This window comes from Andrographis paniculata, unplaced genomic scaffold (assembly GCF_009805555.1).
Source record: "Andrographis paniculata isolate CXL003 unplaced genomic scaffold, ASM980555v1 Contig66END, whole genome shotgun sequence".
In the NCBI taxonomy this organism is placed as follows: Eukaryota; Viridiplantae; Streptophyta; class Magnoliopsida; order Lamiales; family Acanthaceae; genus Andrographis; species Andrographis paniculata.
The window spans coordinates 1861312-1913748 of NW_026137602.1; the positions used below are offsets into that span (position 1 = coordinate 1861312).

Consider the following 52437-nt stretch of genomic DNA (forward strand, 5'->3'; position numbering starts at 1 on the left):
TGAATGATTCACTTTTTATGACTGAAAAATATATATATATTATATTAATGTATGTATATTTGTTATTTTTAATAATATTTATGGATTACTCCATTGAAAAATGTTGTATGAACGTACTTATTATTTTTTTTAATAATCATAATACTCTCTCCGTCTCATATCTATATATTCATTTGTTTTTTACACGGAGTTTTAGAAATATTAATATTACATTGAGATAAAGTAAAAATAAAGGTAAAAAGACTAAATTATCCCTATTAGTATTGTATGATATAAAGACAATGACATTTTTGTAATATATTGTAAATTGAAAGAATATTTGTAACGTTAGATAGACGGTACAATTACTAATAAAAAAGAAAATTGATATTTTGTTATGGGACGAACCAAAATGAAAAAATAGATAAATTGTTAAGAGACGAATGAAGTATATATTTTCCAAATTTTATAATAAAAAATTTAAAATAAATTTAATCTATGATTTGACAATTATAAAATATAGTAAAATAATTATATTTTATAATTTAAAATAAAAAGTTGAACTAAAAAATAAATATAATTAATTTATATTTTAATTATTTTTTATTTTAAATTATTTTACTATAATTATTTTAAATTACTAAAAATTGATTATTTTTTATTTTAAATTATTTAACTATATTTATTTTAAATTATTAAAAATTGATAATCTTTTATATTATAGAATATAGTTGTGTTCAGAATACGATCATGAATACCATTAACATGACCGTGTTACTGAGTCATCCAATACGGTCGTGTTTAAGCCAACACGGCCTTGTTCAATTCCAATCAACCATCGTGAGACTATAATTGATAAATTTTTATTTTAGTGAGACAAAATTGATAAAAAAAAAAATTCAATTGGACAAAAATTGATAATTATGTTATTAAATAAGACTAAAAATAATTTTTACTCTAAAAAAATTACATTAAAATTACAATTTCTTAAAATTGAAATTAAAAAGGAATAAATATAAATTAAAATAGTGGTTTTTTTTAACTGAAACCAACTAAACGAAATAAGAAAATACAAATTAAAATCGTGGAAAGTTTAGTTTTGATTTAACCTTTCAAAAAATCGAAACTGATAATTGTGATTAGAACCATTTGAGCAAGTCTATTTTTTTTTTTTAAATCTATATCATTCTTAATATTATTTCTAATATATAAAAATTCTAAAATACTTGTATTTTTATATTTATATCTAAACTTTTCTTATTTTACTGATATTATTATAATAAAATATTAAATACTTATAAATAATAAATAGTTACTAATGATATGAAAAAAATAATAATAATAATACTATATCTGCTTCTAAATGTCTTATTTAGTTTTTGCTTCTTGATATTTGATATTCAAGTAGTACAAATTAAAACAATTACAAAAATATTTTCATTAATCTTATAATATTAATAGGATATTTGTAAAAAAAAAAAATTATATAAATATACAAATATTTTTAATATTAAATATAATGTTACAAAAGATAAATCTAACACTCAAATTTTAAAAGATTTTCTTTTAGAAATTTAGGGTGTGATTCGATTAGCTGGTTTGACTAGCTGATTCGATTAGCTGTTTGTATTAAAATGTTTGGTAAAACAACTGTTTGATATTAGTTGTTTATACGTACAATTGAGGACATTTCTATTTTATTTTTGTTTCTAATATATTCAATTATGTTTTTTTGAGTTTAGAATGTTAAAAAAAATTTTGTTATTAATTATTGAAAATTGTAAAAGTGTTATAAAAGTATTTATTTTTATTACAGTTAAATTAAAAAAAGTAATATATTTTTATTAAAATATATAAATAATTTTTTCTATTAAAAATGATGTAAAATATAAAATAATAAATTTTTCGTGTATATATTTATTATGTTAGTTATCGATTAGCTCATTATATTTATAATTTTCAATAAATTTAATTTATTTAATTTATTTTTAGTATAAAATTTATATAATGTAATTTTAATATAAAAATAAATTATTAATATTTATATTTTCTATTTTATGTTGATTTTAATAAATTTATATATTTTACGATTAAAATAATTTTTATATAAAAATTAATTATTTTAAATTTATAAAAGTAAAACTATAATATAATAAAATATTTTAATATAATTAATAAATAATCAAAATATATTTATTTGTGTAAAATGCATAATAAAAATAAAAATAAAAAATTACACAAAAAGCTATTTCAAAATGCTATTCAAAAATTAACTTTTTAGGTCCAAAAAACTAATTTACTGAACACCTAAATTAATTTTTAACACCTAAATTAGTTTTTAACTAGTCAAACAGCTAAAAACTGTTCAATTAGCTAAAAGTTCTTCAAAATTTAGCTGTTCAATAAAGTAAAAATTCTTCAAAAAGCTATTTGTCCAACACCCCTTGCATTGAAATCCAATAAACTCTGGACTAAGTACACTCCTAAAAACAAAACAAATAGTGAACACACTAGTGTAAAAATTTGTTTCCATCTTTTGTATGAATTCCTGGGCTAGTCCGTTTTATACAAATCGAAAACAATAATACATCATCAAAATCACGTCTAAAATTCTTAGTTGTAAAAGGCGGCTAATCTGGTCAGTAAACAGATTTTTACTCTCTCTCTCTCTCTCTCTCTCTCGTCAAAACCAAAACAAACTAAACTATACATACAATACTACAAGTTATATTCCCAAACAAAGAATCGAAATCGGAATTCTTTCTTTATTTCAATGCAATGCACAGACATTGAGTGACTAGATAAGAGGCACAGCCTGCGCCTGCTCAACCCCAGGTGCTGCTTGTGGTGGGGGGGCCATTTCTCCTGCGGCAACCTGCCTCCTTTGCCGCTCGCGCAGGTAGAGAACTGTGAGGAGGCAGACGAAGAGCGTCAGAATGGTGGCGTTTCCTTCCTCCATTATCACGTTCTCCACCCAGGCTTCTACTTTCGGATAAACTTCGGGGAGTGAATCGATCATACTAATCTGAAACACAGAGCACTGAATCAATCAATCAATCCTAGATATATATATATATATGTATGTATGTATGTCTTCAATTATGTTTCACACTATTCATCAAAATTTCTACACACTAAAAGACATCACATTCAACAATTGTTTTTTTTAACTCAAAGTATCGCATCAAAAATCGATTTTCTGTTAAAAATATAGCATGCAACACCTACATACATCAGGTCAAATACTTATTTTTTATCCCAACTTTTTATTACTCTCAAAACACTCCAAAACAGTACTTTCAAAACATATCTAAACATACTCGAGGATGCCCATGAGGCGACGGAAAACCATTTTTTAGCGGAAGCAGTAGGACAAGCTATAAATTTTAGACACATCTAAATGTGCATAATTTTGAGGATCTAATCATTGTTTTGCAGAAGCAAAGCAAACTGAAAGAAATAGAGAACCAGTGATCGGGACAAGATGTACTTACAAGAACACTGTCGGCGTAATTCTTTCGTATCCACAGGCTAGCAAGGGCTAATGATACTGGCAACCTAGCAGCAGGGTCGACTTCTAAGGCTTGGTCGTAATACCGCTTGGCAAGGTGAAGATCCAATGGTAGTCCCTGGCCATGTTCGTGCATGTATCCAAGGTTGAACATTGCTTGAGCATTTGATTGAGATTTTGCGTGCATGTACGCCTCAGCTGCGCGATCATAATCTCGCTCTGTTCCCTACAAAGTGGAAGGGATATAATTACAGGAATATTTAAGAAAATTATTTGCCATCAGACGTAAGACTGAGTTTGGTGTTTTGGATTAATAGTTGAGGGTGGTTAGGATTACTTCAGGATATCGAATGCAGTTAAACATACCCGACCATAGTAATACGCATCCCCTATCAGCAAAGCAGCATGTTCGTTGCCCTGCTCAGATGCTTTCCACCACAAGGAATGTGCACGTTGATGCCTTTCGGCATCTGTACAAAGCCCAGATTCACCCATACACATACTACGTTCACCATATTTATCGAGAATCCAAGCAGCATTGCTTTGTGCAACCTCATAACCAAGTTCCGCCATTCTTGAATACAGAAGAAATGCCTTTCCAATATCACCTTTTAGATATGCCTCTAATGCCCATCTAGACAAGGAACTCCAAGGTCCACGCTCAGAAACTAGTTTATATAATGCTGTTGCCTAAAATGAAATGCACGAAACAACCATCAGACTCCAGCAAAGAGTTTTAGAAGTCAAAGGTTTTCCAAAGTAAGAAATGCACTGCCACAGTTGAGAATACGGAAAGGAGAAACAATTTAGGAAACGCTTGGGGGGAGGAGGGGGTAAGGGGGGGTAACACAAAAGCATTATTGAGTAATTAAGTGAGAGGCTAGGGGTTACCATCGGCAGATTCTTCTTCAGCCCCACACCAGTATGAAACATCTTTGCTAATTGGTAGAATGCTTTAGGTTGACCTGCATTAGCTGCCAGTGCAAAGTACTTGGTTGCTATTTTTAAGTCTCTCTTCACTCCAAGTCCCTTCAGATAAATCACCCCAAGGTTGTAAAAGCCACCAGGTTCTTCATTGTCGGCAGCTTTCTCAAAGTATTCTTTTGCCTGTGGCAAAAAAGTTATTTAGAGAGGAATACTCAGCAAGCCCGACTACTCTTGAAAACTAGTAAATAAATTATCATAAGAAAAACTTGAAAATCAAAGGAAAAAAAAGTATGATTAGCATATGATAAAAGAAAATAGTGAAGAACCACATGAAGATCCCGAAGGAAGGGAGCAATAGGAAATGAGAGAAATGAGGAAGCAGCAATGTGAGTCGATAAGAAAAGTCTACCTTGGTGTAGTTCTTTTTCTCTACTCCATAACCCTTAACATACAAATATCCCATGCCATTGTAAGCTGAATAAAGTTGTTGTCTTGATGCAAGCGTAAGCCATTCTAGAGCCTTAGTATAGTTCCGTTCAACCCCAGCACCTCTTGCATATATCTCTCCAAGAAGTTCCATTGACCGAGGCTCGCCTTTCTCTACTGCCTTGGAGAACCACCGCAATGCTTTCGAATAGTCACGCCTCACACCCCTCAAACCAAAGTAATAAAATATTCCAATTTTATACATGGCTCCAGCATTTCCCTTTTGGGCCTGGTATTCCAAAATCTGGAAATCTTCATCCTCCTCACCTCTGGACTTCCTCAGTGCCTCTTTATTTTCCTCCGCACCACTGTGAATTCTAATTGGTTCAATCACAGGAGAGTCCTTTGAGATGAGGAAACTATTCACTGCTACTTCTGCCAATTCAGCATACAGCTTAACAGCTTTCTCATGCATCTGCACCAAAACAAGTATGGATCAATGAGTGATTAGTTTGTTCCTTTGAGCAACAAGATCACCTTGATTAGATTACAAATTTAGCCATAAAAAATGAAGAAAATGGGGAACATTACATAAGCAGACAACAGCTATTCCCAAGTAATTTCATTTACATAATGGCGAAAATGATGCAGGCAAAGATATCCTGTGTTAACATGCACAGATAATATATGCATTTTCTTCTAAATGAGCCTTAATAATGGATAAAAACATCTGCTACAAGATAATGAGAAAAAATTATCAAATAAAAACAATAGATGGAAAATATATCTTTTACATTTGCAATGCCAACAGTTAGTTAATCAGAATTGGGAGGAAATGGCTCTGGAGCATAACATATTTATGATTGATCATTAAGAACTGTACACATATATTATCTTATTTCCTGAAAGAAAACTATTGCAAATACAACTGAATTTTCAGTCTACAAAAAGTACTTCAGAAGTATAGAGATCAAATAAAGGAACATACTTAATTACCAGAGATGGAAGGGGGGAGCGGACAAATACTCGCAAAGAAATTGCTTATTCAGACTTGAATCTAATGGAAAATAGTAAATAAAGAGTAATTTAATGGGAAAAAGGCGCACATACATATATATGTTCTACAACGGATAAGAAAAAATATATAAAAAATATTGGGCAGCAAAGAGAGTTGAACATTTGCTTCCCTTAAAAAAAATAAAATCAAAGTAAATGTAGCCAAAAAAAAAAACCATTACCTATGCAGAAGGCACCCACAACCAGGGTGTATGCATAAGTGTGGCAAGTGCCTTAGATGCTATATGCACTACGCAAGCCATAAAAAGGTTACTTCCTCAAACGAATGCATTTGTTCCTCAACTTAATACTCAACCTTCCAGCTGGTTATCCAAATGCACATCAACTAATTTAAGACAATGACCGACACATTCAATGCTAAAAGATGAGTTAAAAAAAACCTTTTACTTTTATTATTTATATGCATACTGATTTTTCAATTCAATATTTTTGTAGTTTTTGTTCTATTCAGTCTATGTTAAGAAGCATGGGCATATATATGCAGATATTCAGATACATATTCAACTTACAAAACCGTAGTCTGCAATTCTCAATTTCTCACTGAATTCAAGGCTCTCCATAATAATGATGAGCACAATTAGATCTATAAGGGGACCGATCACATCTAAAAAAAGGTATTGCTTTCTTTCAACAACCAAATTACTTTCCCTACACAATCGCTATCATTGCATCATAATCTATATAGCTCATTCCAATTTCTGTCAGAACAAAGCCTATTTGTTAAATAGCTGATCCTTCGAACCCACGAAGTAAATCCAACTAAATTTATTATTTTCCCCAATTTCTACTTCTAAATGGCCTTCTCATGAATACAAAAGTAACTTCATTTCATCAAGCAGCATCATCAAGTTCCCACATATATTATGAACATACTTGATCAAATCTGGGAAAAAAAAGGATTGTACTTTCACACCAGATGAAATCCAAATTCGTTTCTTATGAAAACGACAACAGTCCAAAACCATAGCATTTTCAGCAACTTTCCAACCTCAAATGAACGCAGCAGATTTACAAACAATATCATGAGAAATGTATTCAATATTCATATCACTTCCTAGAACAACAATGACCTTAACGATACATGGCAGAAAAGAAGTGGCAGAACAATAAACCATATTCCAGATCAAATTACGCAAACAATGTAATCTAAGAACTTGACCTAAACGAAAATGTTAGAGAATAGTAGTAAAAGAACTTACTTCTTGGCGATAGTTAGTATAAGCAAGGGCCATCTTCGACTGCATATTTCCACCCTGCGCCGCGAAATAGTGATTCAAAAACGCCCTCCCCTCGCTCTTCTCCCTCCCAATTCCCATACCATACAAAAAACCTACTACTGATTGGCCATGCGGCTGACCCATTGCTGCCGCAGCCTCAAAATCGGCCACGGCCTCCTCCATAACCCTAAATTCCCCTCTACTCGACGCTTCAACCATCTTCCTTACCCCATTGTAATAAATCAACTCCCCATCATCATTTGAATTAGGGCTTTTGAAATTCGGATCCGGTTCGAACAACGGGGACCAGGATCCGGGGTCCAGAACATAGTCAGGCTTCGATTCAGAGTCCGGAAAGTCATCGAAATCGGCGACGTCGTCGGTCGGAGACGGGTGATTTGGTGCCGCGGCGGAGTCGGAGAGGTCGTCCTGGGAGAGGACGAGTACGAAGGGTCGAGAAAGAACGGTTCGTGGTATGAGGGAGAGAATGAGTAGAGCGCAGCTCAGATGGTGAACTTTCCGGTGGAGCATTTCCCTCGGGTCTACGGCGACTCTTTCGGAATCCGTTTTTAGTTCCGTGGAATAGCCACGGCAGAGCTTTATGAATAGTTTATATATATATATATATCTATCTATATTGTATGCGATTCATTCGCCACGTCAAGGCTAAGCATGCCCACCATTCACAACTTGCCACATCACCGAACTTGGACTTAGCATATATTTGCTTTCGAATATTTAAAAAATTTATGTGTAAAAAGCAAATTATGTTGCGAGACGGAGGGAATAATATTTTGTAACGAATGTTATATATATTATATTAATCCGAATGAACAAACTGTTTGTGCTCCAAACAATTTAGCTGTATTTTTGGGATAAGTAAGTTTTGTTTAAATTTTGGAAGTTTTACGTGTAAGGATTATATTACTAATGTAAATGTGTAATGTAATAAATAGAATTTATTTTTAAATTAAAATAAAAGTTTATGAAATAAAAAATACTTACTTCTTATTTTATTCTCTTTTTACTTGGCACGAAATTTTTAAAAAGTAAATAAATTTTTTATAATAAAAAAATATATTCATTTTTTAATTAAAAAACAAGAATAAAAAATGATTTTTTTTTTTTCATCTACATCAACATGGAGTCAGGTAATTCAATATTGATGAATGTATGAAACTCTTTGATAAAAAATCAACCACAACAAATATATCATACTATTGTACACTATGTAGTATAATATAGCATGTGTATTCGGTGGATGCGAGGTGACTTCTTATATGTCATTACTTTTATTTTCTTATGCCTATAAATATGTACGAGACACGTGAACTAAATATATAATTTCATTCATTATCAAATCACTCCATGATCTATTTCTTCAATCTTCTCTCTCAATCTATCATTTCTATTCATACATTACGGGTGTGTTTGTTTGAGGGATTTGTTTGGATTTTCACTATTCATCCTATTTTTTCCCCCCAAAAATATCAAATCAAACACCTATTTTTCATTTTTTATATTATACTAAAAATCAATTTTACATTCAAAACATCACATCAACATCTATTTATATCACATCATACAACTATTCAAATTCAAAATTTTTACTATTCAAATCCCAACTCAAAATCCAAACCCTCAAACAAACACACCCGTAACATATATAATTGTGCAATTGCAAAAGTGTCATCATTGTCCTATGGCTTGTATTATGTCAAAATAAGAGCCGTTGAAACATATGTTGTAAACTTGAAGTCTATGCAATTAAATGAATTTTTTATTTGGCACAATTGTCTCGGGCATCCTGGTAATACTATAATGACGCAAATAATTGAAAACTTCATTGACCATTCATTGAAAGATCGAAAGATCTTGAATTCGAATGAGTTCGCATGTGCTGCATACTCACAAGACAAATTAATAATCAGGCTATCACCAACCAAAGTTGGGGCTGAATCTCAATAATTTCTAAAAAGAATCGAGTGTGATATATGTGGACTTGTAGATCCATCATGAGGTCATTTAAATATTTCATAGTGCTTATTGATGCATCAACGAGATAGTCACACGTATGTTTACAATCTACGCGTAATTTAGCGTTTGCAAAGTTACTTGCACAAATAATTAAATTGTGAGCATACTTTCCTGGTTATCCAATAAAGAAATTTCGTCTCAATAATGCTAGTAAATATTTATCACAAATATTTGACAATTATTGCATAACTTTGGGAATAATTGTTAAACATTTGTTCCTTATAAAAAATGGTCTAGCAGAATTCTTTTATTAAAAGGTTGTAATTAATTTTCAAACCATTATTGATGAAATCCAAACTTCTCTCGTTTCTACTTGGTGCATGCAATATTACATGCAACAACACCTGTGCGAATCAGAATGACAAACTATCATAAATACTCCCCAACACAATTAGTGTTTGGAAAATAGCCCAATATTTCTCATTTGAGGATTTTTTATGTGCTATTTACGTGCCGATTGGACCACCTCAACGAACAAAAATAAGCCCCTAACGTTGTTTGAGAATTTATGTTGGGTATAAACCTCTGTCGATAATTAAATACCTCGAACCACTGACGGGTGATCTGTTTACCACGTGATTCACAGACTATCATTTTGACGAAACAAATTTCCCGACATTAGGGAGAGAACAAAATCAACTGAAAAAAGAAATCTCTTGGAAAATACCTATGACTTTCCTGGATCTTTGTTCACAACAATGTGAATTATAAGTACAAAGAATTATAAACTTGCAACAAATTTCAAATAAGTTACTGGACGCATTTAATGACTCCAGTAGAGTCACCAGGTTATATATTCCTACAGCAAAAGCACCGGCGAAGATAAATATCCCAGAAGGAGAAATGAAAAGTGCCAATGAATTTCTGCACTCTTGAAGCATGGCAGGTCTGTGGATTCCAAGGATAAAAATCTCGGAAAAAAATGGTATCGATTAATGATTCAATTCCTCAAATAATTTGTAATGATAATGAACAAATCCTCGAAGAGGATGCTTTTGAAGAGCCTACCTTAGAAGAAAATAAAGTTATTGAGAATTTAATTAACTTTATCGCTACAAAAAAAAAGTTGAAACCGAAAGGAAAATAATCATTGATAATGCTTTTGCATATAATGTGGCACTTGATTAATGGTAATGACGAGGATTCCAAACCAATATCAGTGGATGAATGTCGAAAAAGAAACGATTGACCAAAATAAAAATATGTGATCCAGTCTGAATTAAACTCACTGACCAAAGGAAATATCTTTGGACCCATAATTCAAACACCAAAATGTGTTAAGCCAGTTAGGTGCAAATGGGTATTTGTGGAAAAAAATAAATGAAGATAATGAAATTATTCGATACAAAGCGAGACTTGTAGCCCAAGGATTCTTACAAAGACCTGTGGTTGATTATGATAAAACATACTCTCCAGTTATGGATAGTATTACATTTAGATACATTATAAGCCTAACAGTGCATGAAAATCTTGATATGCGCCTTATGAATATAGTCATTGCCTACTTGTATAGCTCACTAGAGAATGATATTTATATGAAAAATTCTGAATGATATGACATGCCTAAAGCATGCAAATCAAATCAAATCCCAGATAATATTTTTTTATAAAAGTACAAAAGTCTCTAAATTGACTTAAATAGTCTGGACGCATGTGGTATAATCGTCTCACTAAGTGTTTAACAAAATAAGGTTATACGAACGATCCAATATGTCCACGTGTTTTTATATATAAAAAAAAGGTCAAAATTTGTGATTATTGCAGTATATGTTGATGATCTCAATATCATTGGAACTTCTGAAGAGCTTCAATTAGCCATGGAATATTGAAAAGGGAATTTAAGTTCAAAGACTTTAGAAAGATAAAGTTTTGCCTGCAAATTGAATATGTGGATAATGAAATATTTATTCACCAAACTGCTTATACCCATAAGGTATTGAAGAGATTTTATATGGATAAAACACATTCATTTAGTATCCCAATGATCGTTAGGTCACTTGATCCTAACAAGGAACTAGTTATACCAAAAGAAGACGATGGAAAAATAATTGGTCCTGAAGTACCATATCTCAGTACAATAGGTACACTCATGTACCTAGCAAATAGCACAATGCCAAATATTGCATTTTAAGTAAATTTATTAGTCAGATTTAGTTCATCTTCTACTAAACGACATTAGAATAGGGTTACGCATGTTTTGCGTTATCTTCAAAGGACAAATGATTTCAGTTTATTATACCAGAATAATTCTCAACACTAATTATTAGGCTATGCCGATGATTGATATTTGTCTAATCTGCACAAAACAAAATTGCAAACCGGCTACATATTTACATATGGTGATACTGGGATCTTCTATAGATCTACCAAACAGACAATAACTGTCACATTATCAAATCATGTCGAAGTATTGGATATCCATAGAACAGTTGAAAAGGTATTTGGTTGAGTTCAATGACCCTTCTTTTTTTTTTTTTTTTTTTTTTTAAATGTGGGTTATTGTTTGAAAATAAAAATTCCTCAACAATCATATATGAAGACAACGCAACTTGCATTGCCAATTAAAACGTGAATATATTAAATAAGATAGAATAAAACATATTTAATCAAATAAAACATATTTCATCAATTTTTTTCTTTACTCACGACCTTCAAAAGAATGATGAAATCGATGTGCAATAAATCCAATCATCTAAATATTTTATAGATTTATTAGCCAAAGCCCTACTGACAATATTCAACAAATTAGTAAAATGAATTGGAATGTGCCGGCTTAAAGATATCAAGTAAAGTCCAAATAAAAAATGGTGTACTCTTTTTTCTTCATTATGATTTTTTTCTTACATAGTTTTTTAATAGTATGATTTTAATGAGACACATTCTTTGTACAAAAAACTCCAAAGGAAACTATTGTAAACTACGTAATATATACATAAATATGGTGTATGTATTCGGTTGATGCATCATGACTCCTTATATTATTACATCATCACCTGTATTTTCCTATGCCTATAAATATGAATGAGATGTAAAATTTCATTCCTTATCAAATCACCCCACATCCCATTTATTCAATCTTCTCTCTCGGCCTAGCACTTCTATTCATACATTATATATATATATCATTAATATATATATACACTTGCATATATAATATAATATAATACCCTCGTATTCATATCTATACATATCATACATGTATACATATAAGAGAAAATTGTAAAAAATATCCTACACGTATACTTCATTATCACTTTTGTCCTGTATTTATCTCTCTGTCAAAATATATCCCACATGTTTTTAAAAGTCGCTATTTCTATCATTTGACTGCGCGTGGCCGCGCGTGATTGCGCGTAAGGGCGCGTGGTGCCCAATTTTTACGATTCAGCGATTCGATCTGTGAATTTCACGCGCGAGAAAATGACATAAATAACGACTTTTGTAAACATGTGAGATATATTTTGCCAGGGAGATAAATACAGGACAAAAGTGATAATAGAGTATAAGTGTGAGATATTTTTTACAATTTACTCATATACATATAATGTATATCTATTTGTACATGATATACTATATATATTATATTTTTATATATATACAAAATAGTGATTATCGGTTAGGAATAATTAATATTCCTACGTATTATATCTATAATAATATTTACAATACATACGACACTTTTAGAAGATAAAGTATAATGTCGATCTAAAAAGACACATTACCTTATGATATAAGTTAATATGTGACAATATATATATATATATATATATTCATATCATCATATGAATGGTATGACGGTGCTTGCAGAAGTCCTTTATAACTCCCCAGACATAAAATTCTAGAAAACAGCTCGTACCTCTCATAAACCTCCCGCCAAATTCTAAGATTCAACAACGAAGAGGATATTTTTCATGCCCACTTGGCACCTAATTAAAATTAAAATTTAAATTGTAGTAGTAAATCCATAGAAAGGATCGTCACTTCCATAGACATTTTTCACATCCATGTAAAAGTTTAGATTTATTCTACTAAATTTTGTTCCTAAAAAAATCGTCAGAGCACGTTTCGACCTTTTTTTGAATAGGAATATTTGGATCTGATTCAATTTGACGACCTATAACAAGTGATATTAAAAAACAATGCTATTATATATATATATATATATATATAGCAGCAACATTATTTATTGTGTCATTAAGCTTTACCAGCAGAGCCAAAGAGAAGCATCTTCTCAGCAGCTACAGTTTTCATGGCATCCTTGGAAGATGACATGACATGGACGAGATCTTTCTGAACCGTCGCCGTCAATGAATCCAAGTAAGCCTTGCGAACCTCTGTATTCACATTGAATTTCCGAACGCCCCTCTTAACGCATTCCTGTTTTCCCCAACAGACAACCAGTTATTAGTAGCTATGCCAAGTTCATCTCATGTTAGAAGCAACCTTATGAAATAAGCCTTTGTTAAGAGTGATAAGAAAATATGGCGATGGCATTTCTTAGTTAATCTTTGGGTGAATGAAAACTGTCTATAGAAATTTGACATAGTTGCATTTTGATGTATAACTGATCCTGTTGTGTGGAAATAAAAACTAGAAATTTTAATCCTCTTTGAACTAATGAAATGAAGTTACCTCAATAGTCTCTCTTGGTAAGCCAGAAGCGCCGTGAAGAACAAGGTGGACATCTTTTTGTGACGTCAAATCGTAAAGATCCTGAGAAATCAGAAAAACAATTAATTATCATTTGATCCTTGCTGTAAAAGTGCAATACATCACAAGCTTAATTAAAAAATAAAGGAATACAACGAGAACTATAAATGAATCGGAAGTGACTAAAGCATAGCACAAGTTGATACTGCAACTGGCAATATTCAACATATACGATTACAACTATTTTATCATCAAATAAATGATTGTAACCATCAGAAATATTTGACAAATCTATATACGCCACACCAACAACACATTTCTTGTACGCTGGAAATTTAGAGGCAAGAGGAACCCAATGTTGTCCAAAGCCACGAACTAGTATACTATTTAGGAAAATCGTAGACTTGCTACAAAAGAACCTAAAAGTTATGCCCAAGTGTTAAGCCAAAGTGAAATTATGAATTTGCATAATGTCATAAACACATAATTTATGCTCAACCATAGGCCAAATCAAATTTCGCATACTTATTTATTTATTTAATTTTTTTGCGCGCGTGCACACACACACACACACACAGATATATATATATATATATATAAATATGCATAATTTCTTAACAGGAATGGCAAGACTATGCAGCGAACAAGAATATGTGAAATTAAGTACTTAACCTTAAGCAAATCAAGTCTGATATTTGGGCCACTTGCAGGGTATTTTCCATGAACGTTTCCAACACAAACAGCCAAAGCATCTATCCCCGTAGAATCTATGAATTCAATCGCCTGAAACAGAGAGTAGGAAGGGGTTATGACAAGAACATTAACGCTCATTCAAAAAGCTATAGTAATATATATATATATATATATCTTGATTTCCTTTCTCTAGAAAATAGACCCAATGAACTAAAAAATTAAAAAAAATAATATAATAATAACAGATAAAAGGGTTCTCCTATGGAGAAAATATTGTAAACAACCTTACGTGTATATACATATATATATTTCGAATAATGCAATTTACCTCGTGATTTTCAAGGCTATGTGAATATTATTTACTTCACACATGAATTATTTATTTATTTATATATTTTGAATCTATCATATTTAATAGAGAAATGTCATATAATATACTTGTCATTTCTTACGTCCCTTAGGATGTGTGGGAGTCGAACCTGGTTAACATCAGTTAGTCGTGCTTCATAATCAGCTACAGTTAAGTCGTCTTCTGTTCCAGCCAATCTTCCCAACTCTGCCTCTACCATTATATTGTTTTTGTGTGCCAAGATGGAAATATACTTTGTGTAGGCAATATTTTCCTTGAAGGGCAAGTGGGAACCGTCAGCCATGACTGAATCAAAGCCCTGCCATTGATTAATTTACACAAACACAGATAACGTCACATGGAAATTGTTGATGTAATTTTTCAACAAAAATAAAGTAAAATTCAAAGATATAGAAAATATCCTTAAACTTGATTAATTAGTGCCTGAGATTAGGAATCTCTAAACACTGTATGGTACAGAAAATAAACTGGAAAATAAAAGACTGAAATTTAAAGTGGTGATCCCCAAATCTGACTTTGCTTTGTTGAAGTTGATTGAAGATGCCTTTTCTGACGGATTTGAATCCTTTAAATAGCCTTTCAGAGAAAACGGTTTGAACCGCCGTCTGGTCGGTTACAGCAACCGCTGTCAACCGACCACCAATTTCTCCTCTATTGACACGTATTACAACTTCCTTCAACCGTTCCCACCAGTCACAGAACTCAGACCTGCCTCTTACCCGACCTGCCTGTCCACTACCAAATTTCTTTTGCCCGACTTCGTCCTTCGCCCGACCTGCTTCTTCGCCCGACCTCACTTGGGCCGACCTCCGCATCAGCCGCCCTCCGTCTTTGACCGAAGACCTCCGCGTCTATCCGTACCTCTTCCTTGCCCGACCTTCCTCTTGACAGACCTCCGCGTCTGCCCGACCTTCCTCTTGACAGACCTCCGCGTCTGCCCGACTTTCCTCTTGACAGACCTCCGCGTCTGCCCGACTTCGCCTTCCATCCGATCTACGGTTTACCCGACTTGGGTACACCTTTTTTTTTAGACTCCGCCCGACCTTTCTTCCTTTCCCCGACCTTTATTCTGCCCGACCTCCAGACCTTTTGGCTTTCATTCAGACCCTACCCAAAATCCTACTGCCACTTACTATTATTATTATTTTTTGTGCTTAACAGAAATAATAATGGGGAACTATTTGCTGCTCTACATTACTTATCTCTACCCATGATGAAATGTGGCAAAAAGAAAGTACAGAAACAGATTGGAAGTAGAACAGAAACCATACCAGCTCCAGAATTTCCAGAAGTTCTTGCTTTGAGTTTCCATGGTCAAAGTGCACGGCAATAGGGACCTGTAATCCGTAATGATGGATTTAGGCCCGAAAGAAAGCCAATGCAATGATAAACTACAAGTTGAATTCTTCAAAGGCCTTATTTATATCTAATCTTTCAACATTTACAGATTAGGTAGTTGTAATACAGTTTCCCAGGGAAATTAAAGTTATTAATGAGACAAACCGAGCTGAACATGTGTTTGTTAGACGACGGAACTGAACTGAAGATATTGTTTGAATTTGATTCGTTAATTTTTATTTTTTTTGTATTTTCAATTCAGTTCAAGTTAACTCATGGAATAATTTTCTAATTTAAGATTAAACTAAAGTTTGATTTATATCATTAATTAATAATAAAATAAAACATTCTTATTTTTTTATCAATCATTTTTCTCTAGAAATGAAAATAAGTGTACCAAACATATATCCATAAATTATGAGGAGTGTTGAACATTTACAAACAACGCTCAAGTTTGTTCGTGACCATAATGAGATGAAAGTTTTGTTTATGTTTGTTTCATTTAGTTTATTTACAGAGTTGAAATGAACCGTATCATGTTGAGCTCATGGATAGTTCGATTGTTTCACGGATCTAATAGAAACTAATTCAACATTATAACAGATATGGTATCACATAGGATTAGTGAATAATATGTCAATGGCTATGGGAATACTACCGGAAAGGAATAAAATGTAGATATATAGAAAATGTACTAGGCAGTTAGTGACGCTAAAATTTATGGCTCTAGGTCCATAGGTTCCATAGCTAAAGATTACTTAATCTAAACTTCTAACGAAAAATGCCCTTAGAATCAGTTATCTACCACACAGTCCACATACAAGGATTCATATGTAATGTGTGTGTGTGTGTGTGTTAATATGCGTTTCCAAATTCCAAGTGCAACTTACCCTCGCTTGTTTTGCAGCAGAGACACAACAGGCTACCAATGGTATTCCTCCTTGCTTGAAAGCACCAGGATGGATCTGGAAACATAGAAAAGGAAATCATCATATTATCAAACTGTCCTATCAATTTAAATTATTGTCAACTCGAGGTCAAATAAGGAGCAGAGTTGAAACATTTGCAAATTATTTCAGAATCTTAATCTTAAATATAACAACATGAGATCATAATTAACACGAAGGTAGGAGAGGATAAGTGGGCAGAGGCGAGGCAGTGATGTCTGTGTTCAAATTCCATTTACAGTTAAATAGTTTGGTATAACTAGTAGCAGATAACCCCAAAGTCAGAAATACAGGCTTGATGGGCTTCTTAGCTCAAGAGTCAAGCTATTAAATTAACTAGATTTTATAAAAGGAAGAAAACCAGGAGCAGAAATGGTAGCGTAAGCTCCAATGCCAAGGTTCATTAGCTCCATTGTTGCAATAAGGTAGGGGTTGTTCTGGGGTACAGACATGGTAGATAATCTTCTTTCATGTCGTGTTCACAAAGAAGTTCCAGAGAGGAAGGAAAGCTTTGTTGATGAGAAAAGGAAGTTAACATCAACTCTAAAACTTCCTGCCCATTCCCATCGTCTCAATTCATTCAAGGCAGGGGCAAACTAACCCTAATTGAGAGATCTACAAAACATATTATGGCCTTGACTTTGAATATATATGCTATAGTGTTTGATTAATTAGTTAGTCTGGGTAATTGGTATGAGGAGCAGAATGCTGATTGCGTAATCCCTGCCGCGGAAATCTCTCTCAGTTAGTTAATGAAGTATACACACAGCTGCACAACAAATCGAAAACCTAAATTTCAATTATGTGATACTTCAGCTTAGAATTCTGAAAGCATATATCACAGCTGATTAGATGAAACCGTACTGAATCTGAAAGTACACTTTCAACTATTAAAATAAGTGAAATCATCAAATTTTAAGACCTGCAAAATAGCAGGGCTTCGTTGCTCCTCTGCTGCAGAAACCACTGCCTCAACTCCTTCTAAATTATAAACATTAAATGCTCCAACAGCATATCCACCCTTTTCTGCATTCTTTTTTTATGAAATGATTGTCAGTGTTTTATAGAGATAAATCTGAACTACTATAGATGGAAAGATCTTACAAGAAGAAGTTCCTTCGTTGAAAGCCTGCCTGGATGTGCCCAGCGCTTTACCACTTCGGCGACAGCTTTGCTGTCACCAACATTTCCTGAGAGTGTTCTTTTTATAATGTCAATGATGAAAGATTAATCCTAGAATAGGAGTTGATGGTGTGATGTATAAATGTCACCTGGAAAAACTATGTAGGGTACGTCTGGATGCCTGCTTTCAGGACCTAGTTGCCATAATGGCACCCCAGCAAGAGCCTGCCCCACAATTTTGGCTCGTTGTGCTTCTAGAGCTTTTGTTGCAATGTCCGAGGATGTAATTCCACCCTATTTAAAAAGTGTTTGTTACAGTCAATTCATAACAAATGCTGTATTGGCAGTAGAAGTTAACAACATCATAAACACATTCGGGTTAATGGAGACTTTTCATCATCTCAAATTCAATAACTTGGTAAAAGTGAATATGATACATTAAGAAGTATGAAAAAGATATAGCTTTGTCCAGTCTAAGTTGCTCCCGAGAATAAAATATTGCAAAATCTAAGTTAAGATCAATATTGTATCATCCCAATAATATATTAAATTCAAACAAAGCTGATACATATATATATATATATAACTAGAATAAATAAGAAATAAAAAACCTAAAATTTATCATCATTACAAGGTCAATCTCATGAAAAATGAGATAATAATAATAATAAATCAATGAAAATGCCTATCCCTTCAATTATGCTAATCCATTGTATAAAATGGTATATGCTTACACAAACAATCTTCAATTGTTAGTCAACAAACAATTTTGCAGGACCTCTTCCCTGGATCTGTCAATAGTGATTCTAAAAATGCCCTCAGTTGGATACACGATGCTGCTCCTCTTTGGAACCTTTATCTATAGATCATTAAGTTTCAGCTCCTCATTGTCAGACTCATATACTGTGATCATATATCTCTTTACTCCAATGGCTTAACTGACTTTGTTGCGAAACGCAGGCTTCCAGTCTCCTTTATCTTTCTATTTGGTTGCAATTATAGTAGTTTAGGTGTGAGTTCTTAGGATATCTATTGGTTCTCCTATGTTCTAGTAATTCCTTATATAATTCCCATTTCTTTCGAGGGAAAAAAGAAAAAGAACTTCAATAGTTTAGATGCCCTTAAGCATGAACTATAATGTCTATGAGAAAGAATAAACCATAAAAAATATAAGGTGACAGAGTATACCCATTAACCTAGAAAGGAATGAAAACAACAAAAAATGCACACAGAGGCAAGCATTTCTTGAGGTATAAGAGAATGACAAAGAATGAATAACGACAAAAGCAAAACCCTATTTCCCAAGTTCAAGAATAGTAGTGTAAGATGAAGGACATAAATGTATAAAGGCAAACAACAGTAAAACTGAGAATGCCTAATAATCCTCTACCCAGCATAACCAGAAAAAACAAGGACCAGAGCAAAGAAGCCAATGGTTGACTAAATGTATCTGGAACATTTCGAGAATGTATGCAAGAAATGTTTGGAGCAAACTCACAGCCTTCAACCAGCAAATAACTACCTTTGCAAGGATGTACCGTGGTCTCGTAGTTATCCTGCGTACTATCTCCACAAGTGCAGAGCTTACTTTACCATTGATCTCCAAGCTTTCAGAACCAGCTGTTCAACACAGTTGGTTATAAGGAGAATTTAGACATGTACCGTAATTAATTTTGCAACTGAGTGGATAGAAACTGGAGAAGAACTTGAAAGAAGCAGATGATCTTTCAGGTTACAAAATATATGAATGAAGAATAAGAATGAATGACATACTTTTTCCTACAACAAGTTGTCGACTGGTCATTACAAGAGTGTCTTTGCCACTTCTTAGGTACACATCAGCAATATCAGCTGTATAATTGATCTCGTCCTCTCTTTCGTCGACTGATTTCATTGCAACTTTATCAACAGAAACCTGTAAATATATGAGGGAGTTTAAAGGGGAGAATTTCTGATTGAATCTCACCACATATCACTGCACCTTTCTCCATTTCTAGTATTCAAATTTCAGCACTTAATTAATGTATAATCCACAAAATTATTACGTACCTCAATCCTTTTCAAGGCATGACCCCTTTGCAGCAGTAGTTCTTCAATCTACAAGACAGCAAAAGATTAATCGAATCATACTAAAACATGACATTTTCAATAGACAATGTTACTCCAGTAACTTAAACCTGCTTTGTTGTTTTCGGAACATAGGAGCCCACAACTATAAGCCCACCAGTCCTTTCCTTGGATATCCCAAGATCACCAGGCAACAGTGGAGGTTTTGGAATAATTCCAACACGAGCAGAAACAAAACTAGCCGCAGTACGGCATAAGAAACTCTTTCCCAGCAGTTCTGCCTGAAAAGTGATCGCAAAAGCAGGATGATAGAAAAAGCAGCCTTTTATAATTATTGCAAATATAGCTGCAATTAGCTTTTGAGAGAATAGCTAAAAATCAAAAGACCAACCTGAATCATTCCTGCTGCAAACACAGACATGTCCCTATCACTAGCAGCATTCACTATACATGTAGATCCCTGTTTCAATTAGCAATTCAGAAACATGATAACTGGACAAACATGGCAAATCAATTATCTGCATTTTTCATCTCGTACAGATAGAGATTGAGAACATATTAGACAACATTATTAGTACGTCAGATATTATCCTATCCTGAAAACGCTTATTTGTACCTTTTTCAAACTGCATAGGCGTTGACAAACAGCCTCAGGTCCACCCCTCCTGAGTAGTTCGATGGAAATGGATGCAACATCGCATGCTTTGACACGACCTCGAGTCTTCTCCTCCACCCACTGAAATTTGTGCCAAGTTTCTTTGTAAATATTACTTAAGGTAAGATTGGAGATTTTGGTTTGGACAAAACTTATGCCAAATGCTAGACCTCTTTTAGATTAGAAGATTTATAACCAAACGACGCATCTTTAGCAAATTCGGTTTCACCTGCAGGGATAAGCCTGCACACGTAAAGCTCTTTAGTCTTTAGCCAATGCTTTTCATTTGGCAATGTTAAGCACAGAATTGAAAGAATAATACCTTTCAGAGTCTGCCACATAGTGGATATCCCCAACAGTGTACCGTCCTCCTTGTAGAAAGAAAGGGCAAAGTATCCACAAATCAACCTCACCAATTACAGAAATAGCAGCATCTGCTTCCTAAACATATCAAGGGTATGGACATTAACCACTTTGAGAAAATAGTTAAAAAAGGTTACTGTTTTTTGTGTTCGAGATCTTGCCTCAGGGAAATGACCTCTCAATGTTGAATCCCCCCTCAGAACTACAGTGTACTGAGAGTTGTCAACTGTCTTTGCTGCATTAGACAGATTACTGCAGATCTCTGTTATTAGGTCAGTGGCCTGTATCAAGGAAACTCCACTAAGTAACCACACAAATGTGTGAACACAATGGCTCATCCAAGAAAAGCTGCAATTCCATCCCTTTACAAGAATTTAAAGTGAAAGTAGTTTGATCATTTTACCTTCTCAGAACTTACGGACCGTGAATTTGTCAAAATGAAAAAGCATTTAGGTCTTTTGCTGAACTGTTCAACAAGTGACGGAATGCTCCTGAAATTAAAGCAGAAACGAAAGAATGGATATAATTTTTGACACTATAGCTTACACATATTTGTCACAACTCCCAGAAATTTTGAAATTCTATAGTGCTGGAAATCACTTGGTATTAGGCATAGCACATAATTCTATATCAGATTTAATATTACTTATGTAACAACATGTGGTAACAATAACTTGTATACATATGATTATGGGATTCTCTGTCAATCAATTTTAAGCGTATTTACTCAGGCAATGAAATGCCAACTCCTCTGTATATTTAGAGGAATTCTCATATACTATGAATGCCAATCTAATAAAATATGCAGACTTTAAAAGCATAAAAAAGTACAGATAAGATAATTTAAATTTTAATTGTGCTTAGCCTCTAACGTAGCGGGAGAAGTCCCAATATCCCATAATTTCTTCTCTGTTTTTTATTTTTTATTTTTTACAGGTCAGCAGTTTCTGGATATCTTATGTAGAATCTCTAACACTAATCTCAGACAAACCATAATAATTACTTTTTGCAGCCAACAACATCAGAATATTGCCATAACATGGTGTAACTGATTCTGCCATCACAGACATTGTTGTTCACTAGATTTTTGTAAAAAATAAACATATAACACACAAGGCTAATCTTGACTCACCATTCTGTCAATACATCAATGTCATGAACTGTTTGAGTTCCAGTTGGATCATCATCCAAAACAACCAATGTTTTCAAGTTTTTCTGAGTGAGGTTAATGATATCCTCAATAGGATCTGTTGGCCACTCAGGTGGAAGCGATTGAAGGACAGATTCTTTACTCAAGGCATGGAGCTTTCCTTCAACTTTGACTCCTGTTAGTGTCTCATAAACCTGTAAATTAAAGGGCAGTATAGGGCAAGGGACAATAAGGTCAACAGACTTTCCTATTGGTCTGTAATAATCAGTTAAAATTTCAAATACTCCAGAAGGTAATTTCACTCCAAGCTTGATACAATTCCAGAAAACAATTGTTTGAACATATGTAGTTAAACCTTTACTACAGCAGAATCATCTATCCGGCCCCAACCAGCAGCAGAACCTGTCCATGAACCATTTGATGTTATATTGAGGCATTAACTTTGATATAACAAGGGGCACCATTTTTACTTTCTGAATTTATTTTTTCTACAACAGCTACACAGTCCAAGACACATGTACTCTGCACTCTGACATGTCAGAAGAAATAAATGAAAAATAAGAATGGTACATGTTTTTTAAAATAAACTATTTATTTTTTCATGCAAATGGGCACACTCAATAAGCAGTTACATAAATAATTCAACAAGTGATTACATTAGGACCAAAGGGACTTCATTTTCATCAGGATCTAATTACACTAACTCAGTTTAATAACACAGCAGGGAGGGTAGACCACAAAAAGTTAGTCGTTCAATGTGGAAGTAAGAGTAAACAACCTTCAGCCTGGGGGAAATCCAGAGAAAACAAGAAATATCATTCCCAATTAGGCTGCTTCGACGACGAAGTATTCAGTGACTTAATGCTTACTTTCTTTGACAAGTCAATTATCAAGTGATGTTAGATACATTGAAATGGTGTAGAAATGATTATCAGATATTTATTGAACTGCATAAAAGTGAACACCAAAAATAAAAGTATTTACAATAGAAATGTTAATAACCAAATGAAACCCTATCCTTAAAGATTGAATCCTTATTAAAGAGAATCTTAACAATAGTGGAAATTGCACTAGAAACTATACGAAAATATTATTGGGAAAGGATGTAGATAAAAAATTGCGAGTCTACCCACCTGACACGAACAATTGATGTGCAGCATTAGACACATGAAGTGGCACCTTGCGTGATGAGCATTCACGAGAAACAATGCCCTAACAAAGCGAAATAATAATGAGAACTTGCTTGCATATTGTATTTAATTCCTCCTAATTAAAAAGAGGGGAAAAAATGATATAGAATTTGGTACTATAGCCTTACCAAATCTTTGACAAAGATATCAAGTGCAGATAATGGCGTATAATCATTCTCCACCATATGTGGACCACGATTCTCAAACATCCTGAGGTAGAGAGTACTTGGATATAGTTTAAACTGTAATGAACTTCAATTGCTATAAAAATCTCAAATGAGTAATGACATGCCTCAAATAAAATGAAAGATGACAGAGATGAGCCTCTATCTAAAAAATGGATGTACAATGAGTTCATCAGGATTCAAAATAAAATCAAAGGGAGCTTGGAAACACAAGCAATGAGAAATGATAGTAGCTCGTTGGTTTATAGGTGTTATCATATGCAGTCCAAAGAGTTTAGGTAATACTTTTAAAATGACTCTCGACTATTCAGGAAGTATCGCGGCCTTGGCTTTCATAAGACCCGTGCATTCAAACTCTCCTCTACTACTTCAGCTAGGAATGGAGGAAGGGAGGCACGAGACCATAGGTATTGGCAGGTTCTCAGTGTGTTGTGGAGAAGGAAATGAATGGAAAGGTGGACACAAACCCGCTTAGAAGTGGATTCCCCTACCTATGACTGCACGTTAGGCCCAGTCCTGGTTTTGAAATGCCGATGAGCACGGGACTGGCTGAAATGAATGAACTACCCCGCTTGCCTGTACCCATTTTATGAAAAGCAATCTTGTACAAGAGCAGGGAAGAGGGAAAGAAAGTAAGCTGCAGAAAGGAGATTCCATCCTCATTCCGCTTATACATTTTGTGTGATTAAGCAATCCACCAAAATAGCATCATAGAAGACAGAGTAGTAGCCGAGACAGTTCAACTATTTCAGGATTCCATTGTGTAAATCAGTGAATAAACAATAAGGAGATTTAGTAGTAAAATAATTTAGCTACAATGGTTCATAAAATTTGAACACCATAACCGAACCTCAATCGAAAGAACCAAAACATTCATACTGATTTAGTTCTATAGAAAGGGAAACACTTGAGATAAAAGAGCCTTATAGCCAAGTAAAAAAGTCCTATGTTCATAGCTCACTTACCGAGATCATCGACAAAATTGTTTCTGCTTCTAGGAATGTGGTGAAAAGTGAAAGCTGGGAATCTAAAAATTATATGTTGCAACTTATTTATTTCAAAATTGAGCTTCAATGGGGTATCACTGCGAATCCATCTAAGGCACTTTTAGAATTCTATTCCACTGTAATTTTAGGATAAAGAGGATCTATTCTAGTATAAGATGGTTTTGGTAACTGGATGATGACAAGTATGTCTGCCTGATTTTAATCTGCAATGTCTATTTGTTTGGACATTAGTTATTTTCCACCGCCCCTTCCGTGGAATCAACAACTCTGTACTTGAGACATATTTTGGTGCTTAGATTGGGTGTGAGAAATTTCTTGAATGTTGTCAACCAAAAAGGAAGTATGTATGATCATGCCTGGATATTTTGTTCAATACCATTCCCTGACTAAGAGATAAGAAAAGATTCCATTCGAGGTCAGTCTCCAAATTACTGTATAAGGTTCATAGTAGGGAATAAAGCATCATTTCAGAATTTTATAGTAATATAATATTGTCAAATCTTTAAGACTTGGCCATGTTATTTGGTTTCCACATTAATTATGCTATTTTGGAAACTTCATAGATAGAGTTTAATTGAATAAAAAGAAAAACAGAGATATTTCTGCTAAAACTCTCCAGCCACAAGCTTCATTCTATTTATGACAACACCAAGAGAACCACAGTTCTTTGGGTGATTTCTTCTCTCATACGCCAACATGACATTCATGCCCTACTGTAATTGGTCAAAACTTATTCATCAATAATATATCATTCACACAGTTCTCTATCATTAAACATCAGTCAGAGCAAGCAATATCACTTTGCACTTTCACAATTAGGATTTCAGAAGATAAAATAGGAAATAGCATGTATAGTAGTTTAAACTTATTCTGACTTACTTCCCCCCAAAAAAAAAAAAAAAAAAATTCCAACATGAAAAACAGCAACAAAGGTGATAGCATGCAATGCATGCAATATGGCTACAACTAGAGTGTGTTGTTTGACTCACTTCATATGACAATCACATCAGGATCATGAAGATAAAAGTGCAGTATAAGTTGATAAGATAAAAGCAGATATAAGAGAATATTAGCCATTAAAAGATACTCCCTCCGTCCCACCACAGATGACCCCATTTCCTTTTTGGTACATCCCACAAAAGATGACCCCTTTCCATTTTTGGTAAGTTTATCAATTTTAAACTTACTTAACAATTATAAATCAATTTAATTAAACTTCTAACATCTTACACTTAGGACCCACTTAAAACCCCTTCATTTCTATCTCTCTCCTCAATTAACAAATATTTTTATCTACCTTTAAAAGTCCTCATTTTTTTATAAAACTAATTTATGGTAATGATAAATAAATAAATATATTTTTTTATTCATTTGTATTATATAAAATTTTATTATCTACAAAATGATATCTATATTGTATATATTTTATTGAGATATAATTCTAAAAATATTTAAAATACCAACAATACTACACATATAAAAAATAATAAAATATTATCTTAACTTATAATTAATAACTTAATAACCTACACTACCTAAAATACGGGTGTCCCTAACAAAAGGCTCCATCTTTCATGGGACGGAGGGAGTATTTTCAAAATTATTGCATTGCATTCCAAAATAATACTTACAGAAGTATGTAAGACATACCATGATGTTCCTGTGCTGTTTTTTATTACATCAAACAATACTTTGGTATTAAGACCCAGTCTAGCTCCAAATGCCATAGCTTCTGCTGCTGATGCTATATGCACCCCCGCAAGGAGTTGGTTGACCATTTTCACACCGCTAAAAAATGTCATATGGAACAAGTATATTGTCAATATAATACGATCACAAATAAAAATTATAAGAAACATTGGATATGACACTAGTATACATCCTACATACAACAGAATAAAATAAATAAATAAAATAATTAGATATTTATCCAGAATTAATCACATGAAAATCAGATGGAAAAAAAAAAGAAAAATGAAACTTCAATTTACCTTCCAGCTCCACAACCACCATTTATGATATAAAGCTTCTCACTCATTGCTGTATTAAAACCAATCAAATAATATCAATTATAAGAGATTATTAGACTTAAAAACTCAGAACCCATTGTTTTCTTTTCTTTTTTTTTTTTTTTTTTTTTTTTTTTTTAAACCTGTGAGTACTGAACCAGCATGCTCAAGAGCTTCATCTGAACCTGATGCCATTACCTGAAATAAATGTCAGTACTTTGTGTTGCTTTCAAGGATGAAAAAGGGAAATAATTAGGAGAATTCCATGATGACTATTCTCATTGATGCTCTAGGCACATGTAGAGTACAAGACATCAAACTAATTACAGAGATTGAATAGAAGCTAAATAAGGCACTGCTCTAGGAACTCAATAATTAGTCAATGCATAGTTGATCTGCCATAAAAGGTGGATACATTCCAACAGGAAATTTTCTATATTTTCTTCATATCAAGATACAAACAAAATTCAAGAATCTTACAGTCAGGGTTCCATTGGCAGCTCTTTGCACCCCACCTGAGACAGGAGCATCCACCAACTTCAAATGTTTTGACTCATCTGCACAAAATTAGCAGCATTCATAACGCAATAAATGTCTGAAGCAGAAAAGGCAAGCTGCTTTGAAAAATTAATGGGGTTTATGAAAAATATTTCGAGAGAGTTTTCTTGTAATAAATAAATTTTGAGGTAAATATATATGCAATCATAATAACCCTCTGAAGAAGTTACATCAATATACATAAGTACTCTAAATATTCACATTCCATAACAGAGTTTATGAAGTTATGTCACTACTATTCTTAGACATTGTTTAGCTTTCAAGTATTGCTTATTCTCTAATGATGTATGATAATGTAGACATAATGGATGTTTCTTCAAAGTGTTAAGTCATTAAGATTTGTCTGAAATTATGAGAAATAAAGTTAAAGAAACAGGGCTTTATTAATAAAACAATTACCTTCTGCCCATCTTTCTTGTCCCTTTTGGATGTTCAACAAAACAGCATTTCATTTATGTGGGGACATGATTTATGGTGCAAAAGTAAATTAAATTTCCTAATGGTGCACATATAGCTTTCAAAGTGATCTAAACAGCATTTCATTTCTGTGGAACTTGTATTTATGTGTGTTGCACGAGCCCGCATTGTACATAAAGATACAAGGGCGACAACCAGTATCGATGTGTAAATACCTCAAATAATCATTCAGATCTTTCTATATTTAATTGGTGACAAGTTGGCTAATCTAATTTTTTCCTCTATTTATTTAATAATTTAATTTTATACTTACCATGAAATCAGAACAATATAAATATAATAAAACAATGTAAGACCAAATAATAAACCAGGTAAACTTGCTTGCTGCTTTAAGTGAAAGAGGTAATTTTCACTTAGAAACCAAATCAATTTTCATTTCTTTCTATATATTGAATAGGATATCAAGAGAATATGCTGAACCTACTTTGCAATCTTTGTTCTAGCTGGCTGACAAATGCTGGAGAAACAGTGGAAGAAAGAACAATAGTAGCTCCAGATGGGAGGGCTGCAACATCAGAAACAGTCAGTCCTGTTCCTTGTTCATGTAAAAGTAAATAGAGACACTTACCAGACACTGCACCATTATCCCCATACAAAACGCTTTCAGCTTGGTATTCATTTGTAACCATTATAACCAGAACATCAACATCTGGAGATGATGAAATGTTAGCAGCATGCAACCCATGAGCACAAGAGGTTAGTAAGTGTCTAGTACAAGTTCATGAAATACCTAGATGAAATGATGTAGTAAACATTGCACTCAATAAAAAAGGTGTGTCCATGGAAATCCTTGAACTTCAAGGACACCGATATGGCATGCTAAAATTACATGTGATATTTGATCACCAGCACATTCAGTAGAAAAATCTAAGCAAAATACTGTACGAATTAAAATCGACAATGATGTAATATAAGACAGTTTCAATTTTGGTTTCTGTGTGTACAAAGAAGCTTAGTATGCCTAGGCATTTACGATCACTCTTTCTGCCTTAATACCATGTCTATTTAAGCTTAAACTCACTCATCAGAAGGTTGGACAAAGAGCAAGACATCATAAGAAATGTTGAAACCATGACAATAAACAAAATTGCCAATAGAGAAATGTTGCATGCATTTTAAAGTTTCTTCAACAAGAATAATACCTTTGGACGCCACTGCTGGGCTGCTTGCTGCAATACCACCTTGAATTTCAAATCGAGACAGCGTAGGTTTATACACCTACTCACAAAAGACAAATTACCATTACTAGAACAATTGATCTTTAGTCTTGGCTATAATCCAAGCTCACAGAAATTTCTATGGCAACGTGGCCAAGCCATTACAGAAAAAGGTCGGTCAAGCCATTATCAGTTCTTCAGATACAGTAGCACAGGGGAAATCGCAATGAGGCATATGATGTATATCCAGTCAGGTAGGTCATATTTATTCTCATCAAGGTCAATATTAAGAATGTTAAGGAGTTGAAGACTTACATCATAACCAAACACCGTGAAATTGGATTTTAACAAGTGTGTTGCCATGCCAAATCCCATTGCTCCTAACCCAATAAATCCAATTCGCTTTACAGTTTTGGATTTGGCAGATAATTGACTAGCCAGTTCCTCTGGATTGTATGCTTTTGCATTTGCTGCATCTGTGATGTTCACTCCATATAACTTTTCCAAGACCTGTTGCATATATTTCAATTGGAGATAAATACTCACAGTTTTGGAGAATAGAAGGGGTGAAAGACTATATAGAAATTTTCCACTTCTAGTTTACCTTTAGCAATGTTGTGTTGTCATTATTCATCAATAAATGTGAAGATCCTGACAAAACAAGCAGAAAACAGGCGTAAAATAATTACTCTCCATTCTCTAAATTGTATTGCAATTAAACTCATCACAAACATTATGTTACACAGTACCTGCAAGGATTTGTTGGTGCGCAACAGTTAAAAGTGGAAGTGGAAATATTTGTGATTTTGCTGTATCCAATACTGCTCCCTAGAATGTAATTGGAAAATCATGAGAACCAGATAATGCTTGAAATGTCAAAGATATCCCAGAAATACCAAACACCTGGATAATAATACAAGTCGACAATGCAGCATATAAAATAATACGACTCTGTAGCGATGACAGGAAATGCAATTGCAATTTTTTATATTTTACCAAGTTCTGATGAAGAGCACCAAGTAGATGAATGGACTGGTTATCCCTCAACAAATTGGGAACATAATTTTTGAAAACCCTGCAAAAGCAATGAAAATATGAGATGAATACTAAAGCACCCAGGTCAAGCCATATGATGATCATGAAGTTAAAATCGCATAGAATCAAAAGTGATAGGAGAAAAATAAATTGTTTATGACCAAGACAAAAAAAAAGGTGAATCATTTATACAACCGTTACTAAGGCTTGCAACACAAGCTCATTAGGTGGGAGTGTGGGACTTAACTCTGTAATTTTACTTTCTTGTTGAAGTAAAAAATTAATTAACAAAAATTGTGAGCCTCAATATCCAAGGATATATCCTTCTGGCTTCTCAGTGCAATCTTTTTCCTTCCCATTCAAGATTTCAAAATTTCAACCAATTCTACTATGAGAAGATAAATTTCAATTTTCTTTTACTTATTATTATTATTACATTATGAGAGAAACTTTTGAGATGCCCATTGATAATCAAATTAAGGTCTATTTATAGATTTTATACAAAAGAATAAACTCAAATTATAACAACATAATCTAGTGGATATATCTAAATAATAACAACATAATATAAAATATATTCCTAAATAATAACTATCAAATCTAAATAATATCAACTAAAATATCTACCTAACATATATTTCTAACACTCCGTCTCAAACTCAAGTTGGTGATAGAAGCCAACTCGAGTTTGGCAAAAGAAGCAAAAGTTGGATTTTGAAAATAGACGAACTTCATAACTGGACATCAACATTCAAATTGATTCTTTATCGAGGTGGGACGCTAGACCCTAAGAAATTAGAATATTGGCCAAACTAAGGTTTTCAGTGACGTCAATCCTCTGTCGCGGGAATGCGCCAATGTGGAAACTCTAATAAATTGAAGTTTTGACCAAATAAAGATTTTTAATGGCAGTGATCCTCTATCGTAGCCGCCGCAGGCAGCGATCCTCTGTCGTTACCCTAAGAAAATAAACCTTAATAGGCAGAAATTCCAGACATATAATTAAATATCAGACCAAAAATCTTATCAAAACCAAGGTTGTTACGACAAGGATTTAGGCACGATGCCATCGGACTGCTATATTGCCTAGGCAACACGGCGCCCGAAATGGCGACAATATAGCAATATGGCGACTTGCCTATTATAAGTTTCTAATATTTAATTATACAATATAAAATTACAACATCAAATTACTAAATTTCAAATAAAATATCAAAGTACTAAACATAACCATCAAAATACTAAAATACCAACATGTCAAAATATGAAAGTTGCAAAACACCAAAAAAAACCCTCAATTTCTCAAATTTCTCAAATTCACATTAGTCTTTAGTGTTCATCTCATCATCTTCATCATTTTCTTCATCATCATTTGCCAAACGTCTGATAGAAGAGCCATGCCGACGGTCATACATGATGGGCGGACCTGCGGATTCACCAACACCTCTACTATGAAGGTTGGAATTATTGAGATTTCTTGAAGCACCTACAGCTTCATCAACATAATGTCACTCAAGATCTCTATCTTCATAAACCAAATCTCAAGAATTATCAAGTCATTCATTGTCCCATTGAAATTCTTAAAGAACTAAGGGATTATAATTGCTTCCTTCTTTCCGCCAATTTTGAAAGCGATGTGCAATATTTCGATTGTATTGAACATACACCAAATCATTTAGCATTTGGTGCTTTAGTCTATTTCTTTTATTGGTATAAATATAAAAATAAAAATTTTTATCAAAATTTGAAGATTATTACTTAAATATTAATATAAGTAAATTTAAAAATTCAAATGTACTTCAATTGCGCTCACAACAGGCAGAAGAGTAATATAGACTAATAGTCCGTAAAGAAAGTAATCGAAGTTCTTCGTTGTCACCACTATATGCATCCCACCAATCAACTAATATATATATATATATAAAGAATATATTTAAAATTTGAAATTAAGTTTCATAGAAAATAAATATATATATCTATGTTAAAAAATCTTACGATGACTCTTTTGCATTTGGTGTTTGATTGTCAATTGACGGCCAAAGCTTCATCGAATTTTATCGTAATCATCTGCTTGACCACTAATCTTATCCATCAACTCTTCTTTTTAACCATCTTTTCTGGAACATCATTAAACAGTTGCGTTGCTTACGAGCAAATACGGGATCACTTATCTTCAATTCAAAATATTTTGAAGGATTTAGGAATAGTGCTGCCCCATATAACTTCGCCTCCATTTGATTGATCCATTGATCCTCAATTATTTCCATCAACTTGGCCAACAACCTTGTTTTGTTGTTGCTCGTAAAAGATTCAGTTATTTTCTTCTTCGCGTAATTCATAACCGAAGAAAGCTCAAGCATGGCTGGCTTTTCATCACCATCAACTATCCTCAAAACAATCAAAAGAGGGAGTGTTGCTCGTAAACAATCTTCTACCTGATCCCAAATTTTCTATGAATGAATGGTTTCCATCACTTTTTGCCTTTTGACATTTTCGACACCTTATTATCGCTCCAATTATCACTCACAAATAACCGCCTCAATTCATTCCTATGTTTGTTTAAACTCTGCAAAGTGAGAAATGCGGTAGCAAATTGGGTAGTCGCCGGCCTCACGAGATCTCTGCCCCTGTCTTTTCCCTCATTGCACTTAGAATTTTTCCATGTCGATAAATAAAAGTGGTGACATCCCTAACCTTTTGAATGTAGAGTTTAAATTCATTCATTTTCCCAATGTCTTCTAGCATAAAATCGATACAATGAGATGCAAAAGGTGCCTAAAAAGGACCAGGAATGCGTTGTTCTAATAATCTTCCCGCCGATTTATAATTTTCTCCATTATCCGTTACAATTTGCCCAATATGTTTCTAGCCAATTTCTTCAACATTTTTTTTTCAAGCAGGCAAGCCAACATTCTTGACTCAGCTTATGCATCAATAGACTCCAAGAAAAAAGTCACTCTCTGGACTGTTGACAAAAAGATTTATCAAGTGACACCCATATTGCTTAAAAGCTTCCATGTGCCTTTCTTTCAACTTATTTGTTACATTTACGGCATCATCAAGAAAATGGTTCCAGCAACTGATGATAACTAGGAGGTCTTAAACCATAATTTCGTAACTTCTTGATTTGAAAGCATTTAATGGAATGTCGTTTTCATAGAAAAAAATTGGCAATATGCCTTTGCACTTCTTTTGTTTCCTCTTTTCCTTTTGTAGAAGCTTCGATGGTTTTCAAAACATAACTGCCCATATGTCTTTCTTTAACAATCTCTTCGGGTGTCTTTTCGAATCATGCAACAATTGACTTACTTTGTTTTCCAACTCTCGGAGGTTCAGAAAACTTTAAAGTTGATCGAGTCAACTTTCTTTTGCTCATTGTTCCTTAACTTTGATGCACTGAAGGCTTGGAAGATAAATTTGTAGCACCGTAAATTAATTCTCTTCTAACTCCTCATTGTCCTCGGTATCCTCAATATAATCAAATTCGGTAGTACCCCGCGATGCTTTATTCATCATTTTTTATGTATTTCCTCACGAATTTCTTATGTGGTGTTAAGGCACTTAACAACATCGCCGTAGCTCCCAACTAAATGTTTCTACAACCTCTTGACCCCAGAATGCATTTGATAAATAGAGCATCCAATTAAATCTTTGCTATTCAAATCTTGGACATTTTTGTTATCGGCTATTAAATTAAAACTAGTACAAAAAAATATAAATTAAAATATATAAGTCAATTACTAAAATACGAATAGAATTAAATAATAAAAAAATCAAATATACTTAAAAATAAAATAAATAAAATAAAAGAAGTTAAAATAGAACTTATAAAATAAACAAAAAAACAAAGAACTACCTAGTACCTACATGTAAACCCTACAGTCTACACGTAAACACTAGTATATTATACATTTACTATATATATATATATATATTACTAAAACAAAAAAAAAATGCATTTTGCATTTAAGGGTGTGATTGTTTGGGTGTTTGGATTTTGAGGTTGAGATTTGAATAGTAAAAATTTTGACTTTGAATAATGGTATGATGTGATGTTTTGAATGTAAAATTGATTTTTAGTATAATATAAAAAATGAAAAAAAAATGTTTGATTTGATGTTTTTGGAGGGAAAAAATTGGATAAATAGTGTAAATCCAATCCAATTTCCCAAACAAACACACCCTAAATAGTGCAGTGCAAGTTGTGCAACTATGATGACACTGCAGTCCTCCACTCAGCATTTAATTATGGGTGTGTTTGTTTGAGAGTTTGGATTTTGAGTTGGGATTTGAATAGTAAAAATTTTGAATTTGAATAGTTGTATGATGTGATATAAATAAGTGATGATGCGATGTTTTGAATGTAAAATTAATTTTTAGTATAATATAAAAAATGAAAAATAGGTGTTTGATTTGATATTTTTTTGGAGGAAAAAATGGAATGAATAGTGCATTTAAAATCCAATCTCCCAAACAAACACACTCTATATATACTGCAGTGCAAATATTAAAAAATAATTCTGTCTGCATCTGCACTAAGTATTTATATATATATACATATAATATACTAACTACAGAGTATTTACTCATTAAACTACATAAAACACAATTCTTACCTGAAGCGACAATGACGAAAGAAGACAAAAGTGAAAACGGTGGAGATGGCGGCAGCGAAAGAGACTTAAGCGAGACTAACACGAAGGTAAGGTTAAGTTCTAGGTCTGAATTTCAGGATTGGGTTTAGGGCTGGATTGGTTTAACCTTGAGTTTTAAGAATAATTAGGGTCCAAATCGCCGTATGGCGTCGCCTAGGCGTCCAGGCGTCGCTTTGGCGACGCCATCCCGCCAGCCTTGCCGGGCGGCGAGGCTACCTATTCTGGCGGTGTATCATCACTGCCAGGACGACTAGGCTATGACGTAACAACTTTGATCAAAACTAAAAACTTGACAAATAAGTTAAAAATATTCCCATGTTACCGCCGCAAAATTCTAGCAATCGGACACTAGGTCATCTTCACACGTGGCTAAAATCGGTGGCAGCAAAACTGTTGACCGAGTTGACCAATGTTGACTGGCGTTGACCACGTCAGTCAACTCACATGCGTTGTTTCTAACGAGGATATTTGGTGGCAAGTGTATGTCAAATAGGAATATAGTGGCGGTGATGGTATAGCTCAGATGCATTGGAAAAATGACATAGGTAAGAGTAGAATGAGGTGTATATTTTGGAAGCGGTAGTAGATCTTAGACTCGAAATGCAATCCTCCGGGTACATTCCAAGTTACCGGGATGTACCGGGAGAAAGCGTGGCTTTAATACCATGTTACATTCTGAGAAATTCTTTTAAGATATTTATTGACAATAAAATTATGGTCTATTTATAAACCTTATACAAAAAAATAAACTCAAATAATAACCTAATTAGTAAATATATCTAAATAATAACAACCTAATTAGTAAATATATCTAAATAATAACAACTTAATATGATAGATATGCCTAAATAATAACTATCAAATCTATATTTTTTTCGTTATTAAGTTCTTATTAGTAAGATGATTTTCTTTGGGTTTGTTTGTTTAGTGTTTTGATTTGAATTTTTTTTTTATTTGAGATATAGAGAATTATGTCGGTAATATAAAAAGTAATATTTTATTTTGAATGTTGAATTTTATGAGAGAATAAAATATATATATTAGTAATCGTATCGGAAAAAAAGTGTGGGCAAAAAAACCCTTACTTTACATTTTAAAAACATTATTTAGTGATTGTATGCAAGAAGCTTTCATTAAATATTTGAACTTCAACAAAATGTAGAAGCTATAGTGTGATTGGGTTTCAAATAAATGCATATTGTTCACTAACACCCCCGAGCCCCCCCCTGCCCACATGCTTAAATACTACCCCCAGGAGCCATGGTGCACAGGATGGCAAAAAGCCTTCACAAAATATGTAGTATGTGCTGCATAGTCTCCATACTAGATAGATGTTAACTATGGGAGAGCACCTATGGAACAGTGATTCTTAACAAAGGGAGTATGATATTAATTTCAAGAGAAATCAGACAGAAATGCTTAGTTACCATGAATTTCCAGCTGCATTAGAGATGATATCATATATTATCCATGGATGGATCCCAGCATGAGAACCTAGTGATAAAGCTTCTAGTGAAGCTACAAAATGAATTCCTTCAAGAAGCTCAATCACCATTTTAGCTTTACTGCAAGTAAATTAGGAAGACCTAAGTATAACCACAACATTGAATCATGAGCAGCAATATTAACTCCAATATATCAGCAGCTTCAAAATAAATTTGTGCAAAGGAAATTCAAGGAAATTAATAGTAAGTACATTGTATGCCAATATTGATTAATTAATGTTTTCAACAGAACAAAAACATATATTGGCCATGCAGAAAAAATAATCTTAGATCAATGGCACACAATACAGAATACACACAACATGCACTTTGCCAAAACAAGGCATGCAATCCTATCATAAATAAAATATCTTAATACGATCAGAAAGATCAAGAAAAATAAGCGAAGATGTAACTCATACAAATATATAAACGCTAAGGGAAGACCATGACACACCATGCAGCTAAGCAAAAGGTCTGAGAGCATAATCCATTGGGTAAGAATTGCGCTAATTTAGTGATTACATGCAAGAAGCATTATGTGCACCAAAAGAGGAAAAACAAAGAAACAAATAAAAAACCAGGCAATCGAGGAGAAAACATACCTAGCTGAACCGATATCACCCTCAAATAAGAAAAGCTTTTCGCACATTGCTGTCAACAAAACAAAACATGGGCTCAAAAAGTCAGATAAAAACTTGTTATTTCAGAGTAATGCCAATCAGAATCTGATACAAACAACCAAAAGAAGACAGGAGAAACTGAACCGGAAAGAAAGGGTTGTTCCTGAGAAGTAGATTCCAACCGCCCAGAAGAAATAATCTGATGATCAATGGCCAAACAAAGGAAAATGATTGGCCAGCCAAAATATGGAATCTGAGATGAAAATAAATAAAAATAGATCCACTCCTACCATGAATTGTTCATCGTAAATTTCTGTTGTTATTTTCAACACATACATATCAACAACAGTTTCCATCTGGTAATCCTCTACAATGAAAACATAAAATATATTATAGAGAGAAAATATGTACAAAAAAAAAAAGTGAGAGCCTGAAAGGAATGCTATCAACTCTAGTTGTTCACACCATCAAGGAGTAACCTTTATTCCCTTTGATATTTCCAAAAGTGAATATTGACAAGGGCATTCATGACTATTATGTGATACTGAAACCTCTGATTTAGTTGGCTTATAAATAAAAAGGAATAATATATTCTTACATTTGTTTTGGAAATTAGAGGATGTGACAAGAAACCAGATATAGGGAGATACATTAGAATGAAGCGAGAGAGCATATCGCCAAACATTAAGACCGGTTAGTGAGACATACTAAAAAATACTGAGACCTTAGAAAGCATAAGGATTTGCTTACTTAGAGTTTGATTCAGTTTCTTTACTATGATACCCTAATGATTTCCTATAAAAACATATTATTTCTTCTTACAAAACATCATATCAAATCCACTATTCAAACCGACACTCAAAACCAAACCTATGTAAGCAAACCCTAGAATAGTAGAGCACTTCGAAAAGGATTCTTAGGGCCAAGCAATAAGATCCACTAAAGTTGGATCATTTTCAAGATTCACTTATTTTTTGGTGATTGGTACCATAAAACTTCCCTCACCCTATCACACCCCTAGCTTCCTTAGTAAAAAATCTGCAAGACATCACTTTGGTGCAGAAAAAGAAGTCCTCCATACGACCATTGATCGCTTGGACTCCTTCACTCCATGGTTGGTGAAAAATCAACTTAGGTGGGTCAGCACTCGGAAAACCAGGTCTGGCCTGTATTGGTGCAATCATGATGACCATTTTGGACATACCATCTTCATCCTCTCAAGATATACCGTGATTGCATAATCAAATGTTATTGGCTATCTATCATATCCTTGAGCATGTTTTCCTTGACTAGAGGCCCGTTTCCTCATATTTATTTTGGGTGCAACTAACAAAATAGACTGATTGGATCCATGGTGTGGCCCCTCCTTGAGCTTAATTCAAACAACAACAACCTATGTCACCATATCTATAGATTTTCCAGTCTCACCTTCCATCACATCTCTTGCACATCAAATGAATTGGTTGACTTCTTTCCAAAACAAGGAGCTATGGGTTTCATTTATCTTTTTGTGGCTGTAAATTGGTTCTCTCATTGTTTTTTTTTAGTAAAAAGATTTGAGATTTTGTATTCCCTTGGGTTTATAGTTTTGGTCTTATAGCTCTAATAGGTAGTGATGTGATAGGTAATAAGTACCCTAATTTGATAGTTTTGAAAATTGTTTATATTTATTTAAATATATATAAGTTGATAACAAAATTAATAATTGGAGATTATGTCAAAGTAGAAAATATTTCTACTTTGAGCAAAACCTTGTAAAGAAATTAGATTTTTTTGATATGTCCATTGAATGAAATTAAACATCAATCATACCTTACAATTGAATCTGCGATAAGTATGGAGATCTCTTAGGGTGTGTTTGTTTGGGGGATTGGATTTTAAATACATTATTCATCACAACTTTTCCCCCCCAAAAAACATGAAATCAAATACCTATTTTTTATTTTTTATATTATACTAAAAATTAATTTTACATTCAAAACATCACATCAACACCTATTTATATCACATCATACAACTATTCAAATTCAAAATTTTTACTATTCAAATCCCAACTCAAAATCCAAACCCCAAACAAACACACCCTGTCGCTTATAATCAATACAATGGATAAAACACAAAAGTAATTAAAGAATCTAACAGGTAGGTGAGTAAAACAGAGTCATAGGCTTAAAATTGACTACATGTCACAGCCAAACAAATGTTACTGAGCTTTCCATGCAGGGGACATGCAGATACTTGTAAGATAATAGCCCAAAATATAACTTTTTGGGCATTCTTACACAGCCATGCAGGGGAGGTGTCGGATGACTGTAAATACATTTACAATTCATAAAGATTTTCACACACCCGTGCAGGAGACATGAATTCCCTTGTGTAGGATAGAAAGGACATGATCACAGACTTACTCTGCAATAAATATTGTAGGCCACATACGGAAAAACACCAAGAGAAACATGATCAAGGGTTTTTTGTTTTTTTGTTTTTTTTCTTTTGCTATAGAACCATACAGTTCCCTATAAAAACACACTAATTTTATATACAAAACATCACATCCAATACTGATTTCACCCCAAAACCAAAACATAAACACACAAGAGAAAAAAATAACCATAAGAGTAAAAACTAATGCTTATAGTGAGATTGTCCAACATTGTTTCACACATAGAAGTATCATGTTCAAATACCCACCATCAAATTTTGAAAAGGGATTTTATTCATAAGGGTATATTTTAAGAGTTTAGCCTCCATAAGATTAAAAATCTTGTAACTATTATAAAAGAGACTTTACTCTTTTAAGCAAATAGTTTTAAATGATTCAAAATCTCTAGCAACCATATATCACTTAACTATACCAATCATACCTATTAGCATAAGTGTGAAATGATGTAAATGATCGTCTCACTTAAAAGAATAAACTGTTAGAGATACAGCATTATTTATTTATTTATCTACAAACAGAAATCAACCACACACCTCCTCATTTTTTTATTTTTTTATTTACATAACGGAAGTCAAACAACACGTCCCCTTACGTGTAAAGGGGATATAGGCCACCATGCGAAGCTTTCTCGTGGACAACAATGAATGGGGGACAGTGGGTAGTTATTGTTCATGCATGTTTGCTGGATTTAGTTTGTTATTATTTGAGTTTTTATTTTTTTGTATGATACTTATTAATAGGCTTCTATTTCATTATTAATAAACAAGTCAGGATTTCTCCCAAAAAACAATATATAAAAATATTAAGATATATTTTAGATAAATATTTTAATTATTATTATTTATATTTGGTAGTCATTATTCATGCATATTAAATTGGTTTGCTATTATTTGACTCTACCCCTTCTCTCTGATTTCATTATTAATAAACAAATCAAAATTTCTCGTCAAATGTAATATGAAATTAGTCATGTTGTCTCCAGAATGTACCCATAGAATTGCCTCTCAAATCTGAGATACACATCACTCCAAAATATTTAACTCTGTTAAGGTAAGTTTATTTCACTAACTTGAAAAATATAGTAAAATTACATATATATATATATATATATGTACAACCCTAAACTATTTGGGTTCAAAGGCCTATAATATAATTATATACTAATTGATATATATATATATATATCAAACACTGTATATATAATACTCCCCTTCAAGTTGGAGCATAGATATTTGTCCTGCCCAACTTGTTACAATGACTAAGGGCCCGTTTGGATTGGTTTTTGGTATGAACTTTTGGCTTCTACTTCTTAAAAAAAACAGTTTGTACTTGTTTGCATTAGCTTCTATCCAAAAACAGAAGCAACTTTTGAAGCTCCATTTTTTAGAGGGGTAGCTTCTGAAATAAGCAGAAACAATTTAATGTTTTATCTTTAATAATAATAATAATAATAAGAATAATATAATATAATATAATATAAAACTAATTAATTTATCTATTATATTTTAATAAAAACTATTATTATTTATAATTTATATTTAAAATTGAGATACCAATTTTAAGTAACAGTATATGAATTTTTTAATTATACTAAAATTACTTAATATAATTTATAAAATTTAAAAATACAAATAATTTAATATTATATTGTAATTTTATTTTTAATTGATATATTATCCTTCTATTAAAATTTTTTAATATAAATAATAAAAAACTGACGAATCCACGTAATCTCACATACGGAATATGCCATCGCTCGATACTCTGATTCTGGACTTGATCGGTTTATTACTTTTTGAAGAAACCAAGTTACCACCCATAAATACACAGAACCCAGAGGTTGATTTACGATCAACTTTAGAGGTTGCTCAATCAGCATAAAAAAAACATTTGTGCCCATAGTTCTTATACAATAACCCCTACCCTGGAGTACCCCTCAATTACCCAAAAATTTATTCCAAAGCCTTCCAACATTGGCTTGTAGGAACACTCGTGAACTAATAGTATGGTAAGTCAGTTCACGAGTGTGAAAGATAGTTCAGTGCATTTATTTCATCAATCATAGCGGCACGCTAACCAAAATGAGATAACGCCTCAGAAAGAGATTTAGGAATAGATAAGAGTGAAAACAAACAAATATGATCCATGCGATAAGTGATCACTAGAAATAACATAGGCAATGGGATAGGCATACTAACGTTTAGCAATAAAGAGGTCCTCAGGAGCTTCGGGAAGTGTGGGCGGCAAATCAGCATACTATAAAGGAGGATCATGAACCGCAAACAAAGAAGAAATTGGTGCAGGCCATGGCAGAGAGGGTCTGGGACAACAGAAGTAAACATGCGGAAACGGAATAGGCTTATATGGAGCTTGAGATAGAGATACTGTATAAATTAACCAATTATCATCTGGAAGGGATGTAGGGGTACTAGAGCCGAAAGGAAAAGTAGTGGACTCAATGAAAACGAATCAAATGAGACAATGTAAAGGTTAAGATCCGGACTGTAGCACACATAACCCTTTTGAACTGATAGTACCTAAGCAAAAGACACTTTTGAAACCTAGGATCGAGTTTATTAATGTGTGGCCCAACATCCCGGCCATAGCATAGATACCCAAAGATTTTAGAAGGAATGGGAAACAAGGATTTAGAAGGAAAGAGAGTTTGTTAAGGGTCTTACTCCCAAGACTCATGATGACAGAATTAATTAAGAAGCACCCGTAGAAACAACATCTGTCCAAAACATCTTAAGGACTTTCCTCCTCTGAAACAACAAAGCACGAGTAGTCTCAAGGAGATGCCGGTTCTTGCGTTCAGCTACCTCATTTGAGAGAGTGTATCAACATATGACGACTTATGAAATATACCATGCTGACACACATATTGATTGAATCGATCAGAGAAATATTCTTTGGCATTATTACTACGTAAGCAACAGACTTGAGCATTAAGTTGAGTTTTAATTTTGGCACTAAGGGCAAGAAAATGAGAAAAGACTTCCAACCGAGATTTTATGAAGTAGACCAATATCATTCGAGAAAAGTCATCCACAAAAGAAAAAAAAAATACTGAAAACCCGGTTGACACTAACCGGCAAAAACCCTAGACATCAGAGAGAACTAACTCAAGCAGACTACCTGATCTTTTATTTGATCAAGGAACAACGCTAAACGATCAAGCTTAGCAAACTAACATGACTCAAATTCGAAAGACTTGACGTAAAAAAACTCAAAATGTAGTTGTTTTAGTAAGGACATAGAGGGATGACCAAATCGGCAATAAACTTCAAAGGGAGTATGGGTACCAAAACATGCCACGTGGGACTTAGACCCAGTAGGTGTAGAGATATCAACTATATAGAGCCCTCCTGAACGATGTTCACTACCAATAATCTTTTTTGTCGCACAGTCTTGAGACAGACAATAATCAGAAAAGAATGAGACAACAATTTAAGTCACAAGTTAATTTGCTAACAGAAATCAAATTAAACGCAAGGCCAAGAATATATAATACAAATTGTAATGGAAGACTCAATGGAGGATTAGCAATCCCAACCCCAATAACTTACGCAGTTGAACCATCCCCAAGGGTAATAGATGAATGACTAAATCAAATAAAAGATAAAAGGCTCGGGTTACCGGTCATATGGTCAATTGCTTCGATATCAATGACACAATATAATTAGATACTAATATATATATATAACAAACCCGTTACGGTTGCGTCCGCTAGTCACTTTTCCGACACATCCGATCAACACCGCTTCCACCACCATGTTCTTGACTCTAAGACAACACTGGCCACAAAACAATGTTTTCAAAAGTGGCGCGTGTTAGTCACCTGCTCTAGTCAACAACTGGTCAATGTAGTAAATATTTTTATTGCTGCCAACTACAGCCGCAAGTAAAGATGCGTATGGCATCCAATCCCAAATTTTTCAGTGACTATTTGTAAAGTTAGTTTCCTATTTTTGATCAAACTTTTAGTTCGGTCTTCGATCATTTGTCCTGCTACCTTCTTAAGGTTTATCGTTTCTGCTGCGACAAAGGATTGCTAGCCACCTCCGTGATAGAGAATCGCCGCCACAAAAAATTCTAATATGGCCAAAACCTTGATTTCTTAGGATTTGGCGCCACCACAACAGAGGATCTCCACCAACAAAAAACTTAATTAGACCAAAACCTTAGGTTGTGTTCTTTTGTAGGTTTTACCATAGGTTTTTACTATTCAGATTATTTTTTCCCTCAAAAAATATCACATCAAACAATTTTTTTTTTTTATATTATACTACAAATTTATTTTACATTCAAAACACCGTATCACCCTCTATTTATATCATATCAAACAACTATTCAAATTTAACTTTTTACTATTCAAAAACCCAAACCCAAAAACTTAAACCCACAAACAAACACATCCTTAATGTCTTAGGATTTAGCGCCTCCACAATAGAGAATCGCCACCACCAAAACCCTAATTCCTAAGGGTTTAGCATTGCCACTACAACAGAGGATTGCCGATGCAAACCACCAAGACAAAGGGTCGAATGATCTAAAGTTGATAACCAATTATGAAATCTGCCCAAATTGAGGCTCTGTTGCCACCGATCTCTCTTGTCAAACTCAAGTTGGCTTCTACGGCATTACCTTGAGTTTAATGGGATGTTGCCCCCGGTATCTTTTGTCAAATTCAAGTCAACTTCTACAACATTACCTTGAATTTAAGGGGATGTTGAAATGTATTTTAGATAAATATTTTAGTTAATATTATTTTAATTTGGTGGTTATTGTTCATGTCTATCTGTTATACTAGGTTAATATTAGTTTATTCTTTTTTACTATGCTTAGAAATAGACTTTGATTTTATTCTTCATAAATGACTCAGAATTTCTACCAAAATGTAACAATGTACTTATAAGAGACCACAAAGGTCATTTCCTCTATCCTTTCCAAGTTCAAAGGCTTTGAGAATTCGAATGCAGAAGAGATTTTGGTCACTGTTCACACTCTTAAAACACCAGCATTGTCCCCTCCCAAAATTATAGTTGAATGCATTTCAAAAATGCTCTTGCATGGACTCATGGCTCTAACCCTAAGATCACACATAGGTGGTACACGAATTTGCTAATCTCAACGCTAGGGGAAACATTGATCTATCAATTTATCTATAGCTTTCATTTTTATTTTTTTTTTATAACATGGGAATCCACAACTGCTACTATTCGACTGCGTTCTTGGTAAATTTTCGGTCGAACCTAATAGCTTGCAAATTAAGTCCGATAAAGCAAGTAACACAAGGTGAACGTGTGGCAGACAAGACCCGGGGGCATTAGGAGGTTTGAACCCATGACATCACGGTCACGAGTCTATCCCCACACTACCAAGCCATCCCTTACGGGACTGTAGCTTTCATCTTTTTGGATCTATGGTATTTTTGTCTTGAATTTGTATCATTAATAATATTAATTTATTCTCTCTTAAAACAAAGAAAAAAGAGAGAGAGAGAGAGAGACAAAGAGAGAAGATTCTGGCTTGTCTCGAAAATGAGATGACTATTACTGGAATTATGACACAATTTTCTGCATAGTTTACAAGGATTAGCGAGAAAAGTATATGCCAACCTGAAATTAAGTCACAGTTTGCTTAACTAGATAAGAAATAGAGTTCTATAGCTCTATGCAGTAGAATAAGACAGATTAAGAGGTGTGCAATCTCATGTAGCTGGTTTGAAAGACACAAACCACTGCAGTCTAATGTACCTTAGGGAACAAGTAATTGTAGAATAAATTGGAATTAGATTAAAGGACAGTTACTAACCATATCAAATGAAGCATACCTTTTAGACTTTTCTCCAGTTTTTGAATATGTGCAGGGAGTATGGTCGAATGGATAATGATGACTGTGTCTTTCCTCAATTCTGAAATTCAGGAAAAGAGTAAACACCAGTTCACTTTAAAATGAAAGAATACCAATTACTAAAGATGCTCCTGTCACAAGCATGAGATGACCTTTCAGAATGCCCGCATCACCATAAAAAAGATCATTTATTTGATCAGCATGAGATACAAGAACGATCAAAGCTTTGACATCTGCACAAACACACACACACACACACATGAACACACATATGGATAGTGTAAGTACAAACAACTACACAAGGAAAGAGAACTAGACTGACAGAATATGTTTGAATCAAGAAGCATCTTTCTGCTTGACAGGAAAGATGAATTTACTTTGTTCAAGACTCAGAGGAAGATTGTAAATGCACCATTCAATGATAATCAATACAAATAGAAGATAAGATTAAGATCAGTGAATTTGAGTTCTGGATCACCCTGTCCAGTTTCATATTTGTTGCTTGTATATTGATTTCACCTCTGTGATTTGCACATGGTCAAGCCCATCCATCTTAACCAGCAAAGACCACTCCAATTTAAGTCCAGGAAACCATGAATCCATGATTTTACTTTGGGCACTTATCATCTTTATCATAAATCAATTTTAGAATCACATAGTAAAACCTAAACTTTTATTGATTACTAGCCAAAGCATATTAAGATGACAAATTTTATTCCTGAAAATTCCGAAAATGTAAGCTGGAACCCCTCAAAAGATAGAATGATATCCGTACCTTGCCCTGCCTCCTTTACACTATAACACTTTTTACCACCTAGCTTTGCAAAGTCGTCCATTAACTGACTAGACGCCTGCAATGGAAAGTTCTTTAAAAACAAATCACACCATAGAATTAACCCAAACTGAGGTTTGTCTACTTGGGTTTTAGTTTTGTGCTTTTATTTTGGATTTTGGACTGAACGTTGGTCTGAATGATTTTCTGAGACGAAATAGCATATTTTCATAAATTATCGTGGGATTTACATATTAAATAGTGCTTTGAATGTGATGTTTCGTGAAATGAAAGTGTATTTTTATAGAAAATTGTAGGGGTTGCATATTAAAGAAACTGAAACCAAACTCCAAGGGTGTATTTGGTTTTAATTTCAAACCAAAATCACATTATTCAATTCACAGAATTTCTAAAAAAATTACAATGTTTTCTCTCACAAATATCATATCAAAATACCATTTAAACCAAAACTCAAATAAAAAATCCAAACCCAATCCAAACCAAACAAACCCAAGTAAACAGAGCCTCATCAAAAGGCAATTTAAATGTATAAAAACAGTAAAGGAAAACACATGATCATTTATAGTTCCTAAAGTAGTCCTTTATGATGTCTTGATAACTTCTTGCAAATATATATTGACTTATACTCGTAATAGCCATCATTACGGCATTCATTTTCGGGATTATTTACTTTTTCCTGTGTATCCTCTATCTAGGCATTACCAATCATCTGTATATCACTACATTTCACCAACTACGATCACTATGATTCAAGACTTTTTCAATTCAGAAGTCCACGCTCAGTCTCTAACTAACACAAGACTCCACATCAATTGAACAGATGTATTATTTTGTTTTGACTTCTTAAATCTCCTTCCAAATCATATTTCAAATTCCAATTCAACTGAACCCTGCCAACGACTCCTACAGATCATCCCATCAAATTAAAGCAATGAAAACCATATAAATAATTTTACATTATAACGGATATGGTCTATATGCATAACTGCTGGAGCTATAATCTCTCCATAAAAACAGCCGCTAACCTCCTTGATGGTAGGAAGGTAGCAAAGTTCAAAACCTTTTTATTCCCTCTATTAGAAAAGAATGTTTACATCATCAGACAAAAAGTGCTTAGAAGAACATCAGGGAACCACTAAATCGAGTCTTGACACCAACAGTTGTAGGTATGTTCTTGGGTTTAGTTCTGGTTCAATGCTTATGATTCTATTTTTTTAAGGTTTGTTTTAGTCTCGCACTATTCATACAAATTTTCGCCCTCATAACCATCGAATCAAACGCTTATTATTCAATCCTTATAATTCTATTTTTTTAAGGTTTAGTTTTAGTCATGCATTATTCATACAAATTTTCGCATTCAAAACCATCTAATCAAATTTTATTCAAAACACAGCATCAAACTCCTATTTATATTCCATCAAACAGTATTTCAAATCAATTTATTACTATTCACAAACCCCAAATCCAAATCAAAACCTTTCGTGGAATGCAGAGATTAAAGAAGACGACTGAAAGTTGACTGCCACTACATCACAAGAATTTTCTCAGTTCTCATCTTCATCTCCTCCGAGACAATTATTAAATAAAGATCAAAGCACGAATACTGCATACGAAATCAATGAATAAAGATAATTGAGCATTCCCAAAAGGGCACGCCACACCTCAAATGCTTGCGCTGCATAGCCAGACCGAAGAAGAGAAGCTCCCAATTTTAAGGAAACCTCGTCCAAACCCACAAAACCCACTTTGCTTTCAGCCATTTCTAACCGAGAACTCCCTAACCTTCTCGAGAAAAGTTGGGTGATTGATGCCAATCAGCAAACCTGTCCCTGTGTTATGTTTGCTTATGCTAACGCTTCCACTCAATCTAGAGGAAACAGAAGACGCCTAAGGATTTGAAAAATAATTATAAAAATAAAAAAGGAATAAGTTCAACGTGCTGATGCAACGCTGACTCTGTAAATTAAATGAGAGAAATCACGCTGCAATTTACCATTAAAGTATCGGGAAAAGACCCGCAGAACGCACATGGTTCTTGATTTATCTAGTCATCAAAAATAAAAACTAATTAATTTTAAAGAAAAAAAATTAATTTTGAATATAGTATAATAAAAATTTATCAATTTTTTTTTTTTTTACTCAATGTAAAAATCTCATCAATTTTAATTTTATTATAAACAATGTCAATCAATTTTGGTGTACCATTAGAAAATTAAGAGAAATTGTTGACATTGACGTAATGGGGTTGACAACTGAAGTGGAAACCAACACTGCTACTTGCAATTATACACACAGCTGTGTATAATTAAGTGTATAACCATGTTTAGGCATTATATCTGTTTTGCTCTAAAATTTTATTTTTGTTTCTTATATATATTTTTTTTAAAAATATTTTTAATTTAGAATAGTTGATATATTTAAAATGGATAAAAACCAATAGTAATCTAAATATAATTAAATATAATTTTAGTTCAAATATAAAAATTTATGGGATATGTTCATTTGAAAGATTTTGTCTGAGATTTACTTTTCATCAAAATCATTCATCTTACAAACATCCAAATACACAAATGTGATTATTATTAATTTTTTCTATGTTAACTGTATAACTATTCTAAATTTAAAATAGTTTTTTAAATATAACAAAAAATAAAATTTTAAATCAAAATAGAAAGATATACGGTCGTGTAGTTTCCCGTCAACTGCCACATCAACCCCGTTATGTCCATGTCAGCAATTTCTGTTAAATTTTGAACGGTGGTACTAATATTGAACGGAATTGTTTATAATTAGACTAAAATTGATGAGTTTTTATATATATATTTGGACCAAAATTGATAAATTTAGTTATATTGGGACAAAAATTGACCCGAATTTTTATTACAATTAAATTTTAATTAATTCTAAATAATCTAATTAGTTTTTTACTCACAATTATTTCAAAATTTTATTTTAATTACATTTAATTAAAACCGATAAAAATAAACATGATTCAAAATTTAAAAAACTCGGCTCAGATATTATATGAAAAATAATTTAACATATAATATTTCTCTAAAAAAATTACATTATTAATAAATTTTAAAAATGCATTTGGTTTTAGATTTGGAATTTGGATTGCATAAATAATAAAAATAAAAATAATAATTTGAATAATTTTTTGATTTAATATAAATATGTATTAATATAATATTTTGATTATGAAATCAATTTTTGATATAATATAAAAATAATAAATACGAATTTAATTTGAATATTTTTAAAAGAAAAAAGTGGTAAATAGACTCTAACGGGCCTGTTTGGTTAGAGTTTGGATTTTAATAATTTTTTTATATTTTAAATAAATTGTTTGATATATATAAATATATGTATGAAATGATATTTTGAATATAAAATTAATTTTTAATATAATATAAAAAAATAAGAGTATGATTTGATATTTTTGAAAAGAAAAAATAGAACAAATACATATTTTGTTGGAGGTTTAAATTTTGAATTTGGATTTTGAACAGTAAGATTTTTTTTTAATTTAATTACTTTTTTTAAATATAAATATATATTAATCTGATACTTTGTATATACACTTATATCTAGTAGTTAATATAAAAATAAGAGTTTGATTTGATATTTTTTTAAAATAAAATTCAGTGAATAAACTTAAGAATGGGTTTGGTTGGGGTTTAAATGTTGATAGTAAATTTTTTTAATTCGAATAATTATTAGATATTAGATAAATATATATTAATGTGATATTTTGATATAAAAATAACTTTTAATATAATATACTAAAAAATTAAAAAACTTTGATTTGATATTTTTAGGAGGAAAATTATGTGAATGAACTCCAACGACCTATTTGGTTGGGTATTTAAAGTATGAATATTACTTTATTTTTTTTTAATTTGAATTATTGTTTGATATTATATAAATATATATTGACTTAATAATTTTAACGTGAAATTATTTTTTAATATAATATAAAAATGAAACCTTTATTTGATATTTTTAAAAGAAAAATTAGTGAATAGTAAAATTTTTTAAATAAATTCAATCAAACACAAACATTTTTAATTTATATTTGAAGTAATTACAAATAATTTGTTATAAGTAATTTAAATTATTTTCTTAAAAAGATAGTATTATTACAAATATTTACATAAATTATTCGTCCAAATACAAAAATCATTTATGCCAATTTTTTTAAATATCTATTTCACTCATAAAATTTTAAATAAATAAATATATTTTACTATATTACACATCTCATATTAACTAAATTAAAAACATGTAACTTTCTAATGCACATTTTTTTAATAACCGTGCCCAAAAGAAAGTGGCATAATCGTCATGGAACGAATGGATTATATACATATTGTTAATGTGGTTTGATTCTTTTTAAAAGAATTAGATTTATTAAAAACTTGTAATTTGTTTCAAACACATTTCATAGAAAAAAATTTAAAAAACAAGTAAAAAAAACTAAATAAATCGCCAAAAAAAAAAACATTTTGATTAAGATTTTTTAATTGAATTTACAATAAATACATAAAACTCTGTCTATAAAATGTAAATGTTGATACATCGTTTCGACGCAATCCTTCAGAAGATAAGTAATCACAATTTATTATTATTTAAATTATTTTTATAATTTTCTTAAATTAGATCGTATTTTTATTATAAATATAATATTTTAATCAAAGTTGGGAGCCTTTCCTTAAATATAATATGTCCACACCTTCTAAAATATATTTGGTATCCCACTTCTTCTTAAAATATGCTCAAACATCTGAAAATTATGCCTAGGTCATCTTAAATAGATCTAATAATGTTCGAATAATCTAAAATATATCTGGTAGCACCCAGTTTTTTGAAAAAATATATATGATAGCACCTAGCCTTTTCAAAAATATATCTTATAGCGCCAAACAGTCTGAAAAATATGGCTAAATCATCTACAATATATATGGCAACGTCCAACATTCTGAAAAGTACACTCAAACTATTTGCAACACATCCGATAAGGCCTTTACATCTAAATATACGCCCAAACCATTCTACAATATACGCCTAACCTTTTGAATTCATCACGTAAGGCTTGCACCTGTCCGAGCGCCTTGCATTCTGTCCAAGCGGCTTCTACATCAGCCGGACGACTTTTGCATCAGTCTGGGCGACTTCTGCATATATCTAGAAGATTTATTCATATGTTCTACATCCATCCCTGGCCTAGGCACTGATCGTCCCTACCACCAGTCGGGCATCCATCACCTCTACTCTAGTTTCCGAGGTATGTTTTTGATTTATTTTAATCTTTATTTTTGTTTTCTATAATCCTTTATGGAATCTGAAGCCTAGTCTTTTTTCTCTCTAATTTTATCTTTGCGGGATAACATAGGCCATCTTCTTGTCATATGGCTTAATTTATTTGAACCTATTTGACAAATAAACCTCGAGATTAAATATTGTTTTTTTTGCAATTTTAGAAAATAGATCGTTGTATCATAACTAATTAGCGTACTTCATGCACATCGTCAGTTCATTCTGATCGAGGAGTGTTTGAGTCTCTTGATTATTCTTTCAGTGATGATACTACTTGTGAAGAGATGACGAGGATTTTGGTTCTTATTCCGATGATAGTTTGGCACCAGCCCATTATCCTAAAAATCCCCCGCACAACGCATCCTTTCCATCGGCAATTTTCTAAAGAGTGTGACCTACCCCATATTCCTAGCATTTGGGAGGCAAATTTGATTCAATCTCATTGAATTCCATAAGATATAGTTGAGTGTCTTTTCCATTGAAGCTACTTGTTACCTCGCAAGGACTTAAACGAATGAGATCCTTGTTTGAGCACTTGACGCCATAAGTTAGAAGAGAGTGGCATGCAAAAAATATTTTTTATGCCAGTCGTTTAACCTAACATGTACATGATCGTTTACTTGTTTTTTTTACCTTTACTATGTCATTATTATATGTATTTTTTTATTTATTTTTTCGATCCCTTGGCATATTCAATCATGCCATCTCTGCATATTTTTGGCATTCTGAAATTTGCATATTAATATGTTTTATTTTTCAGTGGGGATTCTTGGCATCACTTTGGCTAATGTTGCTGTTGATGTAATTTTTCAACAATAAAAAGTAAAATCCGAAAATAGAGAAATATCTTCGAATTTGATAGATGAGTGTCTGAGATTAGGAATCTCTAAACACTGTAGAATACATAAAATGAAATAGGGAAAATAAAATAAAAGACTGGAAAATAAAGTGGTGATCCCCAAAAGCAATTCTCTTGAATTTGATGTCGATTGAAGATCCTTTTGTCAAACAGCACCGGATCCTTAAATAACCCCTTAAAAAAGCGGTTTGAACCACCATTTGGTCGGTTACAACAACTGCTGTCAACCGTCCACCAAGTTCTCCTCTGTTGACACGT

At 32.8% G+C, this 52437-nt stretch overlaps 2 protein-coding genes across 4 annotated transcripts; both read right to left on the reverse strand.

Moving 5' to 3' along the window:
• Window positions 1–2493: 2493 nt before the first annotated feature.
• Window positions 2494–7741, reverse strand: LOC127262939 (ERAD-associated E3 ubiquitin-protein ligase component HRD3A). Its single transcript, XM_051291810.1, has 6 exons — window positions 7120–7741; window positions 4827–5318; window positions 4382–4597; window positions 3857–4180; window positions 3474–3716; window positions 2494–3004 (listed from the first exon to the last, which is right to left on the reverse strand). Exons 1-6 carry the CDS (start codon window positions 7666–7668, stop codon window positions 2777–2779), a joined length of 2052 nt encoding a protein of 683 aa, XP_051147767.1. The 5' UTR covers window positions 7669–7741; the 3' UTR covers window positions 2494–2776.
• A 5363-nt stretch (window positions 7742–13104) lies between these two features.
• On the reverse strand, window positions 13105–47931 carry LOC127262938 (uncharacterized). 3 transcript variants are annotated; one of them, XM_051291807.1, is made up of 42 exons: window positions 47663–47931; window positions 45984–46059; window positions 45361–45441; window positions 45189–45269; window positions 37200–37276; window positions 37054–37108; window positions 36892–36940; window positions 36230–36367; window positions 30109–30187; window positions 29862–29940; window positions 29717–29763; window positions 29428–29622; window positions 29098–29173; window positions 28524–28604; window positions 28380–28460; window positions 27401–27477; window positions 27064–27118; window positions 26903–26951; window positions 26562–26699; window positions 23848–23929; window positions 23663–23741; window positions 22885–22931; window positions 22512–22723; window positions 21783–21870; window positions 21541–21660; window positions 21339–21457; window positions 21187–21259; window positions 20978–21097; window positions 20753–20821; window positions 20472–20642; window positions 20344–20391; window positions 20068–20209; window positions 19817–19914; window positions 18444–18588; window positions 18277–18362; window positions 18095–18205; window positions 17116–17190; window positions 16159–16224; window positions 14997–15185; window positions 14497–14607; window positions 13807–13887; window positions 13105–13551 (listed from the first exon to the last, which is right to left on the reverse strand). In XM_051291807.1, exons 1-42 carry the CDS (start codon window positions 47759–47761, stop codon window positions 13369–13371), a joined length of 4128 nt encoding a protein of 1375 aa, XP_051147764.1. In that variant the 5' UTR covers window positions 47762–47931; the 3' UTR covers window positions 13105–13368. The 3 variants fall into 3 exon arrangements, with proteins under 3 accessions (XP_051147764.1, XP_051147766.1, XP_051147765.1); XM_051291809.1 differs by lacking the exon at window positions 45984–46059 and adding an exon at window positions 43064–43149 and having other exon boundaries at window positions 47663–47788; XM_051291808.1 differs by lacking the exon at window positions 45984–46059 and having other exon boundaries at window positions 47663–47788.
• Window positions 47932–52437: the final 4506 nt, after the last annotated feature.

Excerpts from the sequence above, each read along its gene's own strand:
- LOC127262939 (XM_051291810.1), bottom strand. The coding sequence starts at position 7,668 with ATGCTCCACCGGAAAGTTCACCATCTGAGCTGCGCTCTACTCATTCTC. Across the intron at positions 4,181-4,381 it reads TGAAGAAGAATCTGCCGATG|GCAACAGCATTATATAAACT; the intron begins GTAACCCCTAGC and ends ATTTCATTTTAG. Across the intron at positions 3,005-3,473 it reads ATTACGCCGACAGTGTTCTT|ATTAGTATGATCGATTCACT; the intron begins GTAAGTACATCT and ends TCTGTGTTTCAG.
- LOC127262938 (XM_051291807.1), bottom strand. The coding sequence starts at position 47,761 with ATGGCTGAAAGCAAAGTGGGTTTTGTGGGTTTGGACGAGGTTTCCTTA. Across the intron at positions 30,188-36,229 it reads AATGCAGCTGGAAATTCATG|GGTTTTCAAAAATTATGTTC; the intron begins GTAACTAAGCAT and ends TTGCTTTTGCAG. Across the intron at positions 19,915-20,067 it reads ACAACTTGTTGTAGGAAAAA|CTGGTTCTGAAAGCTTGGAG; the intron begins GTATGTCATTCA and ends TGTGTTGAACAG.